Genomic DNA, 72,089 nt, shown 5'->3' with positions numbered 1-72,089 from the left:
TGCTCTCATCAGGGAGGATCGGAATGCATCCGATCAGGCTGCGCAGAACGAAGCTTGTGTGCTATACGGGGCATGGTTACTGGGCGAGGGCCGCAGTAATCTGGAGGATTTAAAGCAAGGTTTAGTCCCCTCCTGGATCAGCAACAAGCACCTCGCAGCCCTCCACCCTTTTGAGAATACATTGAGTCCGTGCCAGCTCAGGCTAGCTTCAGAGGCCTACTCAGTCCCAGTGGACTGTGGACGGTCTAATCACACCATTATGGGTATATTGGTAAGAATGCCGGTGATGGGAAAGACAGCAAAACCCGCCCCGGTATACAGGGTGGAGAACATTGGAGTTATTCAGGGGGGTGCGCACATTCGCTACACAGGGGTCCCACTTTACGTCATTCGATGGGAGCATGCAATGACGGGTACCGACCTCTTGGGGTGCCAGAGCCGGGGAGCACACATCATCCTGTGTCCCCAGCACTTGAATGTCCATTAAAAACCACAGTGCGGGTTCAGAACTGCTGGCGCGAAGCCTATAAATTGCACCATGGAGGCAATGGCACAAGGCCATGTGCCCCCGCAGGTGGCATATACAGGAGTTGGGACATACTGTGTCACCACTGCAGCGCCCCACTACCAGCATGGACAGCACGGTTGGTGTCCGGTCAGTGACAGCAGCTTCTGTTTCAAGCCCAGGGCAGAAGTTCAAGTGGCCCAAGAGCGAATTGTTTCCATTCCTGAACCTTCCACTCTTCACATCACTGTGAAAGAGAATTTCACCGATCTGCAGCGATTCGTTGCACATTTTGGATATATCATTCCCCCTCTCCCTGAACACCTCACCAAGATATTAAAAGCCGTTGTTGTTTCACAGAAACACTTCTACACACTGGAGCAGAAGACTTTAGAGATAGGGGCAGACATATTGGATATAGTGGCCCCACCGCGGTGGTACCTGTTCACTAATATAGAAGTCCCTTCTTGGATTAGGATAGCCTTCCACATTCTTGTAGTGTGCCAGGTTATCATTGTAGTTTATTTACTGTTTGTACACTGTAAGAAGGTCAAACATTCGCAAAGGTATGAGAACAGAGGGGAATGGAGGGAGCATTATGTACGGGTAGAAGAAGAGACACCCGTTTAGATTTTGCTGCTTTGTATAAAGATAAAACTTTCCCTCCCTCCTCTGTATTATTTTTGATATGTATTCATGTGCATTGAGTTTTTCATGTGTATTTTATTCTATTATTTGCTTATTAGATGTGTTGTTGTTATTAAAAGGGTAATGTGTATGCATGAGGTGATGTAGGGGTATAAGGACCCCCTCCATGCCTGGAAGTAAGTTGTTAGATTTTTAACTCCAAGGTATTGCCATCTATAGATGCTGAATGTACACTAGATTTTTCTGAAATGGGAAATGCATGTGTCGTGGGGTCATAGATAAGTAAATACTGGGGATGGTTAGATTGTGGAAAGTCAGAAAATTTTGCTCACCCAGAATTATGATACTTCAAGCAAGTTACAGTATCATCAGGGGGGGAGTGTAGGATTCACAAAATTGGACCTTGTATTATAAAGGGGCATACAAAATGGCCACTGTACCATGTGACCGGCTTATTGGGACATTTTAAAATGGTTCCTGCGAATCCTCAGACAGCTTTGTGGATTCAACCCACAGTAAGTTCTGGAAGCCGTTTCTGAGAGAACGAAACCAGACCCACACATATACACATGGATTAGATGCAGATCCAGTCAAGATCGGCCTGGAGACAGAGGCCATCTAAATGTTGACCCAGACAAAAGGGGACAATTTCATATTCATGAGAACAGCACCAAGGACTAGATAACGAGATCAGCAGGACATTAAAAACAATGAAGGTCATTCCAGACCAGAGATGGGCCTTTACCGGCCATCTAAAATATTTTAAAATATAATAACTACCCCCCCGGTGCTCCCAGCCCACCAAAAGTTAAACAAAGACTAACCTGATTTTGGGCGGGAAGGGGAAGCCTCTGAATAAAAGGTATAATTGGAGTCGTCGGAGTTGGACAGTTACAGTTGGAGACAGACACACTCAGTGGCAGAGACACACGACCGAGTGGCAGTGGAACAAGAGGAGTTGGTTTGGGAGAAGATCAACAAACTCCTCTCCACCATCGAAGGAGGAAGAAGAATTAAGCCAACATCAAGAAGGCCGTTCGATGCCGACGTCCCGCCCCGGGGAAAAACATCAGGAGATCATCAACCATCCCCGGGCCTTTGCCTTAACGAGAGGCCATCGACTCAAATTGGGAGAAGAAACAAAATAATAAAACCCCGAGAGAAGAAACCTTCCAGCCACCCTGGCTCGGGAAGAAATGAAAATTAAACTGAAGGAACCTATATGAAGACCAGCCCAAGGCTCCTCTGACCAGGGTCGAGCCGACGATCCTCGACCCCACTGACATCCAGGCCCGCCGGTGTCCAGCCGCCCCGACCCCCACCTCAGGAGAGAGGTGTGGCGCAGCTCACAGGGGTTCCACGATCCACGAGGAGACGGGGCGCCTGAAGGGATCAAAACATAGACTTGCTTTCAAAACCTGGCACTTCCTAGTTGGGTTGGTGAGCATGTTTCTGGCCCTTCACAATCAGATCTAGATAGGTTTAAGGGGGTGGACTTAAGGGTACAATTAACATGAGTTGTTGTCCCTCGATGTTCCGTGTGTTTCCTTATTTCATGATGATCTTTGTAGAGTATAAGATGCCTGTATTTGCCTTAGTTAGTATTGTGTCGTTATGATTTGTTTGTGTTTTTCCCTCCCATGTACTCTCTTATCTGCTTGCATTTGATTTGTGTTTCCATATGCAATAACATTTCATTTTGTTTCATCAAACTTGGTCTACAAGAGTTTTCTCTACATTGTAGTTCCTGCCCCAAAGTCCAGAGTATAGAATCTAAGGGGCGAGTGGGTCGAACCACTCAAGGTTTTACTGTGCAAGAGAGAGAGGCCTCTAGAGAGAGAAACCTCTGTGATCTAAAACCCCTTACATCCAGTATGATTTGGACAGGTTGGGTGATTGGGCAGATGCATGGCAAATGCAGTATAATGTGGATAAATGCGAGGTTATCCACTTCGGTGGCAAAAACAGGAAGGCAGATTATCTGAACGGTAATAGATTGGGAAAAGGGGAAGGTCAACAAGACCTGGGTGTCCGAAATAACAACAGAAAATGCTGGAAAAACTCAGCAGGTCAGGCAACATCCATGGAGAGAAATTTGAGTTGACGTTTCGGGTTGGACCCTTCTTCAAAACTGGAAAGAAAAGAAACTAGATCGAAGGCAGGGCTGCGATCGGACAAAAGAATAAAAGAAACAAAAGAAGTAAAAGAGATTAGAAGCTAGACAAGATGGTAATAGGCTGGGATTAGGTGTAAAGTGTACTGGCAGGGCAAAAGATAGCTGCCAGGTGTGAGAGAGAAACAAAAGGAAAGGGGGGGGGGAAAGGAGTGGAACAATTACAAGAGAAAATGAAATGGGGGCTGAGCTTATGATCTGAAATTGTTGAACTCGATATTGAGTCCGGAAGGCTGCAGACTGCCTAATCGGAAGATGAGGTGCTGTTCCTCGAGTTTACGTTGAGCTTCCGTGGAACAATACAAGAGGCCAAGGACGGTGAGGTCCGAGTGGGAATGGAGCGGTGAATTAAAATGACAGGCGACCGGAAGCTCGGGGTCACCCTTACGGACTGAACGGAGGTGTTCCGCAAAGCGGTCACCCAATCTGCGTTTGGTCTCCCCAATGTAGAGGAGACCGCATCGTGAGCAGCGAATACAGTATACTAGATTGCGAGAAGTACAAGTAAATCGCTGTTTCACCTGGAAGGGATGTTTGGGGCCCTGGACAGTGGGAAGGGGGGAGGTATAGGGGCAGGTGTTACATCTCCTCCGCTTGCACGGGAAGGTGCCAGGCGAAGAGGAAGGGCTGTTTGGGGTGATAGAGGAGTGGACTAGGGTGTCTCGGAGGGAGCGGTCCCTGCGGAATGCTGAAAGGGGAGGGGAGGGGAAGATACGTTTGGTGGTGGGATCACTTTGGAGGTAGCGGAAATGCCGGAGGATGATCCGTTGAATGTGGAGGCTGGTGGGGTGAAAGGTGAGGACAAGGGGAACCCTATCGTGGTTCCGGGAGGGAGGGGCAGTGGTGAGGGCAGAAGTGCGGGAGATAGAACTGACACGGTCGAGGGCAGTGTCAACCACAGTAGAGGGGAATCCTCGGTTGCGGAAAAAGGAAGACATGTCTGAAGCACTGGTGTGGAAGGTGGCGTCGTCGGAGCAGATACGGCGGAGGCGGAGAAACTGGGAGAATGGAATAGAGTCCTTACAGGAAGCGGGGTGGGAGGAAGTGTAGTCCAGGTAGCTGTGGGAGTCAGTGGGCTTGTAGTGAATATTGGTCGATAACCTATCCCCAGAGATGGAGACGGAGAAGTCGAGGAAGGGAAGGGAAGAGTCCGAGATGGACCATGTGAAGGCGAGGGAAGGGTGGAAATTGGAGGCAAAGTGAATGAAATTGTCAAGTTCGGGGCGAGAGCAGTCTCCAGTTTTGAAGAAGGGTCCGACCCGAAACGTCAACTCAAATTTCTCTCCACGGATGTTGCCTGACCTGCTGAGTTTTTCCAGCATTTTCTGTTGTTATTTCGGATTTCCAACATCTGCAGTATTTTGCTATCGTAAGACCTGGGTGTCCTTGTGCACCAGTCACTGAAGGTAAGCATGCAGGTGCAGCAGGCGGTTAAGAAGGCAAATGATATGCTGGCCTTCATAGCGAGAGGATTCGAGTACAGGAGCAAGGATGTCTTGCTGCAGTTGTATGAGACCACACCTTGAGTATTGTGTGCAGTTTTGGTCACCTTATCTGAAGAAGGATGTTCTTGCCACGGAGAGAGTGCAGCGAAGATACACCAGACTGATACCTGGAATGGCAGGAATGATGTAGGAGGAGAGATTGGGCCAATTAGGCTTATATTCGCTAGAGTTTAGAAGAATGAGAGGGGATCTCATTGAAACTTATAAAATTCTAACAGGACTAGACAGACTAGATGCAGGATGTTCCTGATGGCAGGAGAGTCCAGAACCAGGGGTCACAGTCTAAGGATAAGGGGTGTTCTGCCCTCGCAACGTGATTCTATGCAGAGCTAGACAGATAGCGAACAACTCGATATCTTCCAATAAAATCACAAGGCTTGACTTTTCTTGTAACGCTTTACTGAACGATTCTAATTGTAAAACTGAAATACAACACAGAAATGGAAGCACACATTAGTATACAAGCGCATAACTGATATGTATACACAAATTTAGGTACGCCTGAGCAACACAGTACATTTAGTAAACTGGGAGGCATTCTCTTTAAATTAGCCCTGTACATAGTGCATCAAAATACAGCTACTAGTTAATCAGCTAGACAGAGAAAAGTTACAACTAAACATTTTCTACAACATGCAGTGCACACTAATCATCCATAGCATTCTAAAATACTTACAGACAAACAATTTCCAAGACTCAAGCATGGGGACAATACAACTGCTCGGAGCCTGTGCTGCTGTAGGAGCACCGTGGTGTAGGTCTGTGTCCCAGCGAGGACTCCACGAGGACTACGTAGCGGTCCTGTGGGGAGCGTGATGACCTCATCACGCTCGGTAGCGTTGTCCGCGCTTGGGGCGTCACGTGATGCGCGTGGTCGCGTTTCTGGCCGTGGAGGCCGAAGTCGGGAGCGGGAGCTGGAGGCCAGGCTGAGCCGATGCTTGCCGCGGGAGCGGAAGATCGCGTCGCTCCCGGCGGCTGGTAGATGCGGCCAAAGACGCTAGGCCGGGCTGTGCCGGCAGCCGCCTCACGCACGTCACGTCGTACGTGCCGTGACGTCAGCACGCTATGTTGTACGTGACGTGACGTCAGCACGCTAAGGCGCGTCTTAAAGGGGCAATGGCCCTAAAAGGTAAGTTAAAGGGGCAACGGCCCCAACAGGTAGGTTATACATATATAAGTAAGTTAAATACATACAGTGAGGTTAAGTTAGAGGGAGAGGCAGCACACTCCCCGCTTGGTACAATTCCATTGTACCACTACAGATACAAAATAAACCTGAAGAAAACGTCCTTTGGCTGCAACATACTCAGAGTCCGTTCTCTAGGTTACTTCAGAAAGGAGGATCTCTGAGACTGGCCTCAGAAACACTTTGATAGGCCCCTCCTTGACAATCTTCACCTCCACCTTGCGGACCCTCTTGTCCCTGGTCGGCAGAGTTTTGACAACCAGGCCCACTGGCCATTCATTTCTGCGTGCTTGGCTGTCTTTCAGCAAGACAACGTCTCTCACTTTGACGTTTGGCTTGTCTTCTGTCCATTTCCTACGGCTCTGTAGGGTGGACAAATACTCTCCTCTTTGCTTGGGGAATGTCTGTCCCTCTTCAAGACATTTGAATTCCTCCTTGAAGACATCATGCTGGACAGAGCGAATGATCACACCTTTGGCTTGTGAAGGCTCACTTGTGCTGGATACTTCTTTAGAACATTTCCATCCTTTGCGTTCTATGTTGTCCGAATTCCCCTTGAAGGATGCTGCTACATGAATGAGTCGGGCTGTGGTTCGGCAGAGTGTTCTCCAGCTTGAGAATCGCTCGAAGCTTTGTGAGCCCAACTGAGATTCTGAGGCTTTGGTGACCAGGGTCGTAACTTCAGGCCGAATCTCAGTATCAGCTTCAGGCTCCACAAGGGTGAAGGGATTGGACTCAGGAGTCTCCTCTGTGTTGACATTAGACAGGAAAGAGGGGCCCGAGAACCAACTGCTTTGCTGTAGGTGTGCTGCTGGTATAGACCTGGTAGCATGGTCTGCAGGGTTCAGGTCTGTGGAGACATAGCACCACTGGTCAGGGTGAGTGGATCGTCTGATACGAGTCACCCGGTTGGAAACATACACGTAAAACCTTCTTGTGGAGTTGTGGATGTAACCAAGTACAATCTTGCTGTCCGTGAAGAACTTGACGGCGCCCACATCGATGTCAATCTTGTCTCTGATCAACTGTAGGTTCCATTTTGCTTCTTTTTCTGGGAGGAGTGGAGCATCCCACTCACTCTGATCCGATGAGAGTTCCCATACTAATGCTTTTCCTTGCATTGTTATGGGAGCTACGAACCCCAAAGGGTCGTACAAACTGTTGACTGTGGACAGGATGTCTCTCCGTGTGAATGGCCTTTCTTCACGGGACACCAGGAATGTGACGCTGTCTGTTTCCAGGTTCCAGGAGAGCCCCAGGCTCCGTTGAAGGGGGGGAGGATCCACTCCAAGGTGCAAATCCTTCAGATCCTTGGCACGGTCCTCTGCAGGGAAGGCTTCCATCACCTGTCCACTGTTCGATGCTACCTTGTGTAGTCTCGGGTTGGACTCTTTCCATGGCCAACAACTTTCAGGACGGCCATCTAACTCCAGAAGGCCCGAACTCAACAACTCTCGGCGGATAAGGCACCCAGCGAGGTCCTGTGTACCCTGTGGCTCGGGTGGGGACTGCTTGGCCGGATTGGCCGAGTGCTGTGGAGGTCTATGTAGGTAAGTCTTGCTTGTTTCTTCTCCTTTAAGCTCAGTGTCTCCAAAAACAGGCTGTTTGCTACTGTGGTGAGTAGCTGGTTCTGCGTCGAGATGGTTGGATGTTTCCTTGGAGAACAATTTGGAGTGTTGTTGGACGTACTCACTTGTACGTTGCACTGGACTGAGGGGCTGTCCCAGAACATATGTTTCCTGGCTGGGCTCCCCGCCTTCGTTCTCCTCACCTTCTTCATAAGCTGCGGCTTTAGCTTTAGCGGCAGCGGCAGCTCTCTGGCTTTGGAGAATGTGGAGACTGGCAGCAAGGTCAGCTCTCTGCTTCGTAACACTAGCGTCGAGGTCAGCTTTCTGCTTCATCACACTAGCTTCTTTTTCAGCAAGGACCAATTGAGCCTGGGCAGCTTTTGCCTTGGCCCGTGCTTTGGCGGCTGCAGAAGCTGTCGATGACGACGGTCTGCTGGACTGCCGAGATGATCTAGTGGCTACTTTAGAGGACTGTGCTGTCTGCTTCATCACACTAGCGTCGAGGTCGGCTCTCTGCTTCATAAGGTCAGCTTTCTGCTTCATCGTACTAGCTTCGAGGTCAGCTCTCTGCTTCATAAGGTCAGCTTTCTGCTTCATCATACTAGCTTCGAGGTCAGCTCTCTGCTTCATAAGGTCAGCTTCCTTTTCAGCGAAGGACAATTGAGCCTGGGCAGCTTTTGCCTTGGCACGTGCTTTGGCGGCTGCAGAAGCTGTCGATGACGACGGTCTGCTGGACCGCCGAGATGACCTAGGGGATACTTTAGAGGGCTGTGACTTGGCATCGTTTGCTAGGAGAGGCTTATGCTTCTCGCTTGACTGGTCGACGTCCTCTAGGGTATATTGTTTTCCTGAGCGTAGACTCATGGTAGCTGAGTGGTATCTTCCTGCGCTTGAGCCCGCTGTGCTGTTGTCTTTTTACTGTTCTGCCCTCGCAACGCGATTCTATGCAGAGCTAGACAGATAGCGAACAACTCGATATCTTCCAATAAAATCACAAGGCTTGACTTTTCTTGTAACGCTTTACTGAACGATTCTAATTGTAAAACTGAAATACAACACAGAAATGGAAGCACACATTAGTATACAAGCGCATAACTGATATGTATACACAAATTTAGGTACGCCTGAGCAACACAGTACATTTAGTAAACTGGGAGGCATTCTCTTTAAATTAGCCCTGTACATAGTGCATCAAAATACAGCTACTAGTTAATCAGCTAGACAGAGAAAAGTTACAACTAAACATTTTCTACAACATGCAGTGCACACTAATCATCCATAGCATTCTAAAATACTTACAGACAAACAATTTCCAAGACTCAAGCATGGGGACAATACAACTGCTCGGAGCCTGTGCTGCTGTAGGAGCACCGTGGTGTAGGTCTGTGTCCCAGCGAGGACTCCACGAGGACTACGTAGCGGTCCTGTGGGGAGCGTGATGACCTCATCACGCTCGGTAGCGTTGTCCGCGCTTGGGGCGTCACGTGATGCGCGTGGTCGCGTTTCTGGCCGTGGAGGCCGAAGTCGGGAGCGGGAGCTGGAGGCCAGGCTGAGTCGATGCTTGCCGCGGGAGCGGAAGATCGCGTCGCTCCCGGCGGCTGGTAGATGCGGCCAAAGACGCTAGGCCGGGCTGTGCCGGCAGCCGCCTCACGCACGTCACGTCGTACGTGCCGTGACGTCAGCACGCTATGTTGTACGTGACGTGACGTCAGCACGCTAAGGCGCGTCTTAAAGGGGCAATGGCCCTAAAAGGTAAGTTAAAGGGGCAACGGCCCCAACAGGTAGGTTATACATATATAAGTAAGTTAAATACATACAGTGAGGTTAAGTTAGAGGGAGAGGCAGCACACTCCCCGCTTGGTACAATTCCATTGTACCACTACAGATACAAAATAAACCTGAAGAAAACGTCCTTTGGCTGCAACATACTCAGAGTCCGTTCTCTAGGTTACTTCAGAAAGGAGGATCTCTGAGACTGGCCTCAGAAACACTTTGATAGGCCCCTCCTTGACAATCTTCACCTCCACCTTGCGGACCCTCTTGTCCCTGGTCGGCAGAGTTTTGACAACCAGGCCCACTGGCCATTCATTTCTGCGTGCTTGGCTGTCTTTCAGCAAGACAACGTCTCTCACTTTGACGTTTGGCTTGTCTTCTGTCCATTTCCTACGGCTCTGTAGGGTGGACAAATACTCTCCTCTTTGCTTGGGGAATGTCTGTCCCTCTTCAAGACATTTGAATTCCTCCTTGAAGACATCATGCTGGACAGAGCGAATGATCACACCTTTGGCTTGTGAAGGCTCACTTGTGCTGGATACTTCTTTAGAACATTTCCATCCTTTGCGTTCTATGTTGTCCGAATTCCCCTTGAAGGATGCTGCTACATGAATGAGTCGGGCTGTGGTTCGGCAGAGTGTTCTCCAGCTTGAGAATCGCTCGAAGCTTTGTGAGCCCAACTGAGATTCTGAGGCTTTGGTGACCAGGGTCGTAACTTCAGGCCGAATCTCAGTATCAGCTTCAGGCTCCACAAGGGTGAAGGGATTGGACTCAGGAGTCTCCTCTGTGTTGACATTAGACAGGAAAGAGGGGCCCGAGAACCAACTGCTTTGCTGTAGGTGTGCTGCTGGTATAGACCTGGTAGCATGGTCTGCAGGGTTCAGGTCTGTGGAGACATAGCACCACTGGTCAGGGTGAGTGGATCGTCTGATACGAGTCACCCGGTTGGAAACATACACGTAAAACCTTCTTGTGGAGTTGTGGATGTAACCAAGTACAATCTTGCTGTCCGTGAAGAACTTGACGGCGCCCACATCGATGTCAATCTTGTCTCTGATCAACTGTAGGTTCCATTTTGCTTCTTTTTCTGGGAGGAGTGGAGCATCCCACTCACTCTGATCCGATGAGAGTTCCCGTACTAATGCTTTTCCTTGCATTGTTATGGGAGCTACGAACCCCAAAGGGTCGTACAAACTGTTGACTGTGGACAGGATGTCTCTCCGTGTGAATGGCCTTTCTTCACGGGACACCAGGAATGTGACGCTGTCTGTTTCCAGGTTCCAGGAGAGCCCCAGGCTCCGTTGAAGGGGGGGAGGATCCACTCCAAGGTGCAAATCCTTCAGATCCTTGGCACGGTCCTCTGCAGGGAAGGCTTCCATCACCTGTCCACTGTTCGATGCTACCTTGTGTAGTCTCGGGTTGGACTCTTTCCATGGCCAACAACTTTCAGGACGGCCATCTAACTCCAGAAGGCCCGAACTCAACAACTCTCGGCGGATAAGGCACCCAGCGAGGTCCTGTGTACCCTGTGGCTCGGGTGGGGACTGCTTGGCCGGATTGGCCGAGTGCTGTGGAGGTCTATGTAGGTAAGTCTTGCTTGTTTCTTCTCCTTTAAGCTCAGTGTCTCCAAAAACAGGCTGTTTGCTACTGTGGTGAGTAGCTGGTTCTGCGTCGAGATGGTTGGATGTTTCCTTGGAGAACAATTTGGAGTGTTGTTGGACGTACTCACTTGTACGTTGCACTGGACTGAGGGGCTGTCCCAGAACATATGTTTCCTGGCTGGGCTCCCCGCCTTCGTTCTCCTCACCTTCTTCATAAGCTGCGGCTTTAGCTTTAGCGGCAGCGGCAGCTCTCTGGCTTTGGAGAATGTGGAGACTGGCAGCAAGGTCAGCTCTCTGCTTCGTAACACTAGCGTCGAGGTCAGCTTTCTGCTTCATCACACTAGCTTCTTTTTCAGCAAGGACCAATTGAGCCTGGGCAGCTTTTGCCTTGGCCCGTGCTTTGGCGGCTGCAGAAGCTGTCGATGACGACGGTCTGCTGGACTGCCGAGATGATCTAGTGGCTACTTTAGAGGACTGTGCTGTCTGCTTCATCACACTAGCGTCGAGGTCGGCTCTCTGCTTCATAAGGTCAGCTTTCTGCTTCATCGTACTAGCTTCGAGGTCAGCTCTCTGCTTCATAAGGTCAGCTTTCTGCTTCATCATACTAGCTTCGAGGTCAGCTCTCTGCTTCATAAGGTCAGCTTCCTTTTCAGCGAAGGACAATTGAGCCTGGGCAGCTTTTGCCTTGGCACGTGCTTTGGCGGCTGCAGAAGCTGTCGATGACGACGGTCTGCTGGACCGCCGAGATGACCTAGGGGATACTTTAGAGGGCTGTGACTTGGCATCGTTTGCTAGGAGAGGCTTATGCTTCTCGCTTGACTGGTCGACGTCCTCTAGGGTATATTGTTTTCCTGAGCGTAGACTCATGGTAGCTGAGTGGTATCTTCCTGCGCTTGAGCCCGCTGTGCTGTTGTCTTTTTACTGTTCTGCCCTCGCAACGCGATTCTATGCAGAGCTAGACAGATAGCGAACAACTCGATATCTTCCAATAAAATCACAAGGCTTGACTTTTCTTGTAACGCTTTACTGAACGATTCTAATTGTAAAACTGAAATACAACACAGAAATGGAAGCACACATTAGTATACAAGCGCATAACTGATATGTATACACAAATTTAGGTACGCCTGAGCAACACAGTACATTTAGTAAACTGGGAGGCATTCTCTTTAAATTAGCCCTGTACATAGTGCATCAAAATACAGCTACTAGTTAATCAGCTAGACAGAGAAAAGTTACAACTAAACATTTTCTACAACATGCAGTGCACACTAATCATCCATAGCATTCTAAAATACTTACAGACAAACAATTTCCAAGACTCAAGCATGGGGACAATACAACTGCTCGGAGCCTGTGCTGCTGTAGGAGCACCGTGGTGTAGGTCTGTGTCCCAGCGAGGACTCCACGTGGACTACGTAGCGGTCCTGTGGGGAGCGTGATGACCTCATCACGCTCGGTAGCGTTGTCCGCGCTTGGGGCGTCACGTGATGCGCGTGGTCGCGTTTCTGGCCGTGGAGGCCGAAGTCGGGAGCGGGAGCTGGAGGCCAGGCTGAGCCGATGCTTGCCGCGGGAGCGGAAGATCGCGTCGCTCCCGGCGGCTGGTAGATGCGGCCAAAGACGCTAGGCCGGGCTGTGCCGGCAGCCGCCTCACGCACGTCACGTCATACGTGCCGTGACGTCAGCACGCTACGTTGTACGTGACGTGACGTCAGCACGCTAAGGCACGTCTTAAAGGGGCAATGGCCCTAAAAGGTAAGTTAAAGGGGCAACGGCCCCAACAGGTAGGTTATACATATATAAGTAAGTTAAATACATACAGTGAGGTTAAGTTAGAGGGAGAGGCAGCACAAGGGGTATGCCATTTAGGACTGAGATGAGGAGGAATTTCTTCACCCAGAGAGTGGTGAACCTGTGGAATTCTTTACCACACAAGGCAGTTCAGGCCAATTCATTAAATATATTCAAGAAGGAGGTAGATATATTTCTTAAGGCTAAAGGGATCAAGGGATATGGGGAGAAAGCAGGGACAGGGTACTGAATTTGGATGATCAGCCATAATCTCATTAAATGGCGGAACAGGCTCGAGGGGCCGAATGGCCTACTCCTGTTCCTATCTTCTATGTTTATAAGAACTAGGCACAGACATGATGGGCCGAATGGCCTACTGCTGTGCTGTAAATTCCTATGATTCTAAGAGAACTGGCTCTGTTCAAGGAAGTTTAGAAATGGCTTAACGTGGCCAAATGAGTTTTAATGGGGTGAAGCAATATTTTCTTTTTTATTGTGGCATCACCTTTGCTCATTGCCTCCCCATGTCTATATAACGGAGATTGACCTCACTATTTGCATTACAGTGACAATCTTACTTCGAGCTGCTCTATGGTATAGTACATAGGAAATCAGGGACGTGAATATGTATCTGATCACTCTGTGCCACAACATATGGATGGGGTGATATGCTGCTTTATATAGTCAAAAGAATGGACACTAACAGATGCAGTAGCACATGGGTTCCCTCTATTGGTCAAGGCTGGCACTGCTCAATAATGGATATCATGCACTTTTTGGTAAACATCAATATTTTTTGCTTGAGAAATCAAGATGAAGAGCCAAGGCATATTGTGCAGGTCACTACTAACGTTTTAAAGAATAGATAGAATTAAAAAGAAAATACAACAGCGTTTAGCCCAACCAGTTGGTGTTTATGCTTCACACAAGGACAAGTCCTAATTTCATGTGCGCGCCCTTTTCCCATATCCCTTTTCCCCCTTTCGAACCTTATCCTAAATGCTTCAATCACCAACTCTGGTACCGCATCCCACAGCCTCTAATAAAAGAGAACACAAGGGGATGAGAGGGCTGCTGGGCCTATATTCCCTGGAGTTTAGAAGAATGAGAGGTGATCTCATTGAAACGTCTAAAATTCTTAGAGGGCTTGACAAGGTAGATGCAGGGAGGATGTTTCCCCTGGCTGGAGAGTCTAGAACCAGGGGGCAAAGTCTCATGATAAGGGGTCAGCCATTTAGAACTGAGATGAGGAGGAATTTCTTCACTCAGAGGGTTGTGAATCTTTGGAATTCACCACTCCAGAGGGCTGTGGGTGCTCAGTCGAGGAGTATATTCAAGACAGCGATCAATAGATTTTTGGGCACTAAGGGAATCAAAGGATAGGGGGATTGCGCGGGAAAACGGAGTTGATGTAAAAGTTGAATGGCAGAGCATGCTTGAGGGGCCGGGTGGTCTATTCCTGTTCCTATTTCTTATGTTCAGTGTAATCAGGAAGTAGAGGTAGGTTGATGCCGAGCCTGGGTTTTAAAACCCTGAAGATTGTAGAAGGAAGCAAAGACTGAGGGAGGTGCCGAGTTTCACACTGTAAGATTAGGATCACAGCCCACACACAGATTACCCAAAGGGTTTTAGGAGTTGCAAGGCTTTTATTAAAGAGCTACAGTTTTAAAGCATAATCAGATATTACATGTGGTTTAAGCCGAGTATAATAGACATACAACCCGTGACAGTAGAGAACGATCTACGACTCCCGAATCGGAATGCCACAACTGGACAGATGGGGAGGCAGTACGGTGGTCTCGGCTTGGGTGGATTCCTGCAGCGGTCACTTCCATTGGGTCATCCCTCGAACTGTTGGAGGCGTTAGGCCGTAGCCACCTCGGGGAGGCCTTCACCCTGAACTGCCTGATTTCCCCCCTCAGTCGTCTAAATTTATAGTTATTTCGGTGGGCTGGTAATCACCTGGTATTAATCATTTGATCCCCCATCCTATTGTCCAATTGTGAAGCGGGAAGGCATCCCTCGCCGTCCCTTTCTGCATGACTGACGCGGCCTCCCTCTTATCTTTCTGAGGAATGTTTTGTTATGTTTCTTTAAGGACATTTTATAACTTTTTGGCTCCATTTTTGTCTATTATCCCACCACCGTGTGTTGTTTGGCATTTTACGATTCCCTTATCACTTCTATTTGTCTTTTGATGCTTGATATTCGACCTTGCTGGTATTTCTGCTCTCTGTTCCCGGCTGCATGTTGTCAGTCTCTGTTCTAAGAATTAAAACCCATCTTTGAATCTAACAGCTATTTCTTACAACACTTTAGGCCCTGGGAAATTAGAATAGAAGATAATGCAGCAAGTTAATTTCGACACAGTAACGAGGTTGATAGTGTACAGGACAATAGACCAGGAAGATCCCAGGTTAGATTCAGTCTGCACTGAGTTCTCTGATCTAGGGCAGGACAGGGATAGAGGCACTATTTTAGCCTCAGCAATCCTGTGTTATGAACATAAAAATGGATCAGAATTCCTGTTCTTGATCAGTATTTGTCGATGTCTGCTGGAGGTAGGCATTCACATGGCAGTTGAATGAAGACTATATTAACTTGCCTGCGATGCCCCTCACAGTTGAGTCACCTGATAATATTCAGCATCCAGGCCCACACATGAAGGATGGCTGCTTGGATGATGTATTGTTACAAATGTTCTTCAGCAAAACAAAGCCATCAGGAGAGGAGGAAAGTGGAGAAAATTTGCAGAAAAAGGGGAAAGAAAAATCTGATTCCACCATTGTTGTGTATAGCAATTATTGTATCTCAGTTCTAGTGCTATTGATAGTTCTGATGCCTTCAATAGTCTAAGAACTGCTGGAAGTGCCATCATTTCGAGGTATTCGTGTAGAGGTTAAATATCTCAAGGCACTATTTGAAGAAGAACAGGGAATTCTCGACAGTATCTTTCACTCAACCAAAAACAGATTTAACTAGTCATTTGTCTTTGCCGATTGTAGGTCTTTGCTGTGGGCAAATAGGCTGCCTCGTTTGCCCACAAAACAATGGTAACTTCACTTCAAAAGTAATTCATTGGAGGTGAAGCGCTTTGGAACATCCTGAGGATGTATTAAGGTGCATTTTCCCAGGGGATACAACCTCTCAGCATCTACCCTGTCAATCCCCTTCAGAATCTTGTATATTTTTCTAAACTCCAGAGTATAGGCCCATTCTACACAATCTCTCATCATAGGACAGCCCTCTCATCCCAGGAATCAATCTGGTGAACCTTCGTTGCACGGCCTCCAAGACAAGTATGTCCTTCCTTAGATAAGGAGACCAAAACTGTGCACAGTACTCCAGGTGTGGTCTCACCAAGGCTCTGTACAATTGTAGCAAGACTTCCTTACTCTTATACTCCAACCCCCTTGCAATAAAGGCCAACATGCCATTTGCCTTCCTTACTGCTTGCTGTACCTGCATGCTAACTTTGCATTTCTTGCACGAGGACACCCAAATCTCTCTGAACACCAACATTTGAAAGTTTCTCACCATTTAAAAAATATTCTGTTTTTCTATTCTTCCTACCAAAGTGAATAACCTCACATTTCCCTACATTATACTCCATCTGCCACCTTATTGCACACTCTCAGTCTGCAAAGGGGTATAGATAGACTAAGCATTCTCCTAACAGCGTACTGTCCCACCTAGCTTTGTATCATCAACAAACTTGAATATATTACACTTGGTCCCTTCATCTAAGTCATTAATATAGATTGTAAGTAGCTGAGGCCCCAACACTGATCCTTGCGGCACCCCACTAGTTACAGCCCGTGAACCTGAAAAAGATCCATTTATCCCTGCTGTTTTCTGTCCATTAACCAATCCTCTATCCATGCTACTATATTACCCCCAACCCCATGAGCCCTAATCTTGTATAATAACCTTTTATGTGGCACCTTATCAAATGCCTTTTGGAAATCCAAATATATTACATCCACTGGTTCCCCTTTATCTACCCGGCTAGTTACATACTCAAAAAATGAATAAATTTGCCAAACACAATTTCCCTTTCATAAAACCATGTTGACTCTGCCTAATCATGTTATGATTTTCTAAGTGACTTGATACCACTTCCTTAGCCATGGATTCCAGCATTTCCCCCGACGACTGATGTCAGGCTAACTGGCCTGTAGTTCCCTGTTTTTTCTCTTCCTTTCTTGAACAGCGGTGTTACATTTGTGACCTTTCAATCCGCTGGGACCATTCTAGAATCTAGGGCATGTTGGAAGATCAAAACCAATGCATCCACTATCTCTTCAGCCACCTCTTTTAGAACCCTAAGATGTAGGCCGTTAGGTCATGGGGATTTTTCGGCTTTTAGTCCCATTAGTTTCTCTAGTACTTTTCCTCTTATATTAATTACATTTAAGTTCCTCACCCTCATTAGACCCTTGGTTCCCCACCATTTTTGGTATGCTTTTTGTGTCTTCTACTGTGAAGACAGATACAAAATATTTGTTTAATGTTTCTGCCATTTCCTTATTCCCCATAATAATTTCTCCTGTCTCAGCCTCTAAGGGACCAACATTAACTTTTTCTACTCTTCCTTTTTACATACTTGTAGAAGCTCTTACAATCTGTTTTTATATTTCTTGCTAGTTTTCTCTCATTCTATTTCTTTCCCCTTTTAATCAATTTTTTGGTCAACCTTTGCTGGTTTCTGAAACTCTCTCAATCCTCAGGCTTACTATTATTCTTTGCAACATTATAAGCTTCTTCTTTCAATCTAATGCTAATCTTAACTTCTTTAGTTAGCCACAGTTGGATCACTTTTCCTGTGGAGTTTTTGTTTCTCAATGGAATGTACTTTTGTTGAGAATTATGAAATATTTCTTTAAATGCTAGCCACTGCTTATCTACCGCCATAGCTTTTAATCTATTTTTCCAATCTACCTTAGTCAACCTGCCCCTCATACCTCTTAAATAAAGACAATTACAGTTTAAGATTCTAGTTTTGGACTTCGGCAAGTCACACTCAAAATTAACATGAAATTCTACCATATTATAATCACTCTGCCCCAGAGGATCCTTTACTCTGAGATTGCTAATTAACCCTGTCTCATTACACAGTACAAGATCTAAAACAGCCCGTTCCCTGGTTGGTTCCATGACATATTGTTCCAGGAAACTGTCCCGAATGCATTCCATGAACTCGGCCTCCAGACTACCTTTGCCAATTTGATTTGTCCAGTCTATATGAAGATTAAAGTCTCCCAAGATTACTGCATTACTTGTGTTACATGCTCCTACTATTTCTTGATTAATATTCTGTCCAATGGTACAGCTACTGTTAGGGGGCCTATATACCACTCCTACCAGTGTTTTCTGCCCCATGTTATTCCTTATCTCCACCCATACTGATTCTACTTCCTGATCTTCCGAGCAGAGATCCTTTCTCGCTACTGTCCTTATGCTATCCTTATCAGGGCTACTCCCCCTCCTTTTCCATTCTGCCTGACTTTTGAAAACGTCAAGTACCCTGGAACATTCAGTTCCCAACCTTGGCCACCTTGCAACCACGTCTCTGTAATGGCTATTAGATCAAACCCATTTATCTCTATTTGTGCCACTAGTTTGTCTATCTTGTTACGAATGCTTTGTGCATTCAGATAAAGAGCCTTTCCTTTAAATTTTTTATTATTCCCTGCTTTGACCTTATTCTCTGCTGCACTGCTACCATTAAACTTTCTGTCCCTTCCTGTCACTTTACCCAAATTGCTACACTGCTCTATTGCCTTGACCTTTCTCTTCAGATTTCTAAATTTCCCCTCACCTGACCCCTCCCTTCCACCCCCCCCCTTTTTTAGTTTAAAGCTCTATCTACAGCCCCAGTTATTCGATTCGCCAGGACGCTGGTCCCAGCCCGGTTTAAGTGCAGCCCTTCCCGACAGAACAGCTCCCTCTTTCCCCAGTACTGGTGCCAGTGCCCCATGAATTGAAACCTTTTTCCCACACCAGTCTGAGCCACACATTTAACTCTCTGATCTGCTTATTAATTTAGACCCTAGCCCCTCAAACTCCCTCAGAAGAAACTCATTCTTAGTTCTACCTATGTCGTTGGTTCCTACATGGACCACGACAACTGGGTCCTCCCCAGTTCTTCTCCAGCCATGAGATATCCTTAACCCTGGCACTGGGCAGGCAACACAGTCTTCGGGACACGCTTTCGTAGCTGCAGAGAACAGTATCTATCCCCGACTATACATGCTGTTACCAGAATGGTGATCAAGCTTTCCTATTATTTACAGCTTTGCAAATAATATGTAAAGAACTAAACTAGTCACTCAAGCTGCGAGAGACTGGCCCCCCAAAGCCTTTCCACCATCTACAAGGCACAAGTCAGGAGTGTGATGGGATACTCCTCACTTGCCTGGATGAGTGCAGCTCTAACATCACTTAAGAAGCTCGACATCATCCAGGACAAAGCAGCCTCTGCTTGATTGGCAACCCATCCACCATCTTAAACATTCACTCCCTCCACCACCAGCATACCGTGGCTGATGCACTGCAGCAACTCGCCAAGGCTTCTTCGACAGTACCTCCCAAACCCACTACCTCTACCACCTGGAAGGACAAGGGCAGCAGGCGCATGGGAACAGCATTACTGCCAAGTACCCCTCCAAGTCACACACCATCCGGACTTGGAAATAGTCGTTCTTTCGTCATCGCTGGGTCAAAATCCTGGAACTCCCTCCTTAACAGCATTATGGGAGTACCTTCACCTCATGGACTGCAGCGGATCAAGGCGGCAGCTCACCACCACCTTCTCAAGGGCAATTAGGAATGGGCAATAAACGCTGGCCTTGCCAGTGACTCCCACATCACAGGAACGAATAAAAACCCGAGTGAGGAGCAACAAAGTTACCTTGATTTAAAGAGGGAGTTTGTAACAAATAATTAGGAATGCAGGAATAAAGAATTAAGTGCGGTTATTAATATTTATACAATGTTTTACATAGAATGTACAGCACAGAAACAGACCATTCAGCTGGTGTTTATGCTCCACATGAGCTTCATCCCACTCTACTTTATCTGACCCTATAGCATATTCTTCTATTCCTTTCTCCCTCATTTACTTATCTAGCATCCCCTGAAATACATCTATGTTATTCACCTCAACTAGTCCATGTGGTAGCGAGTGCCACATTCTAATCAACTAAGTCGTTTATCCAGAATTCCTTATTGGGTTTATTAGTGACCATTATATTTATGACCCCTAGTTTTGGACTCTCCCACAAGTGGAAAGATCTTCTATACATCTACCCTATCAAAGCCCTTCATAATTTTGAAGAACTATCAGGTCACCCCTCAGCCTTCTCTTTACGACAGAAAAGAGCGCCAGCCTGTTCAGTTTTTCCTGATAGTTATATTAATAATGGCAGCATTCATCTAGATCATTGCATATAAAAACCTTGCATCTAGCACATGATCTTCACACGTGCAAAATGTGTCATTCTTGGCTTAAATATCATTTATAAAAAAAGTCACAACGGAACGGATATGGAACTTACCAATGAACAATGAGCAGACAGGTGTGAAAACTAAGAATTAAGTACCACCAAGGAGATATGTAAAAAACCAAACAAAAGTCAGCATCAGCCATCAATAATACAACAAGAGGAATCAATGACATCACTCAAATTATCTCTTGAAAATCGATCTGACCATCCGTTTTGCCTTTCACTTAAGGGTTCGTATGTCAGTTCCAGTTTCACTCAGTTGGCAGCAGCCTCAGCTCAGAGTCAGAAGGTTGTGGGTTCAAGCGTCATTCCAGGACTTGAACACGTAATTGTGGCAGACACTTGGGTGCAGTGCTGCATTGTCACTGGATGAGACATTAAACTGGGGCCCAGTCTGCCTGTTCAAGTGGATATAAAAGATGCCATGATACTATTTGAGGAAGAACAAAGGATTTCCGCCGGTGCGCTGGGCAACATTGATCACTGAACCAACTCCATAAAGTACAGATTATGTGGTCGTTTATCTCAGTGTCTACCTACATAACAACAATGACTGCATTATGAGATGAATTTAAAAATACAAGTATCAGGATCAGTGGCTGATATATAAATTCTTTAATTATAATAGAAAAGATAAACATAAAGACAGATAGCAACACTTTACACACTTGTAAAGACAGAGAAACACTATATTTTCTGCTGGTCGAGGTGAAAGAAGCAAGTGCTGGGGTACGTGTCCTTGTACTCTGTACTGACAATGGGAGAAGCCGCCTTCTGTGCTGCATGTAACATCATAAAACTGTTATTTATACCAGTGTACCAGGGAAAAATACCCCCAACATACTTAATCCCCAACCCCAGAAAAGCACCTCATCACCAGTGTTACTGAAGCCATCGTTACAGCCTTAGAACAAGATGGCCAACTCTAGGCGGATTTTGTTCTGTAGGCCCAGTAGGAATTGCCCAAATTCAAATTTACATAGGCTCCTTGCAGCCAAAGAAGGGAGACTTTCATCTTTTCAGTCTGAGCTGTATTCAAATGCAGTCTCCCCCCGCTCCCACTGAGGTGAAAGGACTGGGTGCTAACTCACTGCAACTTCCAGTTCCCATCCATTGTCGTCTTATTATACAAAGCTCATCGAAAGGCCTAATAGTTTAGACAGAAATGATAATTAGAAGTTGTTCTCGATTTGGGAAAGATGGCTGAATGCTCATTCTTTCCTATCCTGGTTAGGGAGATGCATGCCGTAGCCTGAATCTGTTCGCTCCTGGTATGATGAGCAGCGTCAGGAAGAGACTCTTCACGATCCTGGTCAGGTATTTGTGTCCTGGTTTTACGGTCAGCAGGACTTCATTAATATGTTCACCACTACAATTAAAAAAGGTTAAAACATTATTCCTTAATATTAATTTACCAGCAGCATGAAATAAGTGATTTTTTACTGTCAGTAACTTCGCAACTATAATAAGTTCTCTAATAGAACTATTTTATTACTTAAAACAGATGATCTGGTCATTATCATATTGCTGCTTGTGGGAGCTTGCTCTGCGTATTTTGGCTGCCGTGTTTCCTACATTACATTAGTGACTGCACTTCAAAAGTACTTCATTGGCTGTAAAACGCTTTGGAACGTCGAAGTCCTGTATAAATGCAAGTTCTTTATTTTTTTCTTGAATAGAACTATTTTATATGTAGTTTTTGATTAAGAGGTTATTCACAACATGAAATATTGTACAGGTGCACGATACTTTATCCGAAACCCTTGGGACCAGCTGTGTTTCGCAATTCGGAATTTTTATTTCAGAACGGATGAAATGGACAAGAGGTGGGGGGGGGGGGGGGGGAAGTCGGACATCGCGGGGGGGGAAGTCGGACATCGCGGGGGGGGAAGTCGGACATCGCGGGGGGGAAGTCGGACATCGCGGGGGGGGGAAGTCGGACATCGCGGGGGGGGGGAAGTCGGACATCGCGGGGGGGGGGAAGTCGGACATCGCGGGGGGGGGAAGTCGGACATCGCGCGGGGGGGAAGTCGGACATCGCGGGGGGGGGAAGTCGGACATCGCGGGGGGGGGGGAAGTCGGACATCGCGGGGGGGGGAAGTCGGACATCGCGGGGGGGGAAGTCGGACATCGCGGGGGGGGGAAGTCGGACATCGCGGGGGGGGAAGTCGGACATCGCGGGGGGGGGAAGTCGGACATCGCGGGGGGGGGAAGTCGGACATCGCGGGGGGGGGAAGTCGGACATCGCGGGGGGGGGGAAGTCGGACATCGCGGGGGGGGGAAGTCGGACATCGCGGGGGGGGGAAGTCGGACATCGCGGGGGGGGGGAAGTCGGACATCGCGGGGGGGGGGGAAGTCGGACATCGCGGGGGGGGAAGTCGGACATCGCGGGGGGAGGTCGGACATCGCGGGGGGGAGGTCGGACATCGCGGGGGGGAGGTCGGACATCGCGGGGGGGAGGTCGGACATCGCGGGGGGGAGGTCGGACATCGCGGGGGGGAGGTCGGACATCGCGGGGGGGAGGTCGGACATCGCGGGGGGGGAGGTCGGACATCGCGGGGGGGAGGTCGGACATCGCGGGGGGGAGGTCGGACATCGCGGGGGGGAGGTCGGACATCGCGGGGGGGAGGTCGGACATCGCGGGGGGGAGGTCGGACATCGCGGGGGGGAGGTCGGACATCGCGGGGGGAGGTCGGACATCGCGGGGGGGAGGTCGGACATCGCGGGGGGGAGGTCGGACATCGCGGGGGGGAGGTCGGACATCGCGGGGGGGAGGTCGGACATCGCGGGGGGGAGGTCGGACATCGCGGGGGGGAGGTCGGACATCGCGGGGGGAGGTCGGACATCGCGGGGGGAGGTCGGACATCGCGGGGGGAAGTCGGACATCGCGGGGGGGAAGTCGGACATCGCGGGGGGGAAGTCGGACATCGCGGGGGGAAGTCGGACATCGCGGGGGGGAAGTCGGACATCGCGGGGGGAAGTCGGACATCGCGGGGGGGAAGTCGGACATCGCGGGGGGGAGGTCGGACATCGCGGGGGGGAGGTCGGACATCGCGGGGGGAGGTCGGACATCGCGGGGGGGAAGGTCGGACATCGCGGGGGGGAAGTCGGACATCGCGGGGGGGAAGTCGGACATCGCGGGGGGAAGTCGGACATCGCGGGGGGGAAGTCGGACATCGCGGGGGGGAAGTCGGACATCGCGGGGGGGAAGTCGGACATCGCGGGGGGGAAGTCGGACATCGCGGGGGGGAAGTCGGACATCGCGGGGGGGAAGTCGGACATCGCGGGGGGAAGTCGGACATCGCGGGGGGGAAGTCGGACATCGCGGGGGGGAGTCGGGGGAAGTCGGACATCGCGGGGGGGAAGTCGGACATCGCGGGGGGGAAGTCGGACATCGCGGGGGGGAAGTCGGACATCGCGGGGGGGAAGTCGGACATCGCGGGGGGGAAGTCGGACATCGCGGGGGGGAAGTCGGACATCGCGGGGGGGAAGTCGGACATCGCGGGGGGGAAGTCGGACATCGCGGGGGGAAGTCGGACATCGCGGGGGGGAAGTCGGACATCGCGGGGGGGAAGTCGGACATCGCGGGGGGGAAGTCGGACATCGCGGGGGGAAGTCGGACATCGCGGGGGGGAAGTCGGACATCGCGGGGGGGAAGTCGGACATCGCGGGGGGGAAGTCGGACATCGCGGGGGGGAAGTCGGACATCGCGGGGGGGAAGTCGGACATCGCGGGGGGAAGTCGGACATCGCGGGGGGAAGTCGGACATCGCGGGGGGGAAGTCGGACATCGCGGGGGGGAAGTCGGACATCGCGGGGGGGAAGTCGGACATCGCGGGGGGAAGTCGGACATCGCGGGGGGGAAGTCGGACATCGCGGGGGGGAAGTCGGACATCGCGGGGGGGGAAGTCGGACATCGCGGGGGGGAAGTCGGACATCGCGGGGGGGAAGTCGGACATCGCGGGGGGGAAGTCGGACATCGCGGGGGGAAGTCGGACATCGCGGGGGGGAAGTCGGACATCGCGGGGGGGAAGTCGGACATCGCGGGGGGGAAGTCGGACATCGCGGGGGGGAAGTCGGACATCGCGGGGGGGAAGTCGGACATCGCGGGGGGGAAGTCGGACATCGCGGGGGGGAAGTCGGACATCGCGGGGGGGAAGTCGGACATCGCGGGGGGGAAGTCGGACATCGCGGGGGGGAAGTCGGACATCGCGGGGGGGAAGTCGGACATCGCGGGGGGGAAGTCGGACATCGCGGGGGGGAAGTCGGACATCGCGGGGGGGAAGTCGGACATCGCGGGGGGGAAGTCGGACATCGCGGGGGGGAAGTCGGACATCGCGGGGGGGAAGTCGGACATCGCGGGGGGGAAGTCGGACATCGCGGGGGGGAAGTCGGACATCGCGGGGGGGAAGTCGGACATCGCGGGGGGGAAGTCGGACATCGCGGGGGGGAAGTCGGACATCGCGGGGGGGAAGTCGGACATCGCGGGGGGGAAGTCGGACATCGCGGGGGGAAGTCGGACATCGCGGGGGGAAGTCGGACATCGCGGGGGGAAGTCGGACATCGCGGGGGGGAAGTCGGACATCGCGGGGGGGAAGTCGGACATCGCGGGGGGAAGTCGGACATCGCGGGGGGAAGTCGGACATCGCGGGGGGGAAGTCGGACATCGCGGGGGGGAAGTCGGACATCGCGGGGGGGAAGTCGGACATCGCGGGGGGAAGTCGGACATCGCGGGGGGGAAGTCGGACATCGCGGGGGGGAAGTCGGACATCGCGGGGGGAAGTCGGACATCGCGGGGGGGAAGTCGGACATCGCGGGGGGAAGTCGGACATCGCGGGGGGGAAGTCGGACATCGCGGGGGGGAAGTCGGACATCGCGGGGGGGAAGTCGGACATCGCGGGGGGGAAGTCGGACATCGCGGGGGGGAAGTCGGACATCGCGGGGGGGAAGTCGGACATCGCGGGGGGGAAGTCGGACATCGCGGGGGGAAGTCGGACATCGCGGGGGGGAAGTCGGACATCGCGGGGGGGAAGTCGGACATCGCGGGGGGAAGTCGGACATCGCGGGGGGGAAGTCGGACATCGCGGGGGGGAAGTCGGACATCGCGGGGGGAAGTCGGACATCGCGGGGGGGAAGTCGGACATCGCGGGGGGAAGTCGGACATCGCGGGGGGGAAGTCGGACATCGCGGGGGGAAGTCGGACATCGCGGGGGGGAAGTCGGACATCGCGGGGGGGAAGTCGGACATCGCGGGGGGGAAGTCGGACATCGCGGGGGGGAAGTCGGACATCGCGGGGGGGAAGTCGGACATCGCGGGGGGGAAGTCGGACATCGCGGGGGGGAAGTCGGACATCGCGGGGGGGAAGTCGGACATCGCGGGGGGGAAGTCGGACATCGCGGGGGGGAAGTCGGACATCGCGGGGGGGAAGTCGGACATCGCGGGGGGGAAGTCGGACATCGCGGGGGGGAAGTCGGACATCGCGGGGGGGAAGTCGGACATCGCGGGGGGGAAGTCGGACATCGCGGGGGGGAAGTCGGACATCGCGGGGGGGAAGTCGGACATCGCGGGGGGGAAGTCGGACATCGCGGGGGGGAAGTCGGACATCGCGGGGGGGAAGTCGGACATCGCGGGGGGGGAAGTCGGACATCGCGGGGGGGAAGTCGGACATCGCGGGGGGGAAGTCGGACATCGCGGGGGGGAAGTCGGACATCGCGGGGGGGAAGTCGGACATCGCGGGGGGGAAGTCGGACATCGCGGGGGGGAAGTCGGACATCGCGGGGGGGAAGTCGGACATCGCGGGGGGGAAGTCGGACATCGCGGGGGGGAAGTCGGACATCGCGGGGGGGAAGTCGGACATCGCGGGGGGGAAGTCGGACATCGCGGGGGGGAAGTCGGACATCGCGGGGGGGAAGTCGGACATCGCGGGGGGGAAGTCGGACATCGCGGGGGGGAAGTCGGACATCGCGGGGGGGAAGTCGGACATCGCGGGGGGGAAGTCGGACATCGCGGGGGGGAAGTCGGACATCGCGGGGGGGAAGTCGGACATCGCGGGGGGGAAGTCGGACATCGCGGGGGGGAAGTCGGACATCGCGGGGGGGAAGTCGGACATCGCGCGGGGGGAAGTCGGACATCGCGGGGGGGAAGTCGGACATCGCGGGGGGGAAGTCGGACATCGCGGGGGGGAAGTCGGACATCGCGGGGGGGAAGTCGGACATCGCGGGGGGGAAGTCGGACATCGCGGGGGGGAAGTCGGACATCGCGGGGGGGAAGTCGGACATCGCGGGGGGGAAGTCGGACATCGCGGGGGGGAAGTCGGACATCGCGGGGGGGAAGTCGGACATCGCGGGGGGGAAGTCGGACATCGCGGGGGGGAAGTCGGACATCGCGGGGGGGAAGTCGGACATCGCGGGGGGGAAGTCGGACATCGCGGGGGGGAAGTCGGACATCGCGGGGGGGAAGTCGGACATCGCGGGGGGGAAGTCGGACATCGCGGGGGGGAAGTCGGACATCGCGGGGGGGAAGTCGGACATCGCGGGGGGGAAGTCGGACATCGCGGGGGGGAAGTCGGACATCGCGGGGGGGAAGTCGGACATCGCGGGGGGGAAGTCGGACATCGCGGGGGGGAAGTCGGACATCGCGGGGGGGAAGTCGGACATCGCGGGGGGGAAGTCGGACATCGCGGGGGGGAAGTCGGACATCGCGGGGGGGAAGTCGGACATCGCGGGGGGGAAGTCGGACATCGCGGGGGGGAAGTCGGACATCGCGGGGGGGAAGTCGGACATCGCGGGGGGGAAGTCGGACATCGCGGGGGGGAAGTCGGACATCGCGGGGGGGAAGTCGGACATCGCGGGGGGGAAGTCGGACATCGCGGGGGGGAAGTCGGACATCGCGGGGGGGAAGTCGGACATCGCGGGGGGGAAGTCGGACATCGCGGGGGGGAAGTCGGACATCGCGGGGGGGAAGTCGGACATCGCGGGGGGGAAGTCGGACATCGCGGGGGGGAAGTCGGACATCGCGGGGGGGAAGTCGGACATCGCGGGGGGGAAGTCGGACATCGCGGGGGGGAAGTCGGACATCGCGGGGGGGAAGTCGGACATCGCGGGGGGGAAGTCGGACATCGCGGGGGGGAAGTCGGACATCGCGGGGGGGAAGTCGGACATCGCGGGGGGGAAGTCGGACATCGCGGGGGGAAGTCGGACATCGCGGGGGGGAAGTCGGACATCGCGGGGGGGAAGTCGGACATCGCGGGGGGGAAGTCGGACATCGCGGGGGGGAAGTCGGACATCGCGGGGGGGAAGTCGGACATCGCGGGGGGGAAGTCGGACATCGCGGGGGGGAAGTCGGACATCGCGGGGGGGAAGTCGGACATCGCGGGGGGGAAGTCGGACATCGCGGGGGGGAAGTCGGACATCGCGGGGGGGAAGTCGGACATCGCGGGGGGGAAGTCGGACATCGCGGGGGGGAAGTCGGACATCGCGGGGGGGAAGTCGGACATCGCGGGGGGGAAGTCGGACATCGCGGGGGGGAAGTCGGACATCGCGGGGGGGAAGTCGGACATCGCGGGGGGGAAGTCGGACATCGCGGGGGGGAAGTCGGACATCGCGGGGGGGAAGTCGGACATCGCGGGGGGGAAGTCGGACATCGCGGGGGGGAAGTCGGACATCGCGGGGGGGAAGTCGGACATCGCGGGGGGGAAGTCGGACATCGCGGGGGGGAAGTCGGACATCGCGGGGGGGAAGTCGGACATCGCGGGGGGGAAGTCGGACATCGCGGGGGGGAAGTCGGACATCGCGGGGGGGAAGTCGGACATCGCGGGGGGGAAGTCGGACATCGCGGGGGGGAAGTCGGACATCGCGGGGGGAAGTCGGACATCGCGGGGGGGAAGTCGGACATCGCGGGGGGGAAGTCGGACATCGCGGGGGGGAAGTCGGACATCGCGGGGGGGAAGTCGGACATCGCGGGGGGGAAGTCGGACATCGCGGGGGGGAAGTCGGACATCGCGGGGGGGAAGTCGGACATCGCGGGGGGGAAGTCGGACATCGCGGGGGGGAAGTCGGACATCGCGGGGGGGAAGTCGGACATCGCGGGGGGGAAGTCGGACATCGCGGGGGGGAAGTCGGACATCGCGGGGGGGAAGTCGGACATCGCGGGGGGGAAGTCGGACATCGCGGGGGGGAAGTCGGACATCGCGGGGGGGAAGTCGGACATCGCGGGGGGGAAGTCGGACATCGCGGGGGGGAAGTCGGACATCGCGGGGGGGAAGTCGGACATCGCGGGGGGGAAGTCGGACATCGCGGGGGGGAAGTCGGACATCGCGGGGGGGAAGTCGGACATCGCGGGGGGGAAGTCGGACATCGCGGGGGGGAAGTCGGACATCGCGGGGGGGAAGTCGGACATCGCGGGGGGGAAGTCGGACATCGCGGGGGGGAAGTCGGACATCGCGGGGGGGAAGTCGGACATCGCGGGGGGGAAGTCGGACATCGCGGGGGGGAAGTCGGACATCGCGGGGGGGAAGTCGGACATCGCGGGGGGGAAGTCGGACATCGCGGGGGGGGAAGTCGGACATCGCGGGGGGGAAGTCGGACATCGCGGGGGGGAAGTCGGACATCGCGGGGGGGAAGTCGGACATCGCGGGGGGGAAGTCGGACATCGCGGGGGGGAAGTCGGACATCGCGGGGGGGAAGTCGGACATCGCGGGGGGGAAGTCGGACATCGCGGGGGGGAAGTCGGACATCGCGGGGGGGAAGTCGGACATCGCGGGGGGGAAGTCGGACATCGCGGGGGGGAAGTCGGACATCGCGGGGGGGAAGTCGGACATCGCGGGGGGGAAGTCGGACATCGCGGGGGGGAAGTCGGACATCGCGGGGGGGAAGTCGGACATCGCGGGGGGGAAGTCGGACATCGCGGGGGGGAAGTCGGACATCGCGGGGGGGAAGTCGGACATCGCGGGGGGGAAGTCGGACATCGCGGGGGGGAAGTCGGACATCGCGGGGGGGAAGTCGGACATCGCGGGGGGGAAGTCGGACATCGCGGGGGGGAAGTCGGACATCGCGGGGGGGAAGTCGGACATCGCGGGGGGGAAGTCGGACATCGCGGGGGGGAAGTCGGACATCGCGGGGGGGAAGTCGGACATCGCGGGGGGGAAGTCGGACATCGCGGGGGGGAAGTCGGACATCGCGGGGGGGAAGTCGGACATCGCGGGGGGGAAGTCGGACATCGCGGGGGGGAAGTCGGACATCGCGGGGGGAAGTCGGACATCGCGGGGGGGAAGTCGGACATCGCGGGGGGGAAGTCGGACATCGCGGGGGGGAAGTCGGACATCGCGGGGGGGAAGTCGGACATCGCGGGGGGGAAGTCGGACATCGCGGGGGGGAAGTCGGACATCGCGGGGGGGAAGTCGGACATCGCGGGGGGGAAGTCGGACATCGCGGGGGGGAAGTCGGACATCGCGGGGGGGAAGTCGGACATCGCGGGGGGGAAGTCGGACATCGCGGGGGGGAAGTCGGACATCGCGGGGGGGAAGTCGGACATCGCGGGGGGGAAGTCGGACATCGCGGGGGGGAAGTCGGACATCGCGGGGGGGAAGTCGGACATCGCGGGGGGGGAAGTCGGACATCGCGGGGGGGAAGTCGGACATCGCGGGGGGGGAAGTCGGACATCGCGGGGGGGAAGTCGGACATCGCGGGGGGGGAAGTCGGACATCGCGGGGGGGGAAGTCGGACATCGCGGGGGGGGAAGTCGGACATCGCGGGGGGGAAGTCGGACATCGCGGGGGGGGAAGTCGGACATCGCGGGGGGGAAGTCGGACATCGCGGGGGGGGAAGTCGGACATCGCGGGGGGGGGAAGTCGGACATCGCGGGGGGGGGAAGTCGGACATCGCGGGGGGGGGAAGTCGGACATCGCGGGGGGGGGAAGTCGGACATCGCGGGGGGGGGAAGTCGGACATCGCGGGGGGGGGAAGTCGGACATCGCGGGGGGGGGAAGTCGGACATCGCGGGGGGGGAAGTCGGACATCGCGGGGGGGGGAAGTCGGACATCGCGGGGGGGGGAAGTCGGACATCGCGGGGGGGGGAAGTCGGACATCGCGGGGGGGGGAAGTCGGACATCGCGGGGGGGAAGTCGGACATCGCGGGGGGGAAGTCGGACATCGCGGGGGGGGGAAGTCGGACATCGCGGGGGGGGAAGTCGGACATCGCGGGGGGGGAAGTCGGACATCGCGGGGGGGGAAGTCGGACATCGCGGGGGGGGAAGTCGGACATCGCGGGGGGGGAAGTCGGACATCGCGGGGGGGGAAGTCGGACATCGCGGGGGGGGAAGTCGGACATCGCGGGGGGGGAAGTCGGACATCGCGGGGGGGGAAGTCGGACATCGCGGGGGGGGAAGTCGGACATCGCGGGGGGGGAAGTCGGACATCGCGGGGGGGGAAGTCGGACATCGCGGGGGGGAAGTCGGACATCGCGGGGGGGGAAGTCGGACATCGCGGGGGGGGAAGTCGGACATCGCGGGGGGGAAGTCGGACATCGCGGGGGGGAAGTCGGACATCGCGGGGGGGAAGTCGGACATCGCGGGGGGGAAGTCGGACATCGCGGGGGGGAAGTCGGACATCGCGGGGGGGAAGTCGGACATCGCGGGGGGGAAGTCGGACATCGCGGGGGGGGAAGTCGGACATCGCGGGGGGGGAAGTCGGACATCGCGGGGGGGAAGTCGGACATCGCGGGGGGGAAGTCGGACATCGCGGGGGGGGAAGTCGGACATCGCGGGGGGGAAGTCGGACATCGCGGGGGGGAAGTCGGACATCGCGGGGGGGAAGTCGGACATCGCGGGGGGGAAGTCGGACATCGCGGGGGGGAAGTCGGACATCGCGGGGGGGAAGTCGGACATCGCGGGGGAAGTCGGACATCGCGGGGGGGAAGTCGGACATCGCGGGGGGGAAGTCGGACATCGCGGGGGGGAAGTCGGACATCGCGGGGGGGAAGTCGGACATCGCGGGGGGGGGAAGTCGGACATCGCGGGGGGGGGAAGTCGGACATCGCGGGGGGGGAAGTCGGACATCGCGGGGGGGGGGGGGAAGTCGGACATCGCGGGGGGGGGAAGTCGGACATCGCGGGGGGGGGGGAAGTCGGACATCGCGGGGGGGAAGTCGGACATCGCGGGGGGGAAGTCGGACATCGCGGGGGGGAAGTCGGACATCGCGGGGGGGAAGTCGGACATCGCGGGGGGGAAGTCGGACATCGCGGGGGGGGAAGTCGGACATCGCGGGGGGGAAGTCGGACATCGCGGGGGGGAAGTCGGACATCGCGGGGGGGAAGTCGGACATCGCGGGGGGGAAGTCGGACATCGCGGGGGGGGAAGTCGGACATCGCGGGGGGGGGAAGTCGGACATCGCGGGGGGGAAGTCGGACATCGCGGGGGGGAAGTCGGACATCGCGGGGGGGAAGTCGGACATCGCGGGGGGGAAGTCGGACATCGCGGGGGGGAAGTCGGACATCGCGGGGGGGAAGTCGGACATCGCGGGGGGGAAGTCGGACATCGCGGGGGGGAAGTCGGACATCGCGGGGGGGAAGTCGGACATCGCGGGGGGGAAGTCGGACATCGCGGGGGGGAAGTCGGACATCGCGGGGGGGAAGTCGGGCATCGCGGGGGGGGGAAGTCGGACATCGCGGGGGGGGAAGTCGGACATCGCGGGGGGGGAAGTCGGACATCGCGGGGGGGGGGAAGTTGGACATCGCGGGGGGGGGGGGAAGTCGGACATCGCGGGGGGGGGGGGAAGTCGGACATCGCGGGGGGGGGAAGTCGGACATCGCGGGGGGGGGGGGAAGTCGGACATCGCGGGGGGGAAGTCGGACATCGCGGGGGGGAAGTCGGACATCGCGGGAGGGAAGTCGGACATCGCGGGGGGGAGTCGGACATCGCGGGGGGGAGTCGGACATCACGAGGGAGGGGCGAATCGGACTTCTCGGGGGTCGGGAGGGTAGGGAAGCTTGTTGAGCCTGAGGAAAACGCTTCTGCTCCTCCTTGCCCACAAGCAGTGCAATAAAAGCACTTACCTCACGGTTCCAGCCCTTCGCACCTCCTTTTACCTTACGAGATTCCCGGTTTACCCTACATTGCACTGGAAATACCGAGAGACGCTCCATAAAAAAACTTTCGGTTTTCAGAGGTTTTCGGAAGTGCGGATAAGGGATAGTCTGCCTGTATTATACTTTTAATAGTTACAGGCCTTTATTAAGAAGTTGTTTTTCCTTTAATTAAACATCAGCATTTACAGAACGGGTCACAGGAACTGCAGAAACCAACACTTGCAAAATTACTGCTTGCTCATGATTTCCCTTCGTCTCCTTCTCTCCTGCAGGTGATAACTCTGCTGCAGTACAGTTCCACAGTTTCCAGCCACCCTGCAGTACCTCAACCAAATTGGTCATTCTTTGTTTAAGAGACTGGACAGTGAATGCTGGAAGGCTAATTAATCACAGGAGGCATCACCACAAAGCCCAACTCTGTCCTCAAGTGCACTTTCCAGCAGGAGATGCTGGGTAGTGACCACGTTAGAGAACCTTGGCTGATCTGTTACTCTGGGTAAGATCAGCTAACTTGATATGTGGAACCTTTTATGGTCTGTATAACAATGACAATGGCCTAGAAGATAAAGGCATGACATGTAACACTAAGCCACACATCCCAGAAGATCCTATGTTTGATCCCCAGTCAGAACAATGGTACAGGTACTATAAAACAGCCCAAACATAGCTGGGCTACAAAATGGGTGAAATCAGTCAGGATTCCCACTCCTGAGCATTTTTTTAAAGTGACCTCAGGCTGTAAAGTGTGAAATATACATATGCTGGGTGTGGTTAGAATTGTACTCAGCAATAAAGTCCTCCATCTTTATGTAGCCTGCCAAGTCTCTCCGTCATTGAATAATGGCTAGTTGGGGCAATCCCGATAGCTCAATGATTTTATCCAGCTAAGCCGCACAGTCCAGGTTTGATCCCCAGTCTATGGTAAGTGGTACTACAAGTCCCATCGGAGTCGTGCATTGTGAAAGGGAGTGGAGGGTTTAAGGGGGAAAAGGAAAAAAAAAGTCAGGGCCCTGCTCCTGCCTGGAATTTACCCCAGCATGAAGTGCGCATGTGTTGATGTTGAGCGAGGACAGGACCAGGCTTTGCTGTGATGCCCCATATGGTTAAATAGGCAGCCAAAACTCACCATCAAGACTCTTCATTGGATTGTTCATTGGATTGTTCCTTGGGTGTCAGTACAGGTAGACTATCCTTTATCCGAATTTCCGAAAACCTCTAAAAACTGAAAGTTTTTTCGTTCAGCGTAAGTCGTGCGCACGACATGACCAGAGTGGCGCACGACTTACGCTGAGCAGGGCAGAGGGTCACAGAGTTCCCTCCTGGGTAGGAGATTGCAGGCCGAGCCGGGCAGTGTGAAGGAGGTACCGGGAGAGTGAACCCAATACAGCGGCCCGTCCGATATTCTTTTCTCCCCGCCCCCCCCTCCCCCCCCCCGACCCGACCTGAACCGCGGCCCGTCCGATATTCTTTTCTCCCGCCCCCACCAGACCCCCGACCTGATTTGCGGGCCAGCTTAGTAGGAGTCAGCCGATATCCGGCTTTCCAGAGAAGCAGGAAGGGGAATGAGACACGGAACAGTCGCAAGAGGTAGCCTGAACTTTTAAAATTTATATTAAATACAAATTTCCCAGTCTTATAATAATACCTTCTGAAATCCGAAAAATTCCGAAAACTGAAACTCAGCTGGTCCCAAGGCTTTCGGCTAAGGGGTCGTGTACCTGTACCTGTATTCCATGCTGAGCTGGAGAAAGAATTCTTCGGGCCTTGTGCACCAAGAATATTGATGCTTTCCCCGGGTCCTGTGGAAAGGGTGTGCAACCTCCCTCCAAGGCCGCGTTCCCGCTCTGGGGTTATTAGTTCCGTTCCGAGAGCTCTGCCAAAGCAGGGCCAGGAATGTTAGACATTTTCTAGAGTTCGTGGACCCACCTGATGTTTCCAAACCAAGAGTTAAATGTGAACTGTAGGGGGAGCCATGGATAGCCTGGCTTTAGATGAAATGTAAGTTCAAACTTCGACAGTGCATCATAACTTGAGAAAAGATACTTCACGCTGCGAAAGGCAAAGGAAAAGCAACAATTACGGAGTGAGACCAATCTGAATACAGCAAAGACAACACAAATTCAAATCATTACACAGGATTGTGACTGACCCCTTAACAGTGAATCCACATTTAGGGATGATTTCTGTATTTAAGGAGGCAAATGGGAACCTGAGTTAATACACAAGACTTTGTGTTGCCAATTTCCTGTCAAGCTTTCAAATGTTACTCCTAGCCCCAATTTTTCTTTTGAATACGGTTTTTGCTCTGTGCAGTCGGTCAGTCACTTCAGTCGAGGAGGGGGGGGGGGGGGCAAGATTTAGGAGTATATGGCGCACAAGTCTAAGCATGACCTGGGAACACAGACATTTACCCATGTATAATGTCACAGACAGACTGGGATCACACGTGGACACAAAATTAAATCACATTAAATTCTAGAGCGGCAGATATAAATACAATGCCCAATCACTTTGGAAAGGGAGTGGGAGATAGAGAAAAGTTAGAGGCTTCAAAATCTGGACTCTTCCATTCCCACCTCCCCCTCCCCCAATGATTCTACTACTAGATAATTCCAAGCAGTCTGTAACCGCTACACTTACTCGGTGTGCTGAATCTCAGTCTTCAGAATGTCAAATTTTGATCCCCAGTTCAGCAAATATTCCAATTCATCACCAAGCAACCGACATTGACTCACCACTAGCGAGACGTCAAGTAAAAGCTAGAAAGGCAAAGAGAAGCAGAATGTAACCCAAACCAGAAAGGACTGCTCAAGCCTTTCAATCTACCAGAGTGCTTCATCTCTTACAGGGCTGGAAAAACTCAGGAGCCCTGGGCTGTGAACTGTATTAAAGCACAGAAAGCTGAAGACAGATCAGTAATCCAACAGCCACACTGCAGATTATAGTTTTCACCCTGTATGTTATACGGTGAATCAGACACACTTCAGACTCCGTCCTACTGGTTAAGGTTTTCTAGAATTTAGCCAAAATGAAACTTACGAAAGAGGTAATCTGTCCTTGATCAAATTGGTTTACGAACAACACTTTACACCTAAATTGCTGTTTACAACACAAGATTTTTGTTTAACCAAGAAACCAAGTTGAAGGTTCCGGTGTTTAAATTCAGCAATTAACAGCTATATCAGGGTTTGGGACATTTCTGAATCACAATGTTATAACACTGGAGGAGACCATTTGGCCCATCATGCCTGTGCCGACTGTCTGAAAAAGCTATCCACTTGTCCTATTCCGCTGTCCTTTCTCCACACCCTTAAAAAAAACCATTACCTATTTATTTACCTCCCTTATAGATAATTATTATAGATTCATTTTCTACCACTGTCTGTTAGAGTATTCCAGGTTCTAAATACCTTCTGCATGAAAAAAGTCTCTTAACCACTCTTTGTTCTTTTGGTGAATATTAAACTTACGCTCTTGGATATGAAACAGCCAGTGGAAATATTTGAAAACTACTGAAACATGTCAATTCATCAAAATACATATGTACTCTCGTAGGCCCTTCTCTGCAGTCTCTCTCACTGTGCTCACCCCCTCCCTCCATCTGAAAAGTTGGGACAGTTCAGTCACAGACTTCACTATAGCTGCCAACATGTTGCCCTGGTCAGCTGACACCAGGTACACTTCCACAGCAACATGCTGATTGCAAAAGGCTTTCCTTCTCCTCTGATAAATTGCAAACCAACAGCAGAGTGCTCTGACAAGAACTGGTAAAACTCATCCAATGAGGGGAGGCCAAGTATGAAAGTCAGACCAGACTACAATTTCAACTACTGACCCTTTGGGGTTACAGGTAACAGATTGCTCCACTTTCTGTTTTTTCAAAGAATTCTACCTACTTGCTTCCTCCCCCTCAAAAAAGGAAGCTGTAGTGATGGCAGTGCCACTAAGCCGCTGATAAACTACAGAAAGCAAAATACTACAGATACTGGAATCTGAAATTAAAAACTGAAAATGCTGGAGATACTCAGCAGGTCAGGCAGCATCTGTGAAGAGAGAAACAGAGTTAACGTTTCAGGTCAATGACCCTTCATCAGAACTGGAAGAAGTTAGAGATTAAACAGTTTATAAGTACAGAGGCAGGGAAAAGAAGTGGGAGCAGAAGAGGAAAGAACAAAGAGGAAGATATGTGATAGGGTGGAGGGCAGGAGTGATTAAATGATAAAAGGGATGATAGTGCAATACACTCCAGTCAGATCTTGTATCCGTACCATAGGGAGCAGCCATTCATTTGGGTCTATGCTATGCCAACTGCCTCGACTCGTCCAGTACGTCATAATCAACTCATGAACAAGCTTAGAGTGTGAAGGTGCTTCTTCCTCTGAAAAATAAATCAACAAACTAAAAATTAGTGTTTTTGAATAGCAATCAGTGCGTTATACAGAGGAACACTTTTCATGCAGATCCGACTGGAAATATAAGGCCATATTTTGCAACCCCTATGGGTGCATACGAGGTGCGCACACACCCGCAGGGGCCGCGCAAGTGCCAGGTTTAGGCATGTAAAACGCATGCGCTAAAACCCGGCAGCTGCGATCTGTCAAGAATCTTCGACAGCTCCTCCGCATCCCCGGGAAAAGGGCCTGTGGGTGGAGAGTTGCGCTATTTGTCCAACTTCCGTCTGCTGAAAGGCTGTGGAATTCTTACGCCTGGTAAAAGCAGACGTAAGGCCTGCTTTTACCAGCATAAGAGTTTAAAAAATGAAATGTTATCATTCACTTATACATTAAGATCCCTGTCCAATAAGGGAAGTTTATTTGTAGCCCCGTTAAAACATATAATTCCACCCCCCCAATTAAAAGGTTAAAATATTTAATTAAATGCCATTTTAATTAATTTTATATATGTTAAAAAAATACATGAACACATGAAATAATTTTAAGTCATCGCCATTCATACTTAGACAGTTCCGTACGTACGGACCTGTCAAAAGTATGAATGGGGATTCCCTTCTTTCATTGGTTGGGCCGGCCCACGTGATTCCAGGGGTGCGTGCGAACCGCATGCGCCCCTGGGATACGCGGGCCTCTACGCATTTCTACCAGGAGAGGCCCAGGATCGCAAGCCTCCGTATCTCCTGGACCACCAGGTAAATGCTTAGAAAATTTGATGATCGGAGGCATCCGCCCGCGGGAAGCCGCCGATCGCAAATTCAGGTCCACGGTTTAGTTTTCAAACCAGGATTAACAGCACAAAGAACTTGATAAAATTTATGAATTGAATTAACTTACTTGTTGAGATTTTTTCCCTGAAGTATACAGGCTATAAGCAAAACCGGGTTACCACTAAACGTCTGAATGCTGCTTTGTAATAATTTAAAGATTGCTTGAGCAGCTAGTATGACATGAATTTGTGCTGGAGGTTGCCATCCATGAGCTGTTTCTGTGCGCTTTGATGTTTTAATTATATATAATGTACAGCACAGAAACAGGACATTTGGACCAACTGGTCTATACAATGTTTATGCTCCACATGAGCCTCCTCCCACTCCTCGTTTAACCCTCTCAGCATATCCTTCTATTCCTCTCTCCCTCAGCTGTTTATCTAGCTTCCCCTTAAATGCATCTATGTTATTCGTCTCAACTACACCCTGTGGTAACGAGTCTCACATTCTCACCAATCTCTTGGTAAAGATGTTTCTACTGAATTCCCTATTGGATTTATTAATGATCTTATATTTATGGCCCCCAGTTTTGATCTTCCCCCACAAGTGGAAACATTTTCTCACGTCCAACCTATCAAACCCTTTCATCATCTTTAAGACATCTATCAGGTCACCCCTCAGCCTTCTCTTTCCTTAACTGCAAAATCTGTCCATTGCATCAAAAAGCACATATAATAGTTCCAAATAACTTCAATTATTGGTTTTAAAACCAACTGTATTGGATTCCTACAATTAATCCTGCAGCCATATCCAATTTAAGCAGAACTTTCAACTGATGACAGCATTCCAGTGCATCACATCCCTTTCCATTCTAACCGCGAACATTCCTGTTTTTTCAGTAACCATCAGTCTTTTGCCTCAAGCCACACCAAGTTGCCAGGACAAACTAGCCATCCATGGCAAACTAATGATTATTTTTTCTAGGATAATAAAACTTGGAATTGCTTTAAGTGGAGATTGGGGCCAAGGCACAAACTAAATTTAGTTTTAAACTGGTCATTTTATAGAAATTCAAAGCAGAAAATCTTTGGGATGCTCATTTAAAGGTCCAACTGCACAATCTTTTAACTCACCGTCCAACTCAGATACAAGTTTAATGTCAAGGATTCTCCTGCACTTCTCACCAGGAGAGAGACCAGCACCTGCATTTAAAAACAAAACAAAAGTCAATAAAGTAGTTTGGGGAAAACAGGTCTTAAAATAAAAACAGAAATAGTTTAGAATAGTAACTTTATTAAATAACCCACTGAAAATTATAATTGAAACAACGGGACTGCATTGTATCTTCTCCTTTGCCTTTGAAGTGCACCCCTGGAAGTGGGACTACACTACCGATAGTACAGCCATCAGCGTGGCCTGGCATTACATTTGGAGACGGTGGGGGGCAGGTAAGAAGGAAAATCGGAGATCGCACCCTCAATTGGTACACAAGAACAGTAGTTAGCTATTCAGCCTCTCGAGCCTGTTCCACCATTCAATTAGACCTTGGCTGATCTGTATCTTAACTCCATTCACCACAGGTGTTCCGTAACCCTTATCGAACAAAAAATTATCAAGCTCAGTTTTGACATTTTCAAATCCGCTATTGTTTACAGCTTTGTACTGCTGGCTGAAGTAAACCAGGGTGTGGGGGAGGGAGAACAAATGTTTTGTATCGATTAGTCTCAGTGAGATCATGTTCTCATTAGTAAAATCATTAATGAAGAGGAGTACACTGCTCTCTAATTCATATCACTGGAGGACCCATCGCTGGACAGAGGATTGATTACATAAGCTCTGCTCTGACTAGCTCTACTAAAACATAAAAATAATAGAAGAAATTAGATAGATTCAGAAGAATAAGGTTCTTTAGCCCACTACCATTTCCCATGACACAGATTTGACAACAGGCAGATAGGAGCTCGGTTTCACATTTCATCCAAATGACGGGACCTCCGACAAGGTAGCAGTCCCTTGCACTGGAGTCCTGGCATGAAGCTCAAACCCACAACCTTCTGACCTGTAGGGGAGATTGCTACCAACTGAGCTAAGCTGACAACAGAACAAACCAAAAGGTACAGCTATACTACTTTATGCACTTAGGATCAAGAGTCAAGTGTTGTCAGTAGGATCTCAGTGAAGCACAATGGTTGGTATGTGAGTTTTCACACAAGTCCACTTGAACGATGCATTTAAGGGGAAGCTAGATAAGCTTGAGTGAGAAAGAAATAGAAGGATATGCCGATAGGGTTAGATTAAGATTAAGAGGGGTGGGAGGAGGCTCGTGTATAGCATCAATGCCAGCATAGACCAGTTAGGCCGAACGGCCTGTTTTTTTCTGTGCTGTAGACTCTATGTAACTTGATGTAACTGCGAGACACACACCTGCAGTACGATTATAGCACTTGATTTTCCAAACTAGCATTGAGTCTTGCATAACACAAGGGTGAGGGACTGGTAGTTACAAGTCTGCAACTGGTGGTACTAATCTGAGGCAATTAATTCAGACAGTCACACAGGAGCATACCCAACACACTAAATCATAATGGCTTACGTTAAAATTGTATCTCGGTAATTACAATTGCACTGGTAAAAGACTAATGGATTTATATCTTTGTACTTCCATGTAATTAAATAACATGCTTACACTCAGGCTCTCCAAACTTCAAGGTGAGCTCTAGGGACTCGTACAGGAATCTGTAAACAGCCTGATTATCCTGGCAGAGGAACAATGTCCACTCCAACAGCCTGAGAAGAGAAAATACATTAACATAAGACTACGAGAACAAATATTACACATTCCGAGTTTTAAATAAACCCCTTTTAGAGGAGCAGTATTGGAGCAATAAGAGAACAGACATTCAGATGTGCAAGACTGCAGGCAGTTTAAGATAAATTTGAAATAAATAAAGTCTTCTGCAGTCTCCTGTTACTGGCTGTAAAAAAAATCCAAGACATTAGAAAATGTGATGAAATGTTTGCACGGAAACTTGGATTAGTGCAAGAATATCCAGTTTATCTTTCGATCAATACTGTAATACATATATATTTTTCAGATTTTCTTCTTTCCCAGGTTAATTAGCCCCCTATATTGGAACATTTTGGCAAGAATAATTACAAAATTCAATTTTTGTACCAACAATTTCTCCCTGTATATATTAACCTCCATCTATGCAGATGGTGGTCTGTTGCACTACTATGGATTCCCTCTTTTGGTAACTACCATAAAATAAATATAATATATAGGTCCCTGTGCCTCAGATCAATGATTTGCTTTCCTCCTTCCCATTTGTCCACTATTGACCTAGTTTTTGACAGAGTATGGTTCCATTGATGCCATTGGTCTTCCAACATCTCATCCATTCTTTACATGCAATGCTGGGCAGAGTGGCAACAGGCTCTTTGACGGAGAGCGACATCACAGGAGAACTTAGCCAGATCCTGCTTTTGCCCAAAATCCATACAAACATACTCTTGGCCAGTGGTCAGGAATGTGATTCCTGGCTGACTTTTCCCTCCTTAGCCAAGGCAGCAAGAACAATTATAGTGCCTCACTGGTGCTCTGGACCAGATCAATTAACTGAGCACAGACTGAGAATTGAACCTGGGACTTTCCTAGTCTGAATGGCTCAGTACCACACAGCTTAGAGCATTTACTCACAGCCATCGGACCATGCCTCCTAGGGCTACTCTCAGGAAACACCTCACTGCCACCTCCCATTCTCTGTCTCTTCCATTATATAATGTAAAAGATAGCCCAGGGACAAAAATAATTCACCAGCTTGGAATAATTTCACTGAATCAGTGGTCAAGAGAATAATTCCTGTACAGATTTTAACAGGTCTGAAAGGGAATCATGTCAGATTCTGTATTATGGTAAATAATAGTCGGTCATATTATAATGAATAATAAAATTCTAGTGTGGAATAAAGTGCCACCTTGAAAGAGTGCAACTCCACAGGTAAGTACCATCATTAATAATTCTTACTAGGAGAACTCCCAGCAATTGCAATAATGACCAGCAGAAAACTAGCAAAAATGTTCTCCATTTATATCCTTTGCCAGATGCCTGTTAGCAACCATTTCTGGGAGCTGCTATAGACTGGACATACTGCCAGGGAAAGAGGGGTTTCCTTCAGTACTTACACCACACAGACCAGGGATCGATCTTTGGTGGTTTACGAGATCGATCACAACAGAATGGGCCTTTCTGCCAAATAACTACAGGAAACTTTCTGTTATCCAGCACGGACGGGACCGACGTGGTGCCGGTTCATCAACAATTCCGGATAACCGAACGCTATAGTAAAAGATACGGAGCTCAGAGCTCCGTATAAAGCAACAAACCCTGTTACAGCTTCAGAACAATCAGCACAAGTTGCAAGCGTCTCTGTAGCTTAGCAACAGCTGCAGCTACACCCTTGCACAGCAACAAATGGAGTAAAAAAAATAAAAGTTACCTGAACCTACTCCTGAATTTTGCCGGTTAACCGACATTTCCGGTTATTTAGGGGCCGGTTAATCGAAAGTTTCCTGTACTAGCAAAAACAAAGAATGGGACGTACAGTCCCCCACTGCTTTTCGCAGGCACGCTCGTGCAAATGCAATCACCAATAGAACATCTGAAGAAAATTTATTTTCCTCTCTCTCTGTAACAAGCCCCGTTTTCGTTGTCTGAAAACATGTGCGGACTGTATCGAAACTAGACTGAAACATCCGACGCACTGAGATTAATTGTTTAAATAGGTACATACATCCCTCAGACGCTTTCATGAAAGGTCTTTTTTTTTTTTTTTAAATTATGAAGCATAACCTTGTTTGTAAAACTGCAACATGTATCCCAGGTTAGTGAGTGAAATTAACCCAGTGATTGGGAACTACAGCCAACTGAACGGCAAATAGGACGAAAACACAGCCATTTGTTTTAGCGCGAGGATCCCATTCCCTGTTTGTACAGAATCATTGCCAGATGACACTAGTGACTATTGCTGCATTGTATTCATTTCTAAAGAGAAAGCCTTTTGATACAAAACAGAAGAGGGCATTGACGCAAGAAAACTACGAAGCACTTGGTTTGAGTATAAAACAAGGCTTTAATCAACTGTTTCACAACCATGAGTTTCTAGTTACATCACCAGTTCCTGGTTACAAAAACGTCCTGAGCAAGCTGGGCCCACGCCCGAGTATTTATACTTTCCTTGGACGGCGCCACCAGCTGGCCGCCCAGTGTCATCTCATGAGTCATTTCTACATGATGGTAAGATTCATGACAGGCATCACTATTGAAAGGAGCACACCGTGGGGATTAAGGAGAGTGTTATGTTTAAACTGCACATCCTTTTTGAATCTTGGAGATAATTATATTGCTGTCATTAATAACATGTTTACTTTCATTATAAGAGTTTGGCTGAAAGGCTTCTTGATTTTATCTGATATTAGTCACAGAATTAATCTTACACTTTTTTTTGCAAATCAACAGAAATATTTTTACTTTTTTTTTTAAATAACACGGATGGTTAGTGTTAGCTTGGCGTGTCAGTGTAACACGCCACCCATTCACATCTTTTAGGACCAGAACTTTAAATGTTTCCCACATATCGAACAGAAGTTCCACCTTACGCAGGATAAACTAAATATCAATTCAACAGGAATCCAAATTTTACAAACAAAGGAACAAAACGAAAGAGCAACCAGACTGGCTCTTTGACAATAAAGTCTGGTGCCAGCAGAGGAAGGTGTAGAATTTGCCTGTCGTGAACCAAGGGTGATTTCTGCATTAACTGGGCTTATGCAAGTAATCAAGGTGATAAAAAAAAGTGGAAATGTTAACTTTGCAAGAAGACAGATGTTGGTTTTGCTTCACATGTTCTTTCCACATCTGTTAGTCTGTTCTTCTTGCAAAGTTGACATTTCCATTTTTAATCCGGACATATCCAGTCACTGTCGCAGACGCAAAGGCTTTTTGCTGACATCTGACCTGCTCCCACTGAAGGGGCTGGAAATCAAGGAGATGCAGGCGGTTTCTTACAGGGAGAAAGGGAGAGAAAGAAAAGAAACTTTCAAGAAGCTTATACCGGCCATTATACTACATCAGGGGTTGCCATTTGTACAATACAATTTTTACCGCATTGCAACAAAGCTAATGAAGGCTGGAGGAACAGAAATGAGAAAGACTCTTGCAGGAAAAAAAGCTATGGCCTTTTCAGTGCCAACGACTGGTAGTGTAAAACCTGCGGGAATGTGAATTAGGCAAAAACATCAGAGTGCAACACTCCAAAGTATGCCAAACTAGAAGAAAGGACTGGCTATGGATGCGGATTTAAAGAAAAAGAAACCATAATGAGGTGTGAATTAGTGAGTAAGCACAGATGTTTCTGCCCAAAATGAATGGAGCACTTAAGACACTATAACTGGCAACTTTGAAATTGACATTGATGCAAATAGATAATGATTATTGCTTTCTGGCCGATATAAGTGACTGGCCATTTTAAACATGAACAATTTAAGTGGTGGGGACTACACATGTAACAGCAGTACTTATCTAGAGCGATTCTTTCCCTTTAAGCACGGTCTTCAGAACTCCGGCATTGAATCAAAGACCCCCATACCTCATTTGAAAACTTTCTGCAAGTTGATTCTCCCCTTCTGTACCAAGATGACAAGAAGAGCTGCTCCAGGTCTCTGCCCCACAGCCAGAGGAGGTTTTCTATCAGGGAGGAAACTGCCACCCTCATTTCCCTCTGGCAGCACAGCAGAGATTTGCAACTCTCCGCCTCAAGCCCTACACCCTTCGGTGTACACAATACATTTCAAGCCTGTTGCATGAACATCAGCTGCTAAAAAGTGAATGAGGTGCGTGTGTTTCAATACTCACTCCTGGAATTCTTCTTTAAGATCCCACAACTTGGCAGCTTTTTCCTGTAGCGCTTTTTCAGCAAGAACTTTGGCGAGTTGACTGGGGAAGAAAAAAATATGGTTTAAATAAAACACGAGGAAAATGAAAAGTACATAGGATGAAAATTAGCTGAAATATTAGATAAACTGAGTTGGAGGGCTGCTGGGCAGCTCGGGTGAAAGAGTGCTACCTTTACATGGTGGGCACACCTTCACTGGCCTATGCAGAATGGGGCAGGGAAGGGTGCCCATGAGCATGTTGGATATCTAATGGGCGGCCGAATAGATACCGTCCGAGACTAATTTCTAGGTCAACATGTCATGCTACATGAAAGAAGGCAGGCCAGGGTGATCAATAGTCAGCGTCACCCTTTGGTTACACTAGCCAAGATCCCACCAACCATATCTGTGATCTCTGGCAAGTTTACCTGGGAATGACTAAGTAACCTGTCTTCTCAGGGTCAGCAGAGAGGCAGATGCTGCACTGTGTCGTCTTCTGCAAATACAACTACAACTACAGTGCAGCACTGAGTGCGAGTAGCAGAGAGTGCCATTGAGAGTTTGGGTGAGTGGGGTGTTAGGCGCTGTTTCGGTTTTGTTTCTGCCTTGTTTTTCCTGCCAGCCTCCGGATTAGCAGACAACACGGAGGCGGAGCGGCGAGGCCCAGTCGAGGCAGCCGGAAGCAGCAGCGGGTGTCGAGCCGAGCCGCAGCAGCGAGGAGAGGCAGCCTAAACAGGCTCCACAGGCAACATTCCAAGGGGAGGTCAGAATTCAAAAGTGACATCACAGCCAAGCTGGTAGGTGATTAGCTGGTTGGTGAGTACTTTTCCTTCCCTTTTAAGCCTTTATAAGTTGGTAAGTTCAATTAAATAGAGGTGTGATATTCACCATCTAGAATCGGGGCAGAGGGTATTTAAAAATAATAATAAATTTAATTAATTACACAGAATGGGAGAGGTGATGTGTTACTACTGCGAAATGTGGGAGCTGGTGGACACCATTGATGCTCGTGGTGATTACATTTGCGATAAGTGTTTGCTGCTAGAGGAACTCCGGCTCCGTGTTGATGAGCTTGAGACCAAGCTTCAGACACTGCGACACATCAGGGAGGGGGAATGTTGCCTGGACTCTGTTTTAGGAGGTAGTCACACCAATTAGATTAATTAATTCAGATGTAGTCCGTGACCAGAGACAGGATGGTGTGACTAGAAGTGAGGCAGGTACGGGGATCCAGGAGGTAGTGTTGGAGGAGCCGCAGCCCTTGCTCTTGTCCAACAGGTTAGAGGCTCTTACTCCCTGTGAGGATGGGAACGGGGACTGCGGGGAGGATGAGCAACCTGGCCACAGCACCGTGGAGCGGGGAGCATTCAAGTGGGGGGAGTTAAAAGAAATGTTGTAGTGGTAGGCTATAGTATCGTTAGGGGAATAGATAGGGTTCTTTACAGCCGAGAGCGAGAGTCCCGAAGGCTGTGTTGCCTGCCCGGTGCCAGGGTTAAGGACATCTCCTCTGGGCTGGAGAGAAACTTGGAGTGGGAGGGGGAGGATCCAGTTGTCATGGTCCATGTTGGTACCAACGACATAGATGGGGCAAGGAAAGAGGTTCTGCTGAGGGAGTTTGAGCAGCTAGGGGCCAAATTAAAAAGCAGAACCACAAGGGTAATAATCTCTGGATTACTACCTGAGCCACGTGCAAATTTGGCTAGGGTAAATAAAATTAGAGTGTTAAATGCGTGGCTCAAAGACTGGTGTGGGAGAAATGGGTTTTGCTTCTTGGGACACTGGCATCAGTACTGGGACAGGAGAGAGCTGTTCCGTTGGGACAGACTTCACTTGGCCAGTGCTGGGACTACAATCCTGGTGAATCAAATAACTAGGGCTGTAGAGAGGGCTTTAAACTAAATAAAAATGACAGCGGAGAAGGCAATAGAGCAAGGTAGCAGTGTGGGAATTAAAAACCAGAGCGTGTCAGGAAGGGACAGAATGTATGATGATAAAGGTAAAGCAGTAAAAGGGGTAAAAGCAGGAATAAATTGTCAGAAAACATATTTGAAAGTTCTTTACCTGAATGCACGCAGCATTCGTAACAAAATAGACAAGTTGACGGTACAAATAACTACACATGGTTATGATCTGGTGGCCATTACGGAAACATGGCTGCAAGATAATCATGAATGGGAACTAAACATACAAGGGTATTTGACAATTAGGAAGGACAGACAGGAAGGAAAGGGAGGTGGGGTTGCTATGTTAATCAAGGATGGAATCACTGCAATAGTCAGAAATGATATTGGGTCAAAGGATCAGGGTAGTGAAAGAGTTTGGGGGGAGATAAGGAATAATAAGGGGAAAAAGTCACTCGTGGGCATAGTCTATAGGCCTCTTAACAGTTGCAACTCTGTTGGTTGGAGTATAAATCAGGAAATAGTTGGGGCTTGTAATAAGGGAACAGCTATAATCATGGGGGATTTTAACTTTCATATTGACTGAACTAATCAAATTGGGCATGGCAGCCTTGAGGAAGAGTTCAGAGAGTGTATTAGGGACGGGTTCCTTGAGCAGTATGTAACTGAACCAACCAGGGGGCAGGCAATCTTAGATTTGGTCCTGTGTAATGAGACAGGATTAATAAAAAATGTCCTAGTAAAGGATCCCCTTGGAATGAGTGACCATAATATGGTTGAATTCCAAATTCAGTTTGAGGGTGTGAGAGGTGGATCTCAAACCAGCGTGCTGAGCTTAAATAAAGGAGACTATGAAGGTATGAGAGCAGAATTGACTAAAGTGGACTGGGAAAACAGATTAAAGTGCAAGACGGTACAAGAGCAGTGGTCTACATTCAAGGAGATATTTCACATCTTTCAAGATAAATATATTCCACTGAGGGAAAAGGGGAGTAAAAGAAAAGACAGCCATCCGTGGCTTAGTAAAGTAATAAAGGATAGTATCCGACTGAAAACAAGGGCATATAAAGTAGCCAAATCTAGTGGGAGGATAGAAGATTGGGAAGCATTTAAAAGCCAGCAAGGAACAACTAAAAGATTAATTAAGAAAGGGAAGATAGATTATGAAAGTAAACTAGCAAAAAATATAAAAACAGATAGCAAGAGTTTCTACAGCTATATAAAAAGAAAAAGGGTGGCTAAAGTGAACATTGGTCCCTTAAAGGATGAGACCGGGAAACTAGTGGTGGGAAACATGGAGATGGCAAAGACGCTGAACAAATATTTCATATCAGTCTTTACAGTAGAGGACACTAAAAATATCCCAACACTGGACAAACAGGGGGCAATGGAGGGGGGGGGGGGGGGTGGGAGGAGCTAAACACGATTAAAATCACTAAGGAGGTGGTAGTCGGTAAAATAATGGGACTTAAGGCAGATAAATCCCCCGGACCTGACGGCCTACATCCTAGGGTCTTGAGAGAAGTAGCAGTAGGGATTGTGGATGCATTGGTGATTATTTTCCAAAACTCCCTGGACTCAGGAAAGGTCCCGGCAGATTGGAAAACTGCTAATATAACACCCTTATTTAAGAAGGGAAGTAGACAAAAAGCTGGAAACTATAGACCAGTTAGCCTAACATCTGTGGTTGGTAAAATATTGGAGTCCATTATTAAGGAAACAGTAACAGAGCATTTGGATAAACATAATTTAATAGGACAGAGTTAGCATGGTTTTATGAAGGGGAAGTCATGTTTGACAAATTTGCTCGAATTCTTTGAGGACGTAACATACAGGGTGGATAAAGGGGAACCAGTGGATGTAGTGTATTTGGACTTCCAAAAGGCATTTGACAAGGTGCCACACAAAAGATTACTGATCAAGATTTAAAAAATCACAGGATTGGGGGTAATATACTGGATTGGCTATCTAACAGAAAACAAAGAGTTGGGATAAATGGTTCGTTCTCGGGCTGGCAATCAGTAACTAGTGGTGTTCCGCAGGGGTCAGTGCTGGGACCCCAACTCTTTACAATCTATATTAATGATTTGGAGGAAGGGACCGAGTGCAACATATCCAAGTTTGCCGACGATACAAAGATGGGAGGGAAAGCAGTGAGTGAGGAGGACATAAAAACCTGCAAAAGGACATAGACAGGCTAAGTGAGTGGGTAGAGATTTGGCAGATGGAATATAATATTGGAAAGTGTGAGGTTATGCACTTTGGCAGAAAAAAATCAGAGCAAGTTATTATCTAAATGGAGAGAAACTGCAAAGTGCTACAGTACAAAGGGATCTGGGGATCCTGGTGCATGAAACACAGAAGGTTAGTATGCAGGTACAGCAGGTGATCAGGAAGGCCAATGGAATCTAGGCTTTTATTGCAAGGGGGATGGAGTATAAAAACAGGGAAGTCTTGCTGCAGTTATACAGGGTATTGGTGAGGCCACACCTGGAATACTGCGTGCAGTTTTGGTTTCCATATTTAAGAAAAGATATTCTTGCTCTCGAGGCGGTTCAGAGAAGGTTCACTCGGTTGATTCCGGAGATGAGGGGGTTGACGTATGAGGAAAGGTTGAGTAGGTTGGGCCTCTACTCATTGGAGTTCAGAAGAATGAGAGGCGATCTTATCAAAACATAAGATTGTGAGGGGGATTGATCGGGTGGATGCGGTGAGGATGTTTCCACTGATGGGTGAGACTAGAACTAGGGGGCATAATCTTAGAATAAGGGGCTGCCCTTTCAAAACTGAGATGAGGAGAAACTTCTTTACTCAGAGGGTGGTAAATCTATGGAATTTGCTACCCCAGAGAGCTGTGGAAGCTGCAACATTAAATACATTTAAAATGGAGATAGACAGTTTCCTAGCAGATAAGGGAATTAGGGGTTACGGGGAGAGGGCAGGGAAGTGGACGTGAGTCTAGGTTCGGATCAGCCGTGATCCTATTGAATGGCGGAGCAGGCCCGAGGGACCGGATGGCCTACTCCTGCTCCTACTTCTTATGATATTATTGTACATGTGTAGGGACAATAACAGTCAGTTGTGGCCGAGAACCTGCCTGCATTCTCTTGTGGGCATGCTGCAGTGCTGACCTATGGAATGGTGCTGTGGAGTAGCACAAGAAAAATCTTCCTTGCAAGCATCTCATGCACCATCTCAACTTCAGCATTTAAGAAAGAGGAAACGAGGTGCTGGGATATGCGATCATTTTTCTGCAGATGCATCCCTGCACCTAGGGGTCCCTTTTCCTTCATGCCGGCCTGCCACTTAGTTCCCTGCTCCTTCAGCCTTGGTAAAGGCTGCCGATGGGTTAAGATATCTTATAATGCTCACCAAAAGCTTTCTAATTTTTGTCCCCTTCTTTGTTACACTCTCCTTCGATTGCCTCATCCTCTAAATATGACATACACATAAATTTCCTCTCCTACCAGTGCTATCATTCCTCGACCTACCGGAATTTGCACCTAGAATTGTGAATAATTATGTAGATGAGGTTAAACTGAAAATTTAAGCGCTATTAGCACTTGAGATTCAAGCGGATCCTAAAACAGTGCAAGGAAAATTACAACAGATTTACATCTGAAGTTGAAAATCAGTCACTTTATATCTCCGTAAAATGATCAAATATACACATTGAACATACAAAATGTGTAGACATAATTAAAGATTCAGCTATAGAAACATTGGGAAATATAGCCTCACTCATGTCAGTTCCTGAGAACTGAACTATGGAACATTCTGCTGGGACAACAGAAGCTCAACATATTGCACCAAAAGAGAGAAAATACAAATCAACAACTGTTAATGAAAAAATAAATACCTTTCCACGTCACAGTGTTCTGCCTGAAGCTTCGTCAGCTCTGCAGAAAAAAGGGACAACACAAAGTTATACAGAGCAGTGTTGAGAATTATAACATTTGCGTTATGTAAAGTTAACATGCTGGTTTTTTGCATTTTTATTCTTGGGGGCTGTCAAGCCAAAATTATTACTGTGGTAATAAGAGTCCATGGCCACCAGAATATAAATCTGGAAGAGACAGTGACAAAAAAGGCACAGCTAAATCTAGATAAAAATGTGAAACTTCCATTCATTCTGATCATTTACAAATCCAGGCACAAGGATAACTTTTCCTGATTGACTCGGTTAGCTGTTTTCACAGTTCTAGAATTGCCCAAGACCAAACAGATTATTACAGTGCGGTTTACATAGCACTAAAATGCACTCTGAACACAAAAAACTGAAAACAACTCTGCACACACAAGACGACTCGTGTTTCTCTAGAAGCTGTGCAAGAGTAAGACGTTCACACTGAACACAGTTAAAACAAGTGAAAAACATTTTCTGTACCCAAATGTGAAGGAAGCCAATGCTTGGGAATAAAACTCCTTTGGGTACCCACTGTCAGCATCAAGCACACCAAGACTAGATACAATACAGCAGGGGGTACAGCTCCCTCTACTCTAGCCCAACAACATGCCTTTAAATCCAGTCTCAAAAGCATCTCCAATTACATCAGTAAACTTTTTGCTTCCTACCTCACATCCTTGCAGCATCTGGCTTAGGGCCCTCATTTAATGCTGCATTAGGAGCAGTTTATTTGTGTGCTGTGGACCAGCAATTATGAATTTTGTTGTGGATCGCTTTCAACCAATGAAGAGACTTAATTTCCATCAGTCTCAACTCCATTCAAACCCAGGTTTTAGATGTGATAGAGTGCAGCTGGCCACCAAGTCCCCAAGGGAAAAAACTGTAGGTCGATGAAGGCCACACACACACACGTCAGATTAAAATTACCCCTTTAACTCCACACAGCATAAAACTCAATTGTGTCAGACAAGTATTAAGAGTATTTCAACCAATTAAGAAACATTTTGGGTTTTAAAAAAAAAAGTGCAACTAAATTAAAAATACAAATTTAGCCAAAAGCTGCTTGAAATCATGTTAGACTGGCTTCCCAAAAGAATGAAATTCAAGTGATCAAAACAGACACATATTTCGACTCCTGCTACTACAGGGTCTGTTTAAACTTGCTAGACCTGAAGTGTTTGTGATTTGTACCCACGCCACACTTCCGTTTTTAATGCCAGTTTCCAAATATTAAAATCAGAACTACCCACACAAATGTTGTAATTATTTTAGATAACCAGCTAACCATGAGGATTTCTGGGAAACTTCCTTCAGGCCCGCCACTTTTGCCGTGCAGTTTCTTACCCTCGTGTCTGTTGGCCACAGTCTGCTCCAGCTGCGTCAGACTCTCATCGCTATCAATGACATCCACACTGCACTCTTCCAGATGATCCAAATTTGCTGCATTCAAGGCAAGACACATCATTCATTTTCACAGTTCCCATTGTGAAACAGCAAGTTATATCATAAATATTAAGTGCAGAAATATTTCAAGATACATATTTAGCCATCAATCGCCAGTAAGAGGACTCTCCAAGAATGGGCAGGCATTTTGCTGGATTATGTTCAGGGGTCAAGAAAAAGCTGAGCTTCATCATCTTGGAACAAGTTTTTCAATTGCGATTATTCATCATCCAAAGGTTAAACATTTTGTGAATGGTTACCAAAATATGACTGAATTTGATATTAGGTTCGAGAGGGAGAAGGGAGTCACAAACGAAGGTTTTAAATTTAAGTGAGTCAAACTTTGAACGGGTGAGAAATAAACTGACCGCAGTAAACTGGGCTGAACTGTTAATGGGTAAACCTGCAGACACAAAAGCAGTACATACCCCATAAAATGCAAAATTTGCCACTTGTACAGTTAAGCAACCTTGGTCAACAAACGAGGTAAGAGACAGTACCAAACTAAAAGACTTGCACAAATGCAAGGAAAAGTGGAAATTCATCAGGGAGGGAGAGTTATAAAAACAACAAAGGGATACAAAGAAAGTACTAACAGGTGCAAAAATTGTAAGGAATATCAAAACTAACAGTAATTTTTTTTATAAATATAAAGAGAGAGTGTGGCAAGAAGAAATGTTGGCTCATTAAAGACAGATTCAGGAGATACTATAATGGATAACAAGGAAATGGCAGACTTGTTAAATGAATACTTTGCATCAGTTTTCATTGTGGAGGAAAAGGACAAAATACCAGCGGTACAAGGGAACCTAAAATAAGTCAAGGGGATTTAATACAAGTTTTAAAAAAATGATAATTGAGAAAATAATGAGACACAAGATAGACAATCTCCAGGACCGGATAGTTTCCACCCCAAGTAAAAATAGGTGAGGAAATTGTCGATGTGTTGGTCATAATTTTCCAAAGCGCTCTAGATTTGGGAATTGTAACTTTGGATTGGAAAATTGCAAATGCCACTCGATTACTTAGGGAGGGAGGGAGAAAACGGGTAACTACAGACGTGTCAGTTTAACATCAGTTGTGGGGAAGTTACTGGAGTCCATCATTAGGGACAGAGTGGCTGAGCAATTGAACAAGTATGAGCTGAACAAAGAAAGTCAGCGTGGATTTTTGAAGAGTCGATAGTGTCGGACTAACTTAGGTCACTAACTTGGTGGTCAGGGGTGTGCCTATGGATGTTGTCTATATGGACTTCCAGAAGGCATTGCATAAAAGTCTGCACAAGAGATTATTCTGGGTTAAATCTGTGACATGGGTTTGCAATTTGGAGGTAGGACCAGAAAGTAGGGATAAAGGGAATGTACTCTGATTGGCGGGATGTGACAAGTAGTGTTCCCCAGGGATCTGTAGTGGGGCCTCAGCTTTTCGCCATATACTTGCATGAAAGAACAGAGGGTTATATATCCAAATTTGCAGATGACACCAAATTGTGTAGATTGGAGCAGGAAGTTTCAAGATTAAGTGAGCGGGCAAACTTGTGGCATGGAGGTCAATGTGGTGAAGTGTGAGGTCATCCATCTTGGATCCAAGAATGACCAATCAGAACATTTTCTAAATGGCAAAAGAGGAACTGTGGAGGAGCAAAAGGGATTTAAGGTGTCCATGTACATAGGTACAAAAAGTAATCAGAAAGGGTAATGGAATGTCAGCCTTTACTTCAACAGGACTAGAATACATTGGGAAGGAAGTTATGCTTCAGTTGTTCTGAGCCTTAGTCAGACCCATCTGGAGTACTGCATTGTGTTGAGGGTACCTAGCTTCACAGGAAATAAATGTTGGCCAGGGCATCAGAAGAGCTCCCGTATCCTCCTCAAGACAGTGCCCTGGGGTCTTTTACATCCACCTGACAGCAGGTGGGGCCTTGGTTTAACAGCTTATTTGAAAGATGGCTCCTCAGACAATGCAGCACGCCATCAGTACTGCACTGAAGTGTTAGCCTAGATTGTGCACTCAAGTCCTGGAGTGGGGCTTGAACCAATGACCTTAAGACATGAGCATAAGAATTTGGAGCATGAGTAGGCTATATGGCCCCTCAAGCCTGCTCTGCCATTCAATAAGATCATGGTTGATCATCGACCTCAACTCCACTTTCCTGCCTGATCCCCATATCCCTTGATTCTGCTAAAGTCCAAAAATCTATCTCTCTCAGCCTTTAATAGACTCAACGACTGACTTTCCACAGCTCTTTGGGGCGGAGAATTTCAAAGATTCACAACCCTCAGTGAATAAATTCCTCATCAGTCTTACATGGTCGACCCCTTATCCTGATACTATTACCCTTAGTTATAGACTCGCCAGCCAGAGGAAACAACCTCTCAGCATCTATTGTCTCAAACCCCCTCAGAATCTTATATGTTTCAATGAGATTACACCTCATTTTTTGAAACTCCAGAGAGTATAGGCCCAATCTACTCAATCTCTCCTCATAGGACAACCCTCTCATCCCAGGCATCAATCTAGTGAGTCTCCAAAGCAAGTATATCCTTCCTTAGATAAGGAGACCAAAACTGTACTCCAGGTGTGGTCTCACCAAGGCCCTGTACAATTGTAGCAAGACTTCCTTACTCTTATACTCCAACCCTCTAGCAATAAAGGCCAACTTTCCATTTGTCTTCCTAAGTGCTTGCTGTACCTACATGCTAACTTTCCGTGTTTCTTGCACTACCACACCAAAATCTCTCTGAACATCAACATTTAATAGTTTATCACCATTTAAAAAATATTCTGCTTTTCTATTCCTCGTACCAAAGTGAATAACCTCACATTTCACTCCATCTACCACCTTATTGCCCACTCACTTAACCTGTCTATATCCCTCTGCAAGCTCTTCATGTACTTCTCACACCTTACTTTCCCACTTAGCTTTTTATGTCAGCAAACTTGGATACGTTGCACTCGGTCCCTTCATCTAAGTCATGAATAAAGATTGTAAATAGCCAAGGCCCAAGCACTGATCCTTGCGGCACCCCACTAGTTACAGCCTGCCATCTGAAAATGACCCATTTATCCCTACTCTCTGTTTTTTGTCCGTTAACTAATCCTCTATCCATGCTCATACATTACATAGATACATAGAAGTTGGAGCAGGAGTAGGCCATTCGGCCCTTCGAGCCTGCTCCGCCATACAATGAGATCATGGCTGATCATCCAAATTCAGTACCCTGTCCCTGCCTTCTCCCCATATCCCTTGATCCCTTTAGCCTTAAGAAATATATCCAACTCTTTCTTGAATATACTTAATGAACTGGCCTCCACCGCCCTCTGTGGCAGAGAATTCCACAGGTTCACCATCTCTGGGTGAAGAAATTCCTCCTCATTTCAGTCCTAAATGGCTTACCCCTTATCCTTAGACTATGACCCCTGGTTCTGGACTCCCCGGCCATCAGAAACATCCTTCCTGCATCTAGTCTGTCCAGGCCTGACAGAATTTTATAGGTTTCGATGAGATCCCCTCTCAATCTTCTAAACTCCAGTGAGTATGAGCCCAATCGACCCAATCTCTCTCCATACGTCATTCCTGCCATCCCAGGTATCAGCCTGGTGAATCTTCGCTGCACTCCTTCCATTGCAAGAACGTCCTTCCTCAGGTAAGGCGACCAAAACTGCACACAATACTCAAGGTGTGGTCTCACCAAGGCCCTGTACAACTGTAGCAAGACATCCTTGTTCTTGTACTCGAACCCTCTTGCTACGAAGGCCAACATACCATTTGCCTTCTTAGCCGCCTGCTGCACCTGCATGCTTACCTTCAGCGGCTGGTGTACAAGAACACCCAGGTCTCTTTGCACTTCCCCTTCTCCCAAACTATTACCATTCAAATAATAATCTGCCTTCCTGTTTTTGCCACCAAAGTGGATAACCTCACATTTATCCACATCATAGTGCATTTGCCATGTTTCTGCCCAATCACCCAACCTGTCCAAATCGTGCTGGAGTTTCACGACATCCTCCTCACAGCATACCCTCCCCCCCAGCTTTGTGTCGTCTGCAAATTTGGAGATATTACATCCAATTCCCTCGTCCAGATCATTAATATATATTGTGAACAGCTGGGGTCCTAGGACTGATCCTTGCGGTACCCCACTAGTCACTGCCTGCCACTCAGAAAACGACCCGTTTATTCCAACTCTTTGCTTTCTGTCCGCCAACCAGTTCTTTATCCAAGTCAATACCTTGCCCCCAATCCCATGTGCCTTAATTTTGCACGCTAATCTCTTATGCGGGACCTTATCGAAAGCCTTCTGAAAGTCCAAATACACCACATCCACTGGTTCTCCCTTATCTATTTTACCAGTTACATCCTCAAAAAACTCCAGTAGATTAGTCAAGCATGATTTACCTTTTGTAAATCCATGTTGACTTTGTCCAATCCAGTCACTGCTTTCCAAGTGCTCTGCTATTACATCTTTTATAATGGACTCTAGCATTTTCCCCACTACCGATGTCAAACTTACCGGTCTATAATTCCCCGCCTTTTCTCTACCACCTTTTTTGAATAGTGGGGTAACATTAGCTACCCGCCAATCCATGGGTACCGTTCCAGAGTCTATCGAGTTCTGGAAGATGACCAGCAATGCATCTACTATTTCTAGGGCCACTTCCTTAAGTACCCTGGGATGTCGATTATCAGGCCCATGGGATTTATCGGCCTTCAGTCCCATCAATTTTCCCAACACCATTTCCCTACAAATACTGATTTCTTTCAGTTCCACCCTTTCATCAGACCCTATGTTCCCCGGCATCTCTGGGAGGTTATTTGTGTCCTCCTTTGTGAAGACAGAACCAAAATATGTATTTAGTTGGTCTGCCATTTCTTTGTTCCCCATTATAAATTCCCCCGATTCTGACTGCAAGGGACCTACGCTTGACTTCACCAATCTTTTTCTCTTCACATATCTATAAAAGCTTTTACAGTCAGTGTTTATGTTCTCTGCAAGCTTACTCTCATATTCTATTTTCCCTTTCTTAATTAATCCCTTTGTCCTCCTTTGTTGAATCCTAAACTGCTCCCAATCCTCAGGGTTATTGCTTTTTCTGGCCAATTTATATGCCCTCTCCTTGGACCTTATGCTATCCCTAATTTCCCTTGTTAGCCACGGTTGGGTCACCTTTTTTGTTTTATTTTTATGCCAAACTGGGATGAACAAATTCTGTAGTTCATCCATTCGGTCTTTGAATGTTTGCCATTGCCTATTCACCGTCAACCCTTTGAATGCCATTCCCCAATCAATCCTACCCAACTCGCTCCTCAGACCATCATAGTTTCCTTTATTTAAATTGAGGACCCTAGTCTCCGAGTCAACTACTTCATTCTCCATCTTAAGAATTCGATCATATTATGATCGCTCCGTCCCAAGGGGCCTCTTACAACAAGATTGCTAATTAATCCTTTCTCGTTACATAATACCCAGTCTAAGATGGCCTGATCTCTGGTTGGTTCCTCGACATATTGGTCCAGGAAACCATCCTGTAAACACTCCAGGAATTCCTCCTCCACAGTATTGTTACTCATTTGGTTGGCCCAATCTATATGTAGATTAAAGTCACCCATGACTGCTGTGCCCTTATTGCACCCTTCTTTAATTTCTCTTTGAATGCCATCCCCAACCTCCGCCTTACTGTTTGGAGGTCTATAAACCACTCCCACTAACCCTATGTGCCCTGATCTTGCCTGACAACCTTTCATGTGGCACCTTATCGAATGCCTTTTGGAAATCCAAATTATACTACATCCACTGGTTCCCCTTTATCTACCCTGCTAGTTACATCCTCAAATAACTAATAATTTGTCAAACACGATTTCCCTTTCATAAAACCATTTTGACTCTGCTAATATTATGATTTTACAAGTGCCCTGTTACCACTTCCTTAATAATGGATTCCAGCATTTTCCCGATAACCAATGTCAGGCTAACTGGCCTGTAGTTCCCGGTTTTCTCTCGCTATATTTCTTGAATAGCGGGGTTACATTTGATACCTTATAATCTGCTGGGACCATTCCTGAATGTAGGGAATTTTGGAAAATCACAACCAACGCATCCACTATTTCTGCAGCCACCTCTTTTAGAACCCTAGGATGTAGGCCATGAGGTCCAGGGAATTTGTCGGCTTTTAGTGCCATTAGTTTCTCAAGTATTTTTTCTCTACTGATCTTAATTACTTTAAGTTCCTCACTCTCATTAGCCCCCTGGTTCCCCACTATTTTTGGTATACTTTGTGTCTCCCACTGTGACCTTCTAACTACTACTGAGCCAAGCCGACACTGTCCAGAGAGATGGACATTGTTCTGGTGTGCTGCTTGAAAAAGTCTCTCAGGTCACCACCATATTGGAGAACTGAGACACCTTTCCATTAATTACGAAAAACCATGCACTAAATTATCCTCTTAAATAGTGTACAAGACCTCACCGTATATTACGTGCTAGAGTGGGGGGGGGGGGGGGGGGAAAGGAATGATTCTCAGCCATAAGTGTACAATTACTTACCGAGATCTAGTGAGGCAAGACAGTCGTCCATTTTGTGTAGCACATCGTCCAAGGAATCCTCATATTCATTCCTCTGCTGACGTTGTGCCTAAAAGAACAGGAACGTCTCAGGAAATGCGAGGTGCAGCACAAAACTATGGCCCTGAACTTATTTTTAATGAATAATGTCTCTGTTTAAGGTAGTGGAGAGGGGAATTTCAGTTGAATGTGTGGGAGTATCCCACAGTATAATTTCAAGGCCTTGGTGTATTGTATAGAATACACACTACGCCATAAAAGATAGAGCAAATAAATGTATTAAGGTTTCGTGCTCAAGTTGAGAGATGGGGGCAGCAGGGAATGGAACACTTTTGGTAACCCCGTGTTGGCAGGTTACCACAGGAACAGGAGTAGGCCATTCAGTCCCTCGAGATTGTTCTGCCATTCAATCAGATCATGGCTGATCTGTATCTCAACTCCATCTAGCCGCCTTGGTTCTGTATCCCTTACTACCCTTGCCTAACAAAAATCTATCAATTTCAAAATTATTAATTGACCCAGCCTCAACAGCTTTTTGAGCGAGTTCCAGATTTTCACTACCCTATGTATGAAGAAGTGCTTCCTGACATCACGTCACCCCTGAATGGCCTAGATCTAATTTTATGGTTATGCCCCCTTGTTTTTTGGATTTCCCCACAAGAGGAAATAGTTTCTCTCTAGCTACCCTATCAACTCCTTTAAATCATCTTAAACACTTCAATTACATCGCCCCTTAATCTTCCATACTCAAGGGAATACAAGCCTCGTCAATGCAACCTGTCCTCATAATTTAACCCTTTTAGCCCTGGCATCATTCTGGTGAATCTGCACTGCACCCCACCCAAGGCCAATATATCCTTCCTGAAGTGCAGTGCCCAGAGCTGAACCCAGTACTCTAGATGGGGTCTAACCAGAGCTCTGTACAGCTGGAACATAACTTCCACCCCTTTGTATCCCAACCCTCTTGAGATAAAGGCCAACATTCCATTAACCTTTAAAACATTTTTTTTTGTATGTTCCTAGCTTCTCACCATTTAGAAAATACCAAGAGATCTATCTTTTAGGTCCAAAGTGGATGACCTCACACTTTCCCACATTAAACTTCATCTGTCACAGTTTTGCCCACTCACCCAAACTATCAATCAATGTTCCTTGAAAACTTTCTGCTCCCATGAGTCCCATCTACACTATTTACTGTGCCACCAACAAAACAACTTGCATTTATATCGAGCCTTTAATGTAGTAAAATGTCCCAAGGCGCTTCACAGGAGGGTCATCAAACAAAATTTGACACCGAGCCACACGAGGAGATATTAGGGCAGATGACCAAAAGCTTGGTCAAAGAGGTAGGTTTTAAGGAACGTCTTAAAGGAGGAGAAAGGTAGAGAGGCAGAGAGGTTTAGGGAGGGAATTCCAGAGCTTAGGGCCTTGGCAGCTGAAGGCATGGCCACCAATGGTCGAGTGATTAAAATTGGGGATGCTCAAGAGGCCAAAATTAGAGGGGCACAGATATCCCGGGGGGTTGTGGGGCTGAAGGAGATTACAGAAATAGGGAGGGACGAGGCTATGGAGGGATTTGAAAACAAGGATGAGAATTTTAAAATAACTTGATAGTCAGCAAACTTAGATGTACAAATCCCAATATCCTTAGCTATCAAAAATCTATCAATCGCAGTCTTGAAAGCTCCAACTGTCCCAGCATCCGCTGCCTTTTGGGACAGCGAATTCCAGGGGGTCAATTTTCCTGGAGTCGTCAGGCAGGGTTTCAGGCGTGTGGGGGGGAAATCCCGAATTCGGGGGGCCCAACACCATCCCGCCCAAAACCCCCACACCATCCCGCCCAAAACCCCCCTCCACGCAAGTTTCAGAGGAGGCGGGTACCCACCCCACACTGGGACCCGCCGACCCGAGGCAGGAAGGGATTAGTGCCAATTAACTGCCTGTTAGCAGGTAGTTAACAGGCAGTTTTTAGCCTAATCCCTATTTTGAGGGGTGTCGTGTGGGATTCCCGACGGCTCCAAACCATGCCAGGTTAGAGCAGGCGGGCCGTCGGGTTGAAGGACTTGGAGGGGTCGCGATGTCGGTGTTCAGGTGAGTGATGGGTGCATGAGTGTAAAGGTAAGTGTGTTTAAAGTGTCTAAAGAAGTTTAAATTACCTGTACTTACCTTAACAGCCTTTCTTCCTGTAGGTGTTGGGAGCCCACTCAGCCAGCACTTAAAGCTGAATGGCTGCGATCTGTCAAAAGTGACAGCCTTCAGCTTTGAGTGCTGCTGAGAGTTCTAACTGAGTCTGTGTAGAAGGACTCAGGTTAGAACTCAGACTGTCAGTGTTTGACAGCTTCAAACAGCTGTGAAACACTGATATTTCATCTGTCAGGATGCACTGACAGATGAAATTTCAGTCTGTGATGTCACCTGTTGCCGGGCGGCCCTTAATTGGCCTGCTGAGCCCGCTGGGCGGGCTCAACAAGATCAATCAAGGGAAAATCGCGTGGATTGGCCGAACGTCGATGTAGGCGGGACTAAAACCCGAAAGTTGTAGTCCCGCCTCCTTCCCGACAGCTGGAGGAAAATCGACCCCCAGATCTCTGCTACACTTTGTGAAAAACTGCTTCCCGATATCCCTCCTAAATGGCCTAGCTCTAATTTTAAGTTTATGTCACGTCATTCTCAATTCTCCCACCAGAGGAAATAGTTTCTTATGTACCATATCAATGTTTAAAAAACATTTTAAACACTGCGATTATTCATTCCTCACATGGCATAGGTTCGAGTCACCATAGTGCCAACTATTAAAATAGGGTAAGCTGCCTACAGTTTGACTTTGAGGGCTGATCTGTTAAAAAGAACAATTTTGCAAGAAACAGCAGTATTCAGTAACATTGCAAGAACTGCTCCACTTAGCTGCCTTATAAATTAAGTCTAGAGTAACTCTTGAGGTAATTATGAGATGCTATGTTCTGATGGTTGTTGACCTACTGAGCAATATACTTGGTGATGGTGCCTAAAGTTTTAAATCGCCAAAATAAAATGCATTAAGATCTATTGGTCTAGTTTGGTAACATCCATAACACTGTATTCTATCAGAGGAATGTAGATGCGAACTGACCACTATTTTCTTGGAAAATAAGAGAACGCAAAATAATTTTGTTAAAAACTGTGGATGAATTTTAAGGGTAGTTTTGTGCAAAGGACAAACAAAATACATCAGAACTATGACAACAGCCTGAAACTCATGCACTCAAATATGCCAAAACAAAGATCAAAAGTATCTAAAGACAAATGAATTAATGAAGACAATGACACCATAAAATGATTTTGAGGGTCAGACAAAAGGCATAATCTTGCTCGTTTCCATAATGAACTTAAAACACTGCATGCACAAATGAAAGAAAAGCTGATATGGTCATTACATGGGGGGAGGTGGAATTTTAACAAGGGGGAGCAGGTGAGAGGGGGTTAAATGAGCAAAAATTCTGACCGCGTCGGGAAGCCGGCTCCAACCCGCCGACTTCCGGGTTTTACTGAGGCGGGATAAGGGGCAGGCAGCCAACACGCTCGCAGGAGGCGGGTTGGCATTTTAAATATGTTAATGAGGCTGGAAGCCTCAGATTTAACCTGCTTTAGCAGCTTTTAATGCGACCAGCCGGGTTTCCCTTCCTCCGGAAACCCGGCAGTTGCAGTGAGGCGAGCATAACTTCAGGGAGCACTCTTCGTGAGCCAGGAGTGCTTCCTCCCGGCTCCACCAAGCTCCCGATCATCGGACCTCCCTCCCCCAATAAACCCCCGCCCACCCCCACGCGGGCTCGGGGATCAGAGCTACTTGGTCCTGCGGCATCCTCCAGAGTGCTCCCCGCCCGACTGGAAGCCAAGCCTGTCAATCAGGCTGACTTCTGGGCGGGAAATCAGTCAGAGCCAAAAGTCACATGCTGTGGAGTTAAAACCCCACGGCATGTGGGGAAGCCAAGACTTCTGGGTTTCCTGTCCGAAATTCCGCAACTCCCCGCCTATGCAACCCACCCCAGTAAATATCCAGCCCATGAAGTCTAATGGAGCCAGGTTTGCGACTTTAACCAAAATGCTGCAAAGCAAAACCATTAGAATACACCAATTAATAGCCACAAAGTGATGGTCAAGCCAGGAATTACATTCCTTTAGAGAACATGATTTCAGAAGTTTAAACCATGACTTAACAATCTGTTCCTTGAAACCCAACTTGCCGATTAAAGCCCCAAGTTAGCCATGCCCGATTTAATTGTTTGACAGAAAACTTAGTTTGTGAGGAAGAATTTGAGTTAGAGTGTCATTTGGCTTCAGCGGATCGGAGAATCAAACTTTACTCTGCATACCCAGATCCTTGTACCATTAATCTTGCTCAAACAGAGTTCCATAAAGCACATTTACCTTCAACATATTCAACTGTGCTGAATACAGTTGAACTTTTTGTTCATGGCAGATCAGTTTGGTCCTTTTCACAAAAGTGGTTTTCTTGGCATTCAGGCAAGAACGAAACTGTAGCAACTGAAAAGAAAAAGAACAAGTCACTATAAGCCAAGTTAAAGATTCTCGAGCCATTTTCCATTGTTGCAAGTTATTCCGAGGCTCATCTACTTCCATTGCCGTAAACCTCAGATGAGCCTCTTTTTGCAGAGATTACTAATTTAACAAATCGAACGCAACAGTTCATCTTAAAATGCAGCAAAAATGTGTTGGTACAACTAATCTAATTTAGGCCAGTACTGACCATCAATGATGGAGGGCCGAGGGCAGCCATGGAACTGAACTTCAACACGAGTTACCTTCTTCAGGAGCGAAGAAAAATTAGCAAGAAACAGCAATTACAAATTTTAATTAGGAAAGAATAAATAACTGAACATCGGCCAATTTAAGCACTTTAATTAATTTCTTACCTCCTCTTGTCTCATTTGTGTCACTTCTTTCCACAGAGGAAGGTTCACCTCTGACAGGAGTTTATCAAGGTCTAACAACTGGTCCTTCAGTCTGTAAAGATAAAGGAAACCAGAACATTAGTCAATAAGGACTAAACGTTAGCTTATCCAGCCTTCCCCCCGCCCCCATACAAGTCTTCATTTTAAAGTTTGATCATTTTAAAATGTGAAAGTTTATTTTCTTAAGAAAGATTATTCAATTGGCTCTTCTTGCTGAATGATAACCTTAGGCACAACTGCAACTTACAAATCCATTCTTAAAATGTTTCAACAGAAAGTGCCGGCTTCTCCATAATGTACCAGTAGAATGAACTTGTTAGGGCCAGTGAACTTTGATGAGCTGAATTAGCCTTTTCTCGTCTCAGATGTTCCTTAGTTCTTCTGCCAATCAGGGGAATGGGATTAGAGTAGATAGCTCCAGCTGAAGGGTCAGTACGTTGGTGTGGCGGGCCAAATAACCTCCTGTCTATTGTTTATATTGTTGTAACCCCAATGGAGTCAAGATTACTCATCATTAAATAAAAACTGAAACAAAATGTTTTTATTTTTAAAGAGACTCCTGGGAAGCTGTGTGGCACAGTGGACTAAAACAGTCCTTTTACTTCTGGCTCATGGATTTGAAGCGAGTCCACACTACTGGGATAAAGTCTCCTCTTGCTGGCTGCAAGCATCCAACGTGAAATAAGTTTGTATACTCAATCCAGTTCCTTCTGGGTGGGGGAGGCAGAGGCGCAGCAACAACAAGCAGCATTCATATAGCACCTTTAACGTAGTAAAACATCCCAAGGTGCTTCACAGGAGCATCAAACAAAATTAGACGCCAAGCCACATAAGGTGATACTGGGGCAGATGACCAAAAGCTTGGTCAAAGAGGTAGGTTTTAAAGAACGTCTTAAAAGGAGGAAAGAGAGGTAGAGAGGCGGAGAGATTTAGGGAGGGGATTCCAGAGCTTAGGGCCTGGGCAGCTGAAGGCATGGCCGCCAATGGTGGAGTGATTAAAATCGGGGATGCACAAGAGGCCAGAATTGGAGGAGCACAGAAATTGTTGTAGGACTGGAGAAGGTTAGAGAGAGAGGGAGGGGCAAGGCCATGGAGTGATTTGAAAACAAGGATGAGAATTTTAAAATCAAGGTGTTGCTCAACCAGGAGTCAATGTAGGTCAGCGAGCAGAGGGGTGATGGGTGAACGGGACTTGGTGAGAGTTAGGATACAGGCAGAGGAGTTTTGGATGAGCTCAAATTTACAGAGGGTGGAAGCTGGGAGACCGGCCAGGAGTGCGCTGGAATACTCAAGTCTAGACGTAACAAAAGGCATGGATGTGCGTTTCAGCAGCAGATGAGCTGAGGCAGGTGTGGAGTCGGGTGAGGTTACAGAGGTGGAAGTAAAAAAGACTTGCATTAATTTAGCACCTTTCACGACCTCATGACATCCCAAATGCTTTACAGCCAATGATGTACTTTTGAAGTAGTCACTGTAGTAATGGAGGAAACGCAGCAGCCAATTTAAACACAGCAAGCTCCCACAAACAGCAATGTGATAATGATGGTTTCTGTTTTTTTGTGATGTTGAGTGAGGGATAAGTATTAGCCAAGACACCGGGAATATCTCCCCTGCTCTTCTTCGAAATAGTACCACGGGATCCTTTACGTCCACTTGAGAGCAGACTGGGCCTCGGTTTAACGTCTCATCCTAAAGACAGCACTTCCAACAGTGCAGCACTCCCTCAGTAGGCGGTCTTAGTAATGGCATGGATGTGTGGTCGGAAGCTCATCTTGGGGGTCAAATATGATACTAAGGTTGCCAACAGACTGGTTCAGCCTCAGACAGTTGCAGGAAGAGGGATGGAGATGGTGGTTAGGGAACAGAGTTTGTGGCGGGGACTGAAGACAATGGCTTTGGTCTTCCCAATAATTAGTTGGAGGAAATAGCACAAAGTGGTCAGTTTGTGATATCTAAATAGCAATCACAATCAGAGAGGTCAAAAGCACAGGAGATATTGGAAATGGAAAATATCTGGGGGTCCTACAGGAAACAAGTTTTGAACAGCCTCAATCCAGTACCAAATAGGCACAGCAGTAAATGCCCCTCAACTCAGTACCAACTGGCAACATTTTTCAAGACGGTCCCAGGGTGGATGCTGTGAAATGGGAATGCCAAATTAGGGTAGTGGGAAGGGCTATTCTGGAGTCAGCATTAAGGCACAGCATTGTGGCAGAGGGATCTCAACTCCGCATTCTAATCAGCGTGATACTAAACATAGGAGTACTTGATGCTGATACTGGTTACCCAAAATGGCACGGACATCCTCACTCTCAAATGCAAGCACAATTCATCAAAAATGTCCTATTGGCAAAACTCTTTACATACAGGATAGTCTGAAATTAATGTTCTTTGTACAATGATATTGTGACAAGATTATTCTACTCTTATAATCCCTTGAATCTAACGACAGGAAGTAAATGTAATAAAATGTTCTTTATCTTGTGTGCGTCAGCGGTGGCTCAGTTGGTAGCACTCGCGCCCGAGTCAGAAGGTCGTGAATCAAGTCCCACTCCAGAGACCCGAGCACAAAAATCTAAGCTGACACTTCAGTGCAGTCCTTAGGGAGTGCTGCACTGTCAGAGGTGCTGTCTTTCAGATGAGAGGTTAAACTGAGGCCCCGTCTGCTCTCTCAGGTGGATGTAAAAGATCCTATTGCACTATTTCAAAAAGGAGCAGGGAAGTTATTCATGGTGTCCTGCCCAATGTTTATCCCTCACTAAAACAGATTATCTGGTCATTATCACGTTGCTGTTTGTGGGAGCTTGCTGTGCGCAATTGGCTGTCACATTTCCTACATTACAGTTACTTAAAAAGTACTTCATTGGCTGTAAAGTGCTTTGGGACCTCCTTAGGTCGTGAAAGGCGCTATATAAATGCAAGTCTTTTCTTTTTTGTAGGGTAATCCTTTAAAACAAAATGTTAGTTAGTAGGACACAAAACAAACTAGTTTAATACAGTCCCCACTGCTTATGCGAACATGATTTGCCCGCTACACGCGACAGCTGGTAGAACATGGTAGTGTTATTACAGTATTCTACTAAATAACAAACCTTTTGCCCAATTTCCAGCTCCACGCTGACCTGCAGCTTTATTTAAATTGTGTCAGTGTTTAGTACAAACTGTAACCCCACACCACTTGGAGGGCATTAGAAGGGTTTAAATACATAAAGGTCATTGAACATTAACAGATGTTATTTACTTATGTTTGTTCTTCAGCTTAAATGAGGTGCGAACTAGTTGAGTAAGCACAGTTGTTTGACCAAAATAAACCGTAAGACGCTATAACAGACGACTTTGAAATTGCCGTTAATGCAAATGTATAATGGTTAGCGCTTTTTGGCCGATATAATGAATTTCAATATAGATAATTGTGAGGTGGTGTATTTTGGCAGAAGGAATAAGGAGGCCACATTCTCCTTGGAAAGTTAAGAGTCTAAATGGGGTAGAGGAGCAAAGGGATCTAGGGATACAGATACACAAATGATTAAAAGTAGCAATGCAGGTCAATAGGACCATAAAAAGTGCAAGCAAAGCACTGGGGGTTAATTTCTATCGGAATAGAATTGAAAAGCAGAGAAGTTATGTGAAACTTATATAGAACCCTGGTTAGATCACACTTAGAATACTGTGCACAGTTCTGTTCTCCGTATTACAAAAGGAGATAGAGGCACTGGAGAAGGTGCAACAAAGCTTTACAAGGATGATACTAGAACTGAGAGGTTTTAACCATCAGGAAAGACTAAACAGGCTGAGGCTCTTTTCTCGAGAAAAGAGAAGACTGAGAGGTGACCTGATAGAGGTCTTTAAAATTCTGCAGTGATTTGATAGGGTAGACTTAGAGAAGATGTCTCGACTTGTGTGTGTGTCTCACTTCAGAATTTTAAAGACCTCTATCAGGTCACCTCTCGGGGCGGGGGGGGGGGGGCGGGGGGGGAGAGTCAAAAACTAGGGGTCATAAATATAAGCTAGTCATTAATAATTCCAATAAAGAATTCAGGAGAAACTTCTTTACCCAGAGAGTGTTAGAATGTGGAACTTGCTACCATATGGAGTAGTTGAGGCAAATACCATAGATGCATTTAAGAGGAAGCAAGGAATAGAAGGATATGCTGAGAGAGTTGGATGAAGTAGAGTGGGAGGACACTCGTGTGGAGCATAAACACCAGCACAGTCCAGTTGGGCCAAATGGCCTGTTTCTGTGCTGTAAATTCTTTGTAATAAGTGACTGCCTGTTTTAAATGTGGACTTTTCAAAGTGGTGGCGACTGTACCAGAAAAGTCCTACAATTAATGTGTCACATTTACTGGCTGTTAGATTAACCCAATTCTGACATCTAAATTCATACTAGTTCAGTTCTGGTAGAGCAGTCAGAGTTATCAGCAACATTAGCTTTTAATGCTAAATAGTAGAGTAATCTGGATCAATCCATTTTTGTTACCAGTCTAATATAGCTATATGAATAATGCGCTTCAAGTAGGATAAAGAAATATTGAACTATATCTTCTGTTAGCAACTCCACTTTTTGAAATGTGGGAATTTCAATTTTTTTTTTATTAATTAGATGTTTCAGTGATAACTAGCAGGTTAGCAAAATAAAAGACGTATTCTCAGAGTATACAGACTTGATCTTTCTGGGTTACACTTCTGTACAAAGTAGAAACAATGATAAATCACAGACCACAGTTTTTAGCCTTCATGTGATCTAAACATTACAAGGGTCTTACTCAGCTATGGCTGCAGAGAGAGCATTGCTGTCCTCTTCATAGACTTCCCGCTTTGGTCGGTGAACAAACTTCACTGCCAGCCAATTTTCAAGTGCTGAGGCCTTGTCCAATTCAAGCTGACCAAGAAATCAACAAAATACATTAATAACCAGGCAAAGAAATGTTGTGAAACACAATTTAAATAGTTTCACAGAACTGATCCAAGTATTAGTAAAACAGTGAAAAATACCACTGGAGTAATGGTCCATTCTGGTGATTTAATGCAAGGACACACCACCCCTCCTAAAAAGCATACCATACCAACTCCAAGAAACAATGCTACACTGAATTAATGGGTCCCTACTATAATTCTCTCCACATCTCAAAACAATTTTTCTGGCAAGTCTTAAGTTAATGGCCTGCATTTCACCTAGAGGAGAAAGTGTAACTTCATAAGCCTTTGTAACTGCCGAGTTAAGCTTTGGATTTACTGGAAGTACTAACCCAACAACGTACTGTCACTAATGTAGTGGTGTGCATATGAAATAGTTGTATTATGTCTGTTGTGTCAGCTGTGGCTCAGTTGCTAGCGCTCTTGCCCCAGAGTCAGAAGGTTGTGGGTTCAAGTCCCACTCCAGAGACTGGAGCACATAAGCTAGGCTGACACTCCAGTGCAGTACTGCGGGACTGCTCGACGGTCCAAAGTGCCGTCTCTTGTAAGAGACGTTAAAGCTCTTAGGTGGACGTGAACGATCTCACTGCACTATTTGAAGACGACATGGGGAGTTCTCCTGATGTCCTAGCTAACATTCCTCAATCAACATCTAAAACAGATGATTTGATCATTTATTTCATTGCCGTTTGTGGGACCTTGCTATGTTTAAATTGGCCGCTGTGCTTCCTACATTACAATGACTACACTTCAAAAGTACTTCATTGATCGTAAAGCGCTTTGGGATGTCCTGAAGTTGTAAAAGAAACTATAAAGTCTTTCTATCTATTTGAACTGCAAAAAAATCCAGCCATACAATTCTAGCTTTACACTTTCCAAACTTGTGAGAGAGAGCTTTAGAGCCGAGTAGCTCTGGGGGTTGAAGTACTGGCAGTTACAGGTCTGCCACTGCTGGTGGGAGCAATTTCAGTTACTGAATTAAGAATGTCACACAAGTACATTTTTTCCTACAGTAAGTGGTACCAATACACTGGTGAGAATACTCTAATTTGCAGTCCAATTTTTAAAAAACTTTTTTTTTTTTTTAAAACAAGTTTAGTTTGCTTGAATTTGACATTGTGTGGGGAAATATAACTGTACAATTTAAAATGTGGCCATAATAAATTCTATTTGTAAAATATTTTAAGTGGCGTGTGGAGCACAGTCTAGAAGTTGCTAAAAACTGGTCGCTGCTTTTGATACCGGGACACTTGCTCCCACAATCAGTGCGGCTACCTATCGAGAAACCACCAGGCTTGCACCTGGGAATGATGGAGATGGGGAAATTATAACCACCAGTCAACAGCTTCCAAACTGTTGATAAAAGTGTGGCATTAACATTTTAGCCACGGCATTTGACATGAATGAAATGTGTAATTATTTAGAAACCTGTATGCTTACTGTCCATTTCCAATTGTCTGATTAGCAAACCAAATAACTGCTATATTTCACCTATTATTATTCACTGCCAAGCTGGGCAACCAGATCATGCACTATTTCAGCTCTCACTGGCTGCTGGGAAACCACATGACTGGTACTATTTATATTTGAATTATGCGGCTTGGCTCCTCTTTCAAACCTGTAACCCTGGAGACAACAAAACCGTAAAAATCTTGCAACCTATATCGATTTAAGCAGTGGCATTTAACTGCAGCCATTTCAAATTCTTGTATACTGTGATTGATGTTTTTAAAAAAGGGACAGCCAAGACAAAATGAAACAAAAATGCATTCAAAGGATTAAAACACACAAAAATGGCAACTCATTGGTTGACATTTTAATTGTGAAACACTGCTTTAGAAGGACATTCAGTATGTTACTGTATGGAAAGAGATCAAAGTCTGAATATCTGTAGCTGCATTCTTACATCGACTTGTAGCTCACTCTGGCGAGATTTCTGAACATGCGTTTGAACTTTCAAGAGTTTGAAAAATTCTCGGACTGTAATCTGGCCATTCATCAATTTCTACAAAAAAAAGTTGTTCTTATGTCAGTTTGTACAGAACTGTACTGACTACAAGAGATTCTACATAAACACATACCAGATCCAGCCAGTATATGAAATTATACCTCCCCTTAGCACACATCCATTACATTCCTTTCACATTTAAGTGCCAAATTTCAATTTTTCACATTTGTAACCAAATTACGTATGGCCCCATTCTGTAGATCATGTTGCAACACTTGGGTTGTTCTAGTCTGTTAAACTACAGTAAGTTATAAAGGACACACGCTCACGTTATGAGGCCTTGCAGGGTGCCCTTGAGGTATGTGAAGTAGCAGAATATTGTTAAATAAGTATATAGTTTGAAACTTTCCACCTAAGCAAAGTTTTAACATTTATCTGAACACAGGAGTTGGCACAGTAGATCAATAGCCATATATCCAAATCCCCTCCTCAAATCACTATATTTTAAGTCATGGATCAAACAAGAGAATAAAATGAGCATACCTCATGCAACTCAGACTCTTCTAAAATCACTAGGGATGTATTCAGGTTACATTTCGGAGCTGAAAAAAGATAAAAATTGCACAGTGAAGCTCCAGATTGGTCAGCCATTTGAATTTTCCAACAGAACCTCAATGTTCCTTTCAACACAGCTATTCAACGTGACTGGTTTACAAGACCCTCTAAAACTTTCAGCTGGCTGCCGTTACCTCAATTGAAGCTTTCTTTATCTTCCACCCCCCCTGCCTACATTAACTGCATGCAGTGATGGCACATGAGCAGTACTTTTAATACTATTTAAGTGATACAATCAATCTAATCGGATTCAGAAGATAGTCTGGTCAATCTATATAATCATGGATGCGTCCCATCACTGCTAGACTAAAATTACTTTATGTACAATAAAATATTAAAATGTGGCATTTTAAAAGCATTGTTCCAACAAAACAAATGACAGACTATTAAAATAAGATTGGAAAATAGTCCTCATTTTCTATGGTCTTCGTGCACATCGTAGATTCTCACATGCTATATGTACATCACTAAGTACCATAAGCACTTAAAGCCACTAGAACTAAAGTAATATAGCTAGTTATGAAGTTGGATATTAAAGTAATGGCAGTCCTAGTTTAAGCAGGCTGAGATAGACCAGAAAGTCCCAGATTTGATCCATGTCCTGTGCTGAGTTAACTGATCTCTGCCAGCAAAGTGGTGCCACAATTGGCTTCAACACTTTGGGATTGGAGAGTGATCCCTGCTGGAAGTGGACTCATAGGGCAATTGGGGGAGAATGGTTATTGGTTTCAGCTGTAATATCCCACATGGTTTAACTCATGAATAACGACCATTTGAGTGAGGTACTAAAGAATGTTGGTTCAACCATATTGGAGTAAGGAGTCAGTGCCGTAAGAGGAGGAAGAGAAAACTTTTTTTTTTTATAAATAGTAGCGGAAATGCAGTTTTATTGCTCCTGCTCAGTCTTCAACTGCTAAAATGAAATAATTTGGACAAACATCTTTCCCGACCTTTTAATTTAAAAAGATCAGTTCACATTCTGTCCCATTTAAAACTGCATTGAGTAGAATACTCGTGGTTGTTCTCGTGAATACTGGATCGTTGTTTAATAAATATTCTGGTTAAGTTAGCCAGGGTAAAACCACAAGAATAGCCCTGCGATGGAATGCAGCACCATGCTTGTGACAGATTGACAGGTGATTAAGCTAGGGTACAGGACCAAGTCAGCATGTGTTGAAAACCCTGATATTGAAAAACAAACTGCACAATGCATTTCCTCTGAAGGTCTAGAGCACACTGGTATTCCCGAGCTCAAATGTATGATAGTGAGGGGAAGCTCATAGCCAGACTTGCTCGATTTATCTGCCTTTACGTTCCTTTTGATCAAACTTTTGCCAGATAATGATCTTTTAGAAAGATCCATTCTGCCGAAAACAAAAGGAATTGTTCTTTCTCTACCTCTAAACTCTAGGGG

General features: G+C 47.9%; 1 protein-coding gene across 6 annotated transcripts; it reads right to left on the bottom strand.

The window, feature by feature from the left end:
* Positions 1-20,858: 20,858 nt before the first annotated feature.
* Positions 20,859-71,363, bottom strand: LOC147109625 (outer kinetochore KNL1 complex subunit KNL1-like). 6 transcript variants are annotated; one of them, XM_086003708.1, is made up of 16 exons: positions 71,060-71,360; positions 70,604-70,662; positions 70,019-70,117; positions 67,962-68,077; positions 63,157-63,247; positions 62,651-62,767; positions 58,229-58,316; positions 51,585-51,680; positions 50,193-50,232; positions 44,413-44,493; positions 40,186-40,286; positions 38,633-38,701; positions 36,607-36,716; positions 34,979-35,097; positions 34,265-34,387; positions 20,859-21,627 (listed from the first exon to the last, which is right to left on the bottom strand). In XM_086003708.1, the coding sequence occupies exons 1-16, from the start codon at positions 71,088-71,090 to the stop codon at positions 21,489-21,491; spliced, it is 1,479 nt and encodes a 492-aa protein (XP_085859834.1). In that variant the 5' UTR covers positions 71,091-71,360; the 3' UTR covers positions 20,859-21,488. The 6 variants fall into 6 exon arrangements, with proteins under 6 accessions (XP_085859834.1, XP_085859836.1, XP_085859837.1 ...); XM_086003710.1 differs by lacking the exon at positions 71,060-71,360 and adding an exon at positions 70,810-70,841; XM_086003711.1 differs by lacking the exon at positions 70,019-70,117 and having other exon boundaries at positions 71,060-71,363.
* Between the last annotated feature and the right edge of the window lie 726 nt (positions 71,364-72,089).

The sequence above is a fragment of the Somniosus microcephalus genome, chromosome 12 (assembly GCF_052327205.1).
Source record: "Somniosus microcephalus isolate GS21.2 chromosome 12, FLI_Smic_1.0, whole genome shotgun sequence".
Taxonomy (NCBI): domain Eukaryota; kingdom Metazoa; phylum Chordata; class Chondrichthyes; order Squaliformes; family Somniosidae; genus Somniosus; species Somniosus microcephalus.
Note: the sequence above shows the minus strand (reverse complement) of the source record. Positions and strands in the feature narration are given on the sequence as shown.

What these genes read in the sequence shown, in the direction of transcription:
- LOC147109625 (XM_086003706.1), bottom strand. Translation starts at nt 70,711, where the DNA reads ATGGCTGACCAATCTGGAGCTTCACTGTGCAATTTTTATCTTTTTTCA. An exon ending in CTTAAAGAAGAATTCCAGGA is followed by an intron (nt 40,287 to 44,412) that starts GTGAGTATTGAA and finishes TTCTCTTCTCAG; the next exon opens with GCTGTTGGAGTGGACATTGT. An exon ending in ACTGAGATTCAGCACACCGA is followed by an intron (nt 34,388 to 34,978) that starts GTAAGTGTAGCG and finishes TGCCTTTCGCAG; the next exon opens with CGTGAAGTATCTTTTCTCAA.